At 35.0% G+C, this 71,206-nt stretch overlaps 8 protein-coding genes across 9 annotated transcripts; 5 read left to right on the top strand and 3 right to left on the bottom strand.

The window, feature by feature from the left end:
* The first annotated feature begins 30,148 nt into the window (after positions 1 to 30,148).
* LOC141678885 (DEAD-box ATP-dependent RNA helicase 21-like) lies at positions 30,149 to 31,932 on the top strand. Its single transcript, XM_074485305.1, has one exon. It carries the CDS (start codon positions 30,269 to 30,271, stop codon positions 31,892 to 31,894), a length of 1,626 nt encoding a protein of 541 aa, XP_074341406.1. The 5' UTR covers positions 30,149 to 30,268; the 3' UTR covers positions 31,895 to 31,932.
* Positions 31,933 to 37,622: 5,690 nt separating this feature from the next.
* On the top strand, positions 37,623 to 40,993 carry LOC141678235 (E3 ubiquitin-protein ligase UPL5-like). Its single transcript, XM_074484499.1, has 3 exons — positions 37,623 to 38,369; positions 39,622 to 40,094; positions 40,532 to 40,993. Exons 2-3 carry the CDS (start codon positions 39,627 to 39,629, stop codon positions 40,787 to 40,789), a joined length of 726 nt encoding a protein of 241 aa, XP_074340600.1. The 5' UTR covers positions 37,623 to 38,369; positions 39,622 to 39,626; the 3' UTR covers positions 40,790 to 40,993.
* Positions 40,994 to 51,603: 10,610 nt separating this feature from the next.
* LOC141677057 (rust resistance kinase Lr10-like) lies at positions 51,604 to 54,698 on the top strand. Its single transcript, XM_074482788.1, has 4 exons — positions 51,604 to 53,064; positions 53,169 to 53,210; positions 53,338 to 53,367; positions 53,490 to 54,698. Exons 1-4 carry the CDS (start codon positions 52,923 to 52,925, stop codon positions 54,542 to 54,544), a joined length of 1,269 nt encoding a protein of 422 aa, XP_074338889.1. The 5' UTR covers positions 51,604 to 52,922; the 3' UTR covers positions 54,545 to 54,698.
* A 1,127-nt stretch (positions 54,699 to 55,825) lies between these two features.
* LOC141679811 (rust resistance kinase Lr10-like) lies at positions 55,826 to 58,485 on the bottom strand. Its single transcript, XM_074486200.1, has 3 exons — positions 57,473 to 58,485; positions 57,322 to 57,351; positions 55,826 to 57,147 (listed from the first exon to the last, which is right to left on the bottom strand). Exons 1-3 carry the CDS (start codon positions 58,272 to 58,274, stop codon positions 56,045 to 56,047), a joined length of 1,935 nt encoding a protein of 644 aa, XP_074342301.1. The 5' UTR covers positions 58,275 to 58,485; the 3' UTR covers positions 55,826 to 56,044.
* A 37-nt stretch (positions 58,486 to 58,522) lies between these two features.
* On the top strand, positions 58,523 to 61,310 carry LOC141679810 (LEAF RUST 10 DISEASE-RESISTANCE LOCUS RECEPTOR-LIKE PROTEIN KINASE-like 2.7). The gene is made up of 4 exons (XM_074486199.1): positions 58,523 to 59,602; positions 59,721 to 59,762; positions 59,882 to 59,911; positions 60,023 to 61,310. The coding sequence occupies exons 1-4, from the start codon at positions 58,621 to 58,623 to the stop codon at positions 61,114 to 61,116; spliced, it is 2,148 nt and encodes a 715-aa protein (XP_074342300.1). The 5' UTR covers positions 58,523 to 58,620; the 3' UTR covers positions 61,117 to 61,310.
* A 246-nt stretch (positions 61,311 to 61,556) lies between these two features.
* Positions 61,557 to 64,277, bottom strand: LOC141677025 (LEAF RUST 10 DISEASE-RESISTANCE LOCUS RECEPTOR-LIKE PROTEIN KINASE-like 2.1). Of its 2 annotated transcripts, XM_074482759.1 has the most exons (4): positions 63,380 to 64,277; positions 63,237 to 63,275; positions 62,522 to 62,832; positions 61,557 to 62,393 (listed from the first exon to the last, which is right to left on the bottom strand). In XM_074482759.1, exons 1-4 carry the CDS (start codon positions 64,218 to 64,220, stop codon positions 62,271 to 62,273), a joined length of 1,314 nt encoding a protein of 437 aa, XP_074338860.1. In that variant the 5' UTR covers positions 64,221 to 64,277; the 3' UTR covers positions 61,557 to 62,270. The 2 variants fall into 2 exon arrangements, with proteins under 2 accessions (XP_074338860.1, XP_074338859.1); XM_074482758.1 differs by having other exon boundaries at positions 61,557 to 62,832.
* LOC141679377 (LEAF RUST 10 DISEASE-RESISTANCE LOCUS RECEPTOR-LIKE PROTEIN KINASE-like 2.5) lies at positions 61,730 to 62,170 on the bottom strand. The gene has a single exon (XM_074485877.1). It carries the CDS (start codon positions 62,168 to 62,170, stop codon positions 61,730 to 61,732), a length of 441 nt encoding a protein of 146 aa, XP_074341978.1.
* A 350-nt stretch (positions 64,278 to 64,627) lies between the features above and the next one.
* Positions 64,628 to 67,070, top strand: LOC141679376 (rust resistance kinase Lr10-like). The gene is made up of 2 exons (XM_074485875.1): positions 64,628 to 65,432; positions 65,775 to 67,070. The coding sequence occupies exons 1-2, from the start codon at positions 64,628 to 64,630 to the stop codon at positions 66,824 to 66,826; spliced, it is 1,857 nt and encodes a 618-aa protein (XP_074341976.1). The 3' UTR covers positions 66,827 to 67,070.
* Positions 67,071 to 71,206: the final 4,136 nt, after the last annotated feature.

Here is a 71,206-nt window from a genome sequence, read left to right as displayed (position 1 = left end):
CAAACTCACACCAGAAAATGGGATAGGAGTCACAATTAAAATGCAATAATTGGTGATCCTAATGCTGGTGTAAGGAATTGAAGTGCAACTGCTAATGAGTGCCTACATGCATGCTTTTAATCTCAAGTAGAGCCTAAGAAAACTGAAGAAGCTCTAATAGATCCTGATTGGATATCTGCCATGCAAGAAGAGCCTAATCAGTTTGAAAGAGCAAAGTTTGAGAGTTAGTTCCTGCACCAAAGAACAGAAGTGTAATTGGAACAAAATGGGTGTTCAGGAACAAAATGGATGAAAATGGTATAGTTACCAGAAACAAGGCAAGGTTAGTTACAAAAGGTGACTCACAGGAAGAAGAAATTGATTATGATGAAACTTTTGCTCCAGTTGCAAGACTTAAAGCAATAAGGATTTTTCCAGTATTTGCTGCACATTCAAAATTTAAAGTATATCAAATGAATGTCAAGAGTGCCTTCCTAAATGGTGAGTTAGAAGAATAAGTTTATGTGCAACAGCCACCTGGCTTTGAAGATCCAGAATTTCCAAATTTTGTGTACAAGCTACTCAAGGCTCTATATGGACCAAAGCAGGCACCTAGAGCTTGGTATGACACAGTGATATAATTTCTACTTAAACATGGTTTCACTAGAGGAACAATAGACAAGACACTCTTCTACAAGCTACATGGTGGTGATATGATCCTGGTTCAGATTTATGTGGATGATATCATATTTGGTTCTACTAATGAGAAGCTCTGTCAAAGATTCTCTAAGCTTATGCAAAGTGAATATGAAATGAGTATGATGGGGGAATTAAGTTACTTTCTTAGACTTCAAGTCAGTCAAAGAAGTGATGGAATCTTCATCGGCCAAACTAAGTATGTTAAAGATTTATTGAAAAGTTTGGTATGGTTGATTGTTCACCTGTATCTACACCTATGTCTACAACAACAAAGTTGGATAAAGATAAAAAGGGCAAGAGTATAGATATTTCAAGCTATAGAGGAATGATTGGATCATTACTTTACTCGACTGCAAGTAGACCAGACATCATGTTTGCAACATGTCTGTGTGCAAGATTTCAAGCCAATCCAAAAGAATCACATTTGATGGCTGTGAAAAGGATTTTCAGATACTTGAAGGGGACTCCAAATTTGGGATTATGGTATCCTAAGGGAACTGGTTTTGAAGCTGTTGGATACACAGATGCAGATTTTGCTAGATTCAGGGTTGACAGAAATAGTACTAGTGGAAGCTATCAGTGACAAAGACTTGTATCCTGGTATAGCAAGAAACAACAATCTGTGTCAACTTCCACAACTGAAGATGAATACATAGCTGCTAGAAGTTGATGTGCTCAAGTGCTTTGGATTAGAAATCGGCTAATGGATTATGGCCTAGTGTTATAAAAAGTTCTGATCATGTGTGACAATACTAGTGCTATATCTATTGTGGCTAATCTAGTTAATCATTCTAGAACAAAGCACATTGATGTAAGGTACCATTTTATCATAGAACATGCTGTAAATGGTACCATTGAGCTCATTTTTTTTCCAACAGAAAAATAATTAGCTGACATTTTTACTAAACTTTTGGATGAAGCAACTTTCACTAGACTTGTAGGTGAAATTGGAATGCTTAACTCTTCATCCTACGGCAAGAACTCAGCTAATATGTTGCAGCTGATTAATTTCTAGTAAATTAAAATTAATTTGATTTAATTAGAAATTAACTGAAATATGAATTTTAAATATTTCAGAAATTTCTGCATATTTATTTTTTAAAATTCAAAATTCAGCTTGGAATTTTTCAAATTCTAAGTAAACTGTCTGAATGTTAATTTACATTCTCAATATGTAAAATTAACACAAGGCATAATCAAAGTCATCAAAAGTATATTGAGAACTGAGTTCTCGATAAGTCAAATTGACTTATCGACAAGTCATTTTAAGACTTCTCGAGTGAGTTATCAATAAGTCAATTTACTGACTTCTCGAGTGACTTCTCGATAAGGTTTATTATGACTTATTGATAAGTCATTGTAGAGTTCTCTATAAGTGTTAACTCACAGAGTTCTCTACGACTATAATTTTAGACTTATAAATAACTCAGAACTGAAATAATTTAATCCAATAAATTACTTTAGTAAAATACTTTTGACAAAATTATTCTGATTTTATTCTAATTTATTCAAATAAAAATTGGAAACAATTCAATCCATTTTTGGACAAACTGGGTATTTATTTGACATCTCGATAAGTTAATTTTTAGTTCTCTAAAAGAGTAAATTAAAATAACTTCTCGATATGTAATTCACTTTCAAAATGACTTCTCGATAAGTATACTCCAAATGTCTATTTTTGACTTCTCGATAAGTCATCTACTTTTACTATAAATACCCAGACATCTCGATACATATATACTTACGCCTTCGAGAACTCTAAGTGACCTAGCTTTTTCAATTCCAAACCGATTTCTCTCTCATTTCAAACTCTTTTCCACTAATTTTTCTTACCCATTCTCCCTTACTCAACAACAATGGCACTCAACAATGTTAGAGCTGTAATCCCAGAGAAAGGAACCAACTACATTGCTTTCACTGATGCTAACCAAGCCCCTGATAGTTTCAAGAGGTTTGTGAAATTCTTGTCTGAATCCTATCTTCCAGGTGCTTTAACTGCTAACCCAGTCCTGTACTTGGATGTTCTGCATGAGTTTTGGACAACAGTTGTGGTGAGAACTGTAATGAATGGCAACTCTGTATCGTTGGTGATAACTTGCATAATTGGAGGCACATATATAGAGTTCAATGAGCAAGATATGAATGCAGCTTTGGCTCTTCCAACTGCAAATCTAGTGGATGTGCCAACCCAAGATGAACTAGCTGAGTTTATGGACTTCATCAACTATGATGGAAGAATCAACTTGGCAAGCTTGAACAGAACAAACCTAAGGAAGGAGTGGTCCTTTATGTTTGATTCTATAGTAAGGGTCTTCACATGCAGAAAGACAGTATATGACAACATCTCAAGTGTGGTGCAGAAGCTAGTGTTCTCAATAGCCCACAACCGACACTTGAATGTTGGTCTATTGATCCTGGAAGAACTTGCAACCAGGCTGACCATGCCCCAATCTGCTAGAAGTAAAGATTTTTTTCCCCTAGATTTATCGTGTATACTTTAAATCATAAAGTAATAGACATACATTTATCGAATGGCATATACAACAGTAAAATAGGCAATTGTAAGCAAGTATCCAAAATTATATTTGGTTTACTTACTATAAAGAATAAGGTTAATGTGAGTCTGAAAATCACTCCATTCATGATGGAGAGGTTTAAGACTTATCCTTACCCTATGCCTGATATGAGATCAAATGTTCAATCCAGTACAACTATGGTCCCTGAACCTGTAGAAGTTTTACAGGAAAACCAACAGGGGCCTTCCCAAGATGAAACCACTTCTTCAAAACAAATAACAGCTAGGAAACCAACCACTTCATCCTCTCAAAAGGAAGAAGTGAGTAAAAAGAAGAGAAAGGAGATAACCTAACAACAATGAATGAGAGTGGTGAGGAACAAATACAACCCGAGTCACCTTTGGTCAGAAAAATAAAGAAGGCTAAGAAAACTGAGTTGACCACTCAAACCACCTCTGTATACTACCAAAAGGATGCAGTTGTACAAATAGGACCAAAAAAGATTCTAGAGACATCCTCTCAACAGGGTGTTCCTATTGAAAAATGCATTCTCCCCAATGCATCGTATAAAGAGTCTGTATAGCCAACACTTGAACAAATCCAAGCGTATGGTAGGAGAAATAAGGATGGCACACACAAGGAGAGCACATCCCTTGAAGCTCCCTCATCCATTCAGGGGTAGCCAACACTCAGTCCTAAACTTCAAAATCTTATATCTAACATTTCTTCTTCCTATATTGAAGCACATGAATCAAATCCTCAAGTGTTTCCCCAATCAAGTGATTTGGTTCAAGAAACCTTTCTCACCACCCAGACACCACAATTAGTTGGTGAGAGGCTACATGCTGGGGTAGACCTTGATGACACCAACATAAATACGGGGGATTCATCAGTTTTTACTGAAGACCCCATGAAGATAACAAATGCACCTTCATATGCAAATCAGTCTTCACAGACTGCAAGGTTTGAGGGTAGTACTCCTGAGGGGGAGCTATCTAAATCCTCTTCAATTCAATTGGAGGTTCCTTCTCCAGGAACAACTCCCCTCAAAACCTTGGCTGTAATTGCTTTGACAATTGAAGCTGGGAGTATAATTGCCAATGATCCTGTCATAGAGGAGGTAAGTATAGCACATTTAAGTGACAGTGTGGTGCAAAACACACAAGGTTTTGAGGTTGTTGTAAATGATAGTAGCACAATAAAATCCCTTCCAATTCAAATGGAGGTTCCCACAACTGGTGATGAACAACACCCTGTCATAAACATAGAGAAATCTGTGAGTCAAACTGTGACTCCTGTCACAGGTGGTTCTGACCGTACACTTCAACCCTCGAACTCAACCTCTCAAAAACCTCACCTCATCTCCCAATGGTTGCATACAACTGAAGCTCAGCCAACAACTGTGGATGATCTTCTAGTGGATCAGTTGTCTGGACTTGCTCACATCTCTCAACAGCTGCTAACCTCAGATATGTCTAATTAGGATTACCAAGCCATCATGCTCTCATATCAAACAGATTCCCAAGAATAATAAGATATATTAGATATATTTGTGATGTCATGACTAATATGATTTGTGTTTAGTTTTCAGATCTTACTTAACAGGACAAATCAGTACATAACTGGAAATCGGTACTTATACTGAAGTCAGGACTTAAGATATCAGAACTTAAGTTGTCAGAGCTTAAGTTATCAGGAGATATTTATTAGGAGATAATATCAGGACTTAAGGAGACTTTCAGATAAGGAAGGCGGCTGATTGAAGGAAAGAAGATCGAGACAAACATAAGAAGAGATATGCATGGAGAAGAATTCTATGAAGAATAGAATACTTGGAAGAAAAGATAACTAGTTGATATATATTAGGAAGCAGAATTATATTCGATATCAATTAGAAGATTATCTTGTAATTGTGTAGTATAAAAACACAAACATAGGGTTTACACTATATGTGTTATCTTAATCGAGATTAGTATTCATTGTAACCCTAGCAACTCTCGTGATAATTTGTTCATCACTGAGAGAGAACAGTTCTTTGTAACAGAGTTTATTGTGTTGAATACAATCTGTGTTCTGTTACTTGAGTTCTTATATTCGATTTGATTGTAGTAAACACTGTATTCAACCCCCTTCTACAGTGTGTGTGACCTAATAAGTGGTATCAGAGCAATCTGTTAACATACATACAGTAAAGATCCAAAAACAATCATGTCGGAAGAAGCACAAACTCCAACCAAGCCCACCAAAACTGAAGAAACTCCAAAGACTCAAATCCATAATCGATATGAGACTATTAGGGTTCCCATTCTGAAACTTTCTGAGTATCCCATATGGAAGGTGAGGATGTCTATGTTTCTGGAAGCTATAGATCCAGAATACCTTGAGAATTAATAAAGGACCACATAAGCCAACTAAGCTCTCTGTTGTAGTTACAGATCAGCCAACACAGACTGTACCAAAGGAGAAAAGTGAATATACAACTGAAGATATCTCATCTATTGCAAAGGATGCAAAGGTAAGACATTTGCTGCACAGTGCCATTGATAATCTCATGTCAAATAGGGTAATTAACTACAAGAATGCAAAGGAGATATGGGATGCCTTGGAGACAAGATGCCAGGGAACTGATTCAATTAAGAAGAATAGGAGGACTATACTCACTCAGGAGTATGAGCACTTTGACAAAAAACCTGATGAGTCATTAACTGGTTTATATGATAGATTTGTCAAACTCTTGAATGATCTGTCACTGGTGGATAAGGAATATGATCTTGAAGATACTAATCTCAAATTCCTTTTAACTCTTCCTGAAAGTTGGGATTTGAAGGCCACAACTATAAGAGATAACTATGCTCTTGATGAAACTACTCTTGATGAAATTTATGGTATGCTCAAGACTCATGAACTTGAGATGGATCAAAGAAGCAAGAGGCAAGGGAGAAAGTCAAGGACAATTGCTCTTAAGGCTGAGGAGGAATCCCCTAAAGTGGCTGTCTCAAAGAAAGGCAAAGGAAAGGCTCTCATCACAAAGTCTGATACTGAGTCATCAAGTTCTGATAGTGATGAGGATTCAAAAATTGAAAGTCTATATGAGATGGACCCTGATGAAGAGATGATGAAGCTGTGTGCTCTTATGGTGAAAGGAATCACAAAGATTGCATACAGGAAATTCAGAAGGGGAAAGAAGTTTTTCAGGAAATGTGCAAGTTCTGATAAGAAAGGTTTCAGAAAATCTGAAGGCAAAGGAGGGAAGTCTGACAGAGGAGATTACACAAATGTCAAATGCTACAACTGTGGTGAGAAAGGCCACATATCTCCTGATTGCAAGAAAGTGAAGAGTGACAAAGGCAAGGCTCTTGTCACAAAGAAGAAAAGCTGGACAGACACTTCAGATTCTGAAAGTGAGGAGAACTATGCCTTGATGGCAAATGCTGATAGCAGTTCTGATGCTGCTGAGTTAAAGGTACCTCAAACTACTTATGCCTTTCATACTGATGATATTAATGAGTTGAGAAGATATCTTAAAACCATGTTCATTAGTTATAGAGATCAAACTTTAACATGTGAAAGATTAACTTCTGAAAATCTTGCTTGTAAAAAGAGGAATGATTATTTAGAAAAAGAGTTAGTCATGTTCCATCAAACTCGGAAAGATAGAGATGATGTTTTCTATGTTAGGGATGAAGTACTTAAAATGAATGAATCTCTAAAAAATGAGTTAGAAAAGGAAAGAGAGATTATCAGGACTTGGACTAACTCTGGCAGAACAACTCAGAATTTGTTAAGTAGTGGAAACTGGAAAGAGGGCTTAGGTTATGGAGATGATAAGAATGATAAGGGAACTGTAGAGATTGAGCCTATAGTTGTTAAACAAAAGCCAAAGGTAAATCCTATTAAGTTTGTTGCTGTAAAGTCTGATATTGATAAATCAGAAGTTAAAGAGAAATTAACTTCTGACAAACCAAAACAGGGTAAGCCAACTGAAGTAAACATAAGCTTAATGAAAAAGAAGCAGCTTAAGCATAAGCTGAAAGATGTTAAGAATGTAAACAAGGTAAAACCACCTAGGAAAAATAGGAATGGAAAGGAAGGTGTGAATAAAAGCAATGATTATAAGCCTATTCCTAATGCTCCTAGAAAGAAATGTTATAACTGTGGAAATTCTAACCATCTGGCTTCTTTTTGCAGGAAGAATAAGAACATAAACTCCTTACCTTCAAAATCAGGAGTTAAGAGTCAGTCTGTTAGATATAGGCCACAAAATCCTTGTTTTTATTGTGGTAGTTTATGGCATTCCATTTATACTTGTAAGAAATATCATAGTTTGTACTATGATTATTATCAAATAAAACCTTCTTTAAAAAAAGTTAGCATTATTCCTTCTAGTGTAAGTTCTGATGCAAAGTCTGATACTGTAAATTCTGATAAGAAAAATGTTAACATAAACTCTGATGTTAAATCCGCTACAAATGTTAACAAACTTAATAAGGCCAAAGGATCCAAACAAGTATGGGTCCTTAAAACTAATCATTAGTGGTCTTTGTGATTGCAGGGCAACAGGAAAAATATTCTAGTTCTGGATAGTGGATGTTCAGGACATATGACTGGAAATAAAGCCCTGCTATCAGACTTTGTGGAGAAAGCTGGCACAGGTGTTTCTTATAGAGATGGCAACATTGGAAAAACTCTGGGATATGGCAATATCAATCTTGGGAATGTCATCATTGAAATAGTAGCTCTAGTCTCAGGACTTCAACACAATCTGCTGAGTGTTAGTCACATCTGTGACAGAGGTTATCATGTGGATTTCTTTGAAGAACACTGTGAAGTTGTAAGCAAATCTACATACAAAGTTGTTCTGAAAGGATACATGTATGGTAACATTTATGAAGCTAAGCTTTCAACAAGTACTGATGGTTCTGCAATCTGTCTGTTAAGTAGAGCATCAATTGAAGAAAGTTGGGATTGGCACAAGAAACTCTCTCATTTAAATTTCAACAACATAAATGAACTAGTCAAGAAAGATCTTGTGAGAGGACTGCCAAAATCAGTATTTGCTCCTGATGGCCTTTGTGATTCATGTCAAAAGGAAAAACAAAGAAAATCTTCATTCAAGAGCAAGACTGAATCTTCAATTCTTGAGCCTTATCACCTACTACATGTTGATCTATTTGGTCCAGTGAATGTCATGTCTATTGCAAAGAAGAAATATGTTATGGTCATAGTGGATGAGTTCACCAGATATACATGGGTGTATTTCTTGCACACAAAAAGTGAAACTGCATCTATCTTGATTGATCATGTCAAACAACTGAATAAATTGGTCAAAGACTCTGTGAAAATCATAAGAAGTGATAATGGCACTGAGTTCAAGAATTTGATTATGGAAGGGTTCTGCAAAGACCTTGGAATCAAGCACGAATTTTATGCTCCTGGAACTCCACAGCAAAATAGAGTTGTTGAAAGAAATAATAGAACTCTTATTGAAGTTGCACGAACTATGCTTGATGAAGCAAAGTTACCAACCTATTTTTGGGTTGAAGCTGTGCAGACTGCTTATTTTACTCAGAATGCAACACTTATCAACAAACATGGAAAGACACCATATGAGATGGTGAAGAAAAAGAAGCCAAATCTGAAGTATTTTCATGTATTTAGATGCAAGTGTTTTGTTCTTAAGACTCATCCTGAACAACTATCCAAATTTTATCTAAAAGCTGATGAAGGAATTTTTGTTGGATATCCACTTTCCACAAAAGCCTTCAGAGTCTATAATTTAAGAACAAGGGTTGTCATGGTATCTATCAATATCTCTTTTGACGATAAGAAGATTACATGACTTGAAGATTTCAATGATCATGATCAGCTGAGATTTGAGAATCAAGTTTTAAATTCTGATTCTGTAAATCCTGACAGTCTAAATCCTGATACTGCAAATTCTGATGGATTAAACTCTGATATCATTGAAATTGTGGTAACTACGCCAAAGGAAAATGCACCTGTGCAGGGGGAGCATATTGAAGATACAACCACATCTCAAGAAGCATTAGAATCTAGAACAGGCTCATCAAGCTCTGATTCATCAAGTTCTGATGGGTCAAATTCTGATAATTCTGGAAACTCAAATTCTGATAATTCTGGAAACTCAAATTCTGAAGGATCCAACTCAGAGAGCATAATTTCAGGGGGAGCATCAGAAAATGTTGATGGAGACATCATGGATCATGGGGGAGCATCCAGTTCTAGAGATAACCTTCCATCTGCAAGGAAGTGGACAAAAGCAGATACACCTGACTTAATTATTGGAAATCCTGATGCAGGTGTCATTTCTAGAACAACTACATCAAATGAATGTCTCTATCACTCTTTTCTTTCTCAGGCTGAACCAAAGAAAGTGGAAGAAGCTCTTCAAGATACTGATTGGGTGCAAGCAATACAGGAAGAGTTAAATGAATTTGAAAGAAACAAAGTCTGGACCCTAGTGCCAAGACCAAAGAACAGATCAGTTGTTGGTACAAAGTGGGTGTTCAAAAACAAAACTGATAGTTATGGCATAATTACAAGGAATAAAGTAAGGCTGGTTGCAAAAGGATATTCTCAACATGAGGGAATTGATTATGATGAAACATTTGCACCAGTTGCTAGATTGGAAGCTATAAGGAAATTTTTGGCTTATGCTGCTCACAAAAAGTTTACATTCTTTCAAATGGATGTAAAAAGTGCTTTTCTTAATGGAAAATTGGAAGAAGAAGTATATGTTGAACAACCTCCAGGTTTTGTAGATTCAAAATTTCCTCATCATGTCTACAGACTTGATAAATCACTTTATGGCCTTAAGCAAGCTCCAAGAGCATGGTATGAGACATTAGCTCAGTTTCTTCTGGAAAGTGGATTTAACAGAGGGACTATTGACAAAACATTGTTTTATCTTAACCATGGAAAGGACTTACTTTTGGTGTAGATATATGTTGATGATATCATTTTTGGTTCTACAAATGACAGACTTGGTAAGAAGTTTGCCAAGCTGATGCAATCAAGATATCAAATGAGTATGATGGGAGAACTTAGCTATTTTCTGGGCCTTCAAGTCAAGCAGAATGAAGAAGGAACTTTTATTTGTCAATCTAAGTACACCATAAATTTGTTGAAAATTTTTGGAATGCAAGATTGTTTAAGTGCATCCACTCCTATGGCCACTGCATCAAAATTGGATAAGGATACTGGTACATCAGTAGATATTACTGATTACAGAGGTATGATTGGCTCACTACTCTATCTAACTGCAAGTAGACCTGTTATCATGTATGCTACCTGTCTTTGTACAAGATTTCAAACAGATCCAAGGGAAACCTCACTTAACAGCTATGAAAAGAATTTTCAAGTATCTTAAGGGTACATCTGATCTAGGATTGTGGTATCCTAGGGAAACAGACTTTAAGCTAATAGGTTATTCAGATGCAGATTTTGCAGGATGCAAAATTGATAGGAAAAGCACAAGTGGAAGCTTCCAATTTCTTGGAGGCAGATTGGTTTCTTGGTTTAGCAAGAAACAAAAGTCAATTTCCACATCAACTGCAGAAGCAGAATATATTGCTGCAGGAAGCTGTTGTGCACAGATTCTTTGGATGAAGAATCAGTTACTGGATTATGGGTTAACATATTCTAAAATCCCTATTTACTGTGATAATCAAAGTGCTATTGCTATGATAAGTAATCCAGTTCAACACTCAATGACAAAGCACATCAGTATAAGGTACCACTTCATAAGGGAACATGTGGATGAAGGTACAGTGGAATTGCATTTTGTTCCAACAGATCAACAACTAGCAGATATCTTCACAAAACCACTATGTGAAGCTACTTTTATAAGATTGGTAAATGAACTTGGAATGGTTTCAGGTTTTCTCTAAATCTGCTTAGTTTATGTTCTGATATATTAGACTTTATGATCAGTATTTACAAATATTAATATCTTTGTGTATTCTGTGCTTAAATTGAAATTTTCTAATTGCTGATTGTTGTCTGATGAGAATTTCTAAACTCTGATAGTGATATGAATGTTTCTGTGACTATTCAATCCAATGAGGATAACTGTGCTAGATGCTGAACTAGTAGTCTTTAATATACTAGAGATCCCATGTTTGAAGTAATTATTTATGTGGAACTCTCTTAACACAAGCAAATTCTGATACTGAGCTTAGTTATGTTTACTTTGTGTATCTTATTACTAAGTCAAAAACTAGAATAGTGCTTCTTATCTGTTAAGTTCTGATGTTGGTAAATCTTATGGATGTACTAAGTGCTGATAAACCTCACTTATCAAAAGAAAAAGAAAAAGAAAAGAAATAAATATCAGGTACTCGTTTGAGATCTAGAGAAAAATATATGTGGAAGGGAAGACCCAAGTGCATTGCTGGTATTAAGTAATATGCATTAGAAAAGCAAAATAAATTTTTCTTGGTGACTTTTCATATTCTCTGATTACTGGAGAAATACTCTGATAATAGCATAAATTCTGATAAGCAGTCATGACTCACTTACACTGAGAAGCCACTGTAAAATGGAATTTCAAAAGATGCATAAAATGAGCACAAAACAGTTGAGGTGGACTCATGCATGAACCCATTCTATAGTAGACTTCAGAATAGTGACAGATTTTGAGCAAAGTTCTTAGTTATGCCTTATTTCTAAGATGTACTGAAGTGAATCAGACTTTACTCTTTGTCTGATATTTAGCTTATTGCACACATATACACTCCATATGAATGATGAAAATTACTGTGGTGATAAATATTGTTTTAGATGAACAGTTTAAGTGTCAGTTGCATAAATTCTGAGGACAAGTTCTGACGGAAGTTCTGATGATTAAGTTCTGATGAAACCAAATCAGTATTTGTGTGAAGAATAATAGGAACAAACATTCACTTTTTGAGTTAAGGAGCCATATTCTGATGACTTTTAAATTCTGATAATAATCAAGTTCTGATGCTGACGTGGGAGTATTTATTTACTTGGTTTATTTTTAAGTCAATACTTGAACGGTTATATTTTTCAGAATATTGGATTATGTGAGATAAAGCAGTAATAATCATTTATTTAGTGGGAACAAATTTTTTTTTAAAAACTGAACGTGCAATGAAATCATTACTTATTTACCGTGCCCATTAACTTTTGCCTTAACTGCTGCATGGCTGACAGGTGTAAAGGTCTGTTCCACTTCTCATTAACTGCTGTCACGTAGGGTGTCTAAGTAAAAGAGATAAAAGATTTTCAAATCTTTAATTTTCATTTTTATTCTACTTACTCTCTCTCTTTTTTTATTCTCTCACATTTTCTGACGGTTTTCTATATAGACATTTCATCAAACACTTTTTAGGCAAACAAATTTCTCACTAATTTCTGATGGCGCCCAATGATTTAATTGTTGATGGAGCCAAGTTTGTACCAAATAACTATGCTGCAATCTTGAATAAGGCTGAAGCTCCATCAGATCTGCACTTTGTGCAATATTTATTAGCCATTAGTGAGATTGGGTATGCCTTGACCCAACCTCAAACTATTTCAAGCCAACAAGTGCTGATATTTTGGCGAACTGGGCTTTTTGATAATGGTGGTGCTACTGGTACTCCAAGTATTGTTTTCACATCAGGAGATGTTGAGCATGTTGTTACTCTTGGAGCAGTTCATAAAGCTCTCCACTTACCTGAAGGTTGTACATTCTCAACAGTGGAGGATCCTGTTTTACAGCAGCTTATGGCCAGTCTGGGCTATGAGAAAAGTTTGGGAAAGCTAGGTCAACTGAAAAGATCTAATATCAGAAAGGAATGGATCTTTTTCTTTGATTGTATCACCAAGGCATTCGCCAATAAATGCTCCAACTTTGATGCTATTCCCATCATAAGTTAGCAAATCGGGTATGCCCTTATTCATCAAACTCATTTTGATTTTGCAAGTGTTGTGCTAGGTTTCATAGGGGATAGGATGACAGAGGATTGGAATGTAGTATACTTTGCTAGATTCCGTCAGCTTATATATACTTTATATTGTGCTGATGAACCCCAACCTGCCAGTGATTTAATTCCACCCTTTAAGATTGCAAAAAGGGCTTTTAATGATTTGTTAAATGCTGGTAATAAGAAACAAGAGCTGAGACCTTTACAGATACCTCAGTCTGTAAAACAAATCTTAGTAAATGCTGATCCTCATATATATACATATGTCTATCTTGATGTCCAACCCACCAACTCATCACAACTAACCTACTCTCCATCCGCACCTACCACAGCTACACAAACACCTCAAACTTCTCAACCTCAACCATCTATCAGGATATATTACAAACCAACACAGTCATCTCATCGTCCACCTTCAGCACATCAAGTGAAGCCTTCATCTTCCAAACCCAAGAGAACAAAGACTGTACCTCAGTCTCAGCAGAAGAGAAGGAAAATTATTCTGATAGATGAGTCAGATAATGAGGAACAGGTTCCTAGATAAGAACCTGTTATTGTAGAAGCTGAGAAGATCACTTCTCAGAAAGATACTGAAACTGGGAGTTCTAGGCCCCTCAAAAGGCTTAGAAAGATAAATTCTGATGATAAATCTCCCACAGTGTCTCCTCCCTTGAAGAAAGTGAAGAAACAAAGAGCTCACAGGGACACAGTTGAGTCAGATTCAGAAGATGAGGAAGCAGCTAAGGAAGGGGGTCAGGAATCTCTGATCCCAACAGAACCAATTGTGATTAAATCTCTTCCTTCTGTACAACCAGAATTTGCTGAAGCTACTGAATCTACACCACCACTGTCTGTGTCTCCTATAGTTGATCCAGTACATACTGAAGACTCAGGTACAAGTGCTGAAATTGATATTCATAACTTAGTTGTGCCCTGAGGTTCTGTACTTGGAAGCTCCACCAACTCAACTCACTCCACCAACAACACCAATTTTGGATGCTGATTTCAATGCAGACATTCCAACAACACCAGTTCTGAATCTAGATGATGAAGATCAGATTTTAGGTAAGCATCAAAATTTGGATGTTGATCAGAACTTAGTTGCATATCAGAATTTAGAGGATGATGTTGAAGTCTCTATAGCCTCACATACTGTTATTTTATTAGAGGATGCTGATACTGCAGGCTCTGTAATTTCTGATGTTGACAATGCTGAAATTACTGGTGAAGCTGCTATAAATGTAGATGCTGATGCAGCTGGTCCTTCAGGACATGCACCTCAACAAACAGTTAACAAAGCTGATTTGATCAAGAAGTTTGTTAGAGAGGATGCACAGTTAGTTTTGTTCCTACTGAAAAAATTCTTGCTGAGCACCTTGCTAAGGCTGATGAAATGCTGATAAATGATGATTTCAAGGCACAGCTGAGAGTTACTGCAATGAGTACTAGGAACCTTCAAGGTCAACACTCAATAACTCATAACAAGGTGAATAAAATTCAAGAATCTCTGATCCAACAAGATATGAATATAAAATTGGAAAAGAACAGATTTTTCAAGCCAGCCTTTGACCAAATTGCTTATATTGAAAAGACTTAGGAGAAGCAACAAGATCAAATTTCTGAAATTCTAAAGAATCAAGCTTCTCAGCAAACTCAACTCAATGAGATCCAATCCTCAGTGGAATTGCTTGTCTCTCTTCTTTTACCTGTTGATGCCAAAAGGGGGAGAAAGTGATTAAGTCTAAATGCAAATCTAGTCAAGTACTGAAGGGTAAGGATGATGAAAATGATGACCAGGGAAACTTTGAAATGGGTAGAGGTCATGGTCAAGGCAAAGGTTTTTCATCAAGCAAAGCTGGAACTACAACTCAATAAACAAGTTCTAATATTGGGAGAAGAATAAGTTCTGATACTGGTAAAAGGATAAGCTCTAGTGAACATCTGGAACTTGATGAAGAGATTTCCAAAAGGCTATTCCTAAAAGACAATCCAGGCATGGATATTGAAAGTCTAAAGGAAGAAGAAGCAAGACTTAAAATAGAAAATATCAAATTCAAGTCTAAAGCTTTTATTGTTGAAAAGAAACTTCCAAAGCCCAAGGGTATTGTGATTAAGGAGAAGACAAATTCTGAGGAAACCAAAGCCAAATCACAAGTGGAAGTAGATCCTAGATCCAAGGGCAAAGCAAAAATTGATGAACCTGTAAAGGTATATATGCCAATCATGGATGAAGAAAAATCTAATGAAGATGCTAGTCTGATTTTGAAGAAAAAGGATATTCAAACAACCTCTGACAGAGCTCATGTTGTTCAAGATCAGGACTTAGTAAATTCTGATATTTCAGTGAAGCAAGCAACCTCTGACATAGCTCAAGTTGGCTTGATATCAGAAGATAGAGAAAAGGAAACCTCTAACATTGCTCATGTTAAACCTTCAAAGATGCTACTGTCAGGATTCACAAAACCTTTGAAGACTACATCAAGTGTTTTGAATCAAGAGTTGTTATAGGCTAGGAAGCATGAGACAAATCAGGATTGGGTAGTTCTAAAGAAAGGAGAGTACACAACACTATCAATAATCCAACTTCCTTGAGTGAACCAGGAGTAGGAGCAACTCCTGAAAGATTGAATCAACTTGAATCTGTATAAATGGTTTACCACTCTGTTTTGAAAGAAGATATCATATTATATTTTATGACAGATGCGAGGGTATTCCAGATCAGGGAGAATGCTATTCCAATTGAAGTATTTTGAAGAACTGGAACATGTTCTATTTCTACTTCAAGTGAAAAACAGATCAACAGATGGTGTTGCAGGTTATTTAAAATCAAATATTCAAAGACAGAAAAAGCTTTACTCTGTAAAGTCTGACAGCCCATATTCTCCTAAGTACAGATCTCACAGTGGAGATATTGTTGAAATGAAGCCTAATACTGCTAAAATCATCACTACATTTTATGGTATTAAGGGACTTGAATTCAATCTAGAGTCTGATAAAGCCTATATCATCAGACTAGATCAAGATATAAGGAAAGCTAAGATAAATGATCTCAGGGCTGCTATTTTTCAAACTGGTGAAGATACAGTTGAACTGAAGAATGCTAAAAGGAGGATGGTCAATGAACTTGAATATGCTGAGAGAAGCCTGTTGAAGAATTATCTCAGAACAACTCCTGATATCAAAGAGATAAAAAATTGAAGTCAAGTCAAAGATCTACAACTGCTTAAATTCTGAAGGATATACAGACTGAAGCTGAAATCAAACTTTAAGGATGGTAAAGCTATAAGGACTGTAAGTTGTAGTTATCTAGTCAAATTCTCATGCATTTGTACTTAATGTTTTTGACATCATCAAATATCTGTTGAACTTGTATATTATGCTAATTCACAAGTTGGGGGAGATTATTAGATATATTTGTGATGTCATGACTAATATGATTTGTGTTTAGTTTTCAGATCTTACTTAACATGACAAATCAGTACATAACTGGAAATCAGTACTTATACTGAAGTCATGACTTAAGATATCAGAACTTAAGTTGTCAGAGCTTAAGTTATCAGGAGATATTTATTAGGAGATAATATGAGGACTTAAGAAGACTTTCAGATAAGGAAGGTGGCTGATTGAAGGAAAGAAGATCGAGACAAACATAAGAAGAGATATGCATGGAGAAGAATTCTATGAAGAATAGAATACTTGGAAGAAAAGATAACTAGTTGATATATATTAGGAAGCAGAATTATATTCGATATCAATTAGAAGATTATCTTGTAACTGTGTAGTATAAAAACACAGACATAGGGTTTACACTATATGTGTTATCTTAATCGAGATTATTATTCATTGTAACCCTAGCAACTCTCGTGATAATTTGTTCATCACTGAGAGAGAACAGTTCTTTGTAACAGAGTTTATTGTGTTGAATAAAATCTGTGTTCTGTTACTTGAGTTCTTATATTCGATTTGATTGTAGTAAACACTGTATTCAACCCCCTTCTACAGTGTGTGTGACCTAACAAGATAAAATTGTTAATGAAGCTGAACATGATGGAAAACTGTGATGCTGGGCTGAACAAGGACTATAGTCTGGAGATGGAGGATGTTTTGGCTAAATTTAGGGAAGATTATCTAACCATTTTAGGAAGCAATGCCAAAGCTCTAACTCCTGGTGAGGTTTATTATGCAATAAATGAAGTCTCCAAAGCTCAACTCAAAGCTTTCCATCTCTTTGAAAAAGCTCTAGCAATCAAGTTGATTGGTCATGAAGATAAAATAATGGGAATGGTAAGAAGAAAGATGGATGAAATAATCCCCTCACAAGTGGAGATCAAGAATCAATTCAAAACCTTTTCAGAACAAATATCAAGTTATTATCTAAGTGGAGTGGATAAGAGTGTCACACAGCTCAAGGAATCCTTTGTAGCCTTTCACAAGGTAGTTCAAGATCATATAACAAATTCTAATGACACAAGGTGGAATTTGGATCAGATGCACAATACAAGATACACTCCTTCCCCTTTGGTCATTAATGAAATACAGAAGCATGTGCAAGCTTCATTTGGACCATCTACCTCAACCTTTACTTCAAGCTCCTCTACTCAAGATATTCAAGATCTCAAGGCACATGTTGCTTCTCTAGAGACTTCAAATACCTCCCTCAATGCTCAAGTTCAGGCTTTGACTTATCTAGTCAAGAGTCAACAATCAGATATCAAGACCCTGGTGGACTCTCACAAGCATCTTCAAATGCAGAATTCTGTTGCTTTGGGGGCCATCATGGGGAAGCTCATTGCCCTCTATACCAAAAGAAATAAGGACAGAATTACCAATCCAGGGATGCTAAATCTAAGTCTAAAGAGCCTATTCAGGGTGGTCAAAGCTCTTCAAGTGCTCAAGTTGATGTTGGAAAAGAAAGACTTCTAAAGGCTGCAGAAGGACCCAATCAAGACCAGTGATTTAGTGAACTTCTTGCAGTACTAAAAATGTCTCTTCCACAATTACATGACCTACAAGAAAGCTTTAGCCAAGAACATCAACTTCATCAGGGCAATAGTTGTAAAAATTGATAATTTCTTGGAGAAAAGAATTGTTGTGAATATCAATGATGGTGGTATGGACAGATGTCTTCAGGTGTCTCTTACAAATCTTAAAACCTTAAGAGCATCTGAACTGGATGTAATGATTGACAGAGTAAATCCAGTTATTCCAGAAGACACCCAACTTCTTCATGAGCTCAAAAATGCACAGATAACAGCTTTTCCAGAAGCCTATCTATATCCAAACAAAGGGGTAGTCTACATCTATCTAACAACCAAGAAATGCAAACATTTCCTTGTTCTTAAAAACCGTGTCAGATCAAACATGAGGCTGACCATGACTTTACATTCTGATAAAGTACAAAAGGAGCAAGAAACATGAGGATGAGGGGATGATACAGATTCTAGACAGATACCTAATGAACTCTAACACCATGTTGCCACCTACTCAGTTTAATATAAGAAATGACAAGGATGATGATGAGCAGAAGCATGATGAACAAAAACCTTCTGGCTCAAATCCAAGTCAATCATCAAGAGCAACTGGTAGCAAGGATAAGAAGCAGGATGAGAAGAGTGATGGTGACAAGAAAAGAGGAGAAGAAAGGAGGAGCAAGAAAAAGCAAGATGGCTCAGAACTACAATAAACCCTAAAAATACAAACAAATCAAGCTCAACCTTCAAATCCAACCAACTCTTACACTGAACCACCTCCTACCTCAAAGCCTAAATTCCTATACAAACAAACTGCTAACACCTTTATGAAAATACCAATCACCACAAGCCAAACATTTCTCAAGAAAATTACAAACCTACCTTCTGTAAAGCCATCGCTCAAAGTTAATTACAAGTCTGCTGGGAGGAAACCTAAGAAAGCCAAGCATACAAGTTACTGAGAGGGCCATCTGAAATTGTTACAAACAAAGTGATTTTCTACCTCTAAATTGGTGCAACTCATATGAAAATTACTTCCAAATAACTAGCTGAGGAAATAGTTAGAGTCTGGGTCATGACACTAAGAGAAGTAAGAATCTACTATGAAGATGGGTCCTTCATATTTCTTGGCAGCAACTTAATGGACACTTTCTCTCCCACATAAATTAAAAGAGTGATAAGCTTGCTAAAAGATAAGGACACTGCTACAAGAGCACGAAGATCTGTTTTAGCTGAATGGTTGATTGCAAGGGAGGAAAGAAGAGGAAGGAATAAAGCTGAATATGAGGAGAAGAAGAGGAATTATGATGAGGAGATTGAAATGTATATTAAAAGATCAGAAGAACTCAAGCCAAAAGGGATGAGCAGAATTCCAATGATGGAAGATGTTTAAATGTAAAAACTTGCTCATTCTCAAAGTTCAGGATTGAGATGTTAGATGGTTATCCAAAGCAAGACAGACTCAAACTTGTGGAAGCTCTAACAGGGAAACCAATCATAGAGGAACTTGAAATTCTTGTATATCTAAAGGACCTTATTAGAGAAGAATCAAAAGTTCCAATCTTTGTCTGATGTATGTAACTGTTTAAACTCAAGAAATCACCTGATGTATAAATGATGTATTTTTGTCAATTTTTATGTATTAGTCTAATTTTCCATTATAGCTTGGGGTTAGTCTTGTTAACATGTATGAATTTGTGTTAAGCAATCTTCTCACAAATTGGGGGAGATTGTTGTGCAAGACATGCCTGTACAATAACAAGACTAAGTCAAATTGATAACCCTAAGTAAGTTGTATTGTAATCTAAGTTTAAATTTTGTTGTACCACTTAAGTCTGTAATAATGTTCAAGGGCATACTGGAGTCTTTTTCTGTAAACAGTATCAAGCCTAAGAATTCTATCTGGAAGAAGATCAAGAAGTTCATGCCTCAGAAGAATTATGAAGAAGCTTGAAGTTGAATAAATCTGTTTTGGGAAAAATATTCTAAGTCAAGATCTCTACAAGTCACAGATTAACTGTTATAGAGAAGTCATTCGAGAACTCCAGAATGACTTATCGACAAGTCAGAAAAAGCTACTAGAGAACTCAGAGATATCGACAAGCCAATTTGAATACATGAAGAATGGAGATATCGACAAGTCATTTCTTCAATAGAGAACTCTGAGTTATTGATAAGCCAATTTGTCACTAGAGAACTCAGAGTTATCGATAAGGCAATTTGTCACTAGAGAACTCAGAGTTACCGATAAGGTAATTTGTCACTAGAGAACTCAGAGTTATCGATAAGGCAATTTGTCATTAGAGAAGTCAGGGTTATCGATAAGTCAAAGTGAAGAAATGAAGATGAGAGATCTCGACAAGCCAAATTCTCTTATAGAGAACTCAAAGACTTCGATAAGTCAAAACAACTGTAGAGTAATTAGAGATCTCGATAAGCCAATATACTTATCGAGATCTCAAGTTCTCTATATACCAAACTGGAGATCTCGAGGTAAAACTCAAAGTACAAAGTGCAGACCAGTTCAATATCCAAGATTATCAATCAACAAATAATCTAATTAGTTGGATTGACAAGTCTAGAAAAGCATCTTGATGAGTGCAAGATCAAAGGCCAAGATTAACGGGCAAAGTAAAGTCACAGGCGTGCAAGATTAGCAACGATACACTAAGCCAGAAATAGAAAGATTTGATTATCTAAAAATAGGGTTTAATACATGTTGTTGCATGTTGTGTAATAACCGGTATTTACTATTTTATAAAGTAAGCGCTGGATGCTTTGTTAGAAGCAACAATTTAAATCAGAAAAATCTTGTATTCTCTCAAGGAAGAAGCTAAGCTCTTTATCAACAAAGAGCCTAGAAATTTTGTAGCAAAACATTCTTAATTTTGATATAAAATTAAGTGAGTTTTGAAAAATATGTGTTCACTGTTTTATTTGTCTAAATTCAGCACTAACACATTTAACTACAAGATTTTAATTTACTTTGTTCATCACCATAAACACTTCAATAAAAGCAGAAAAACACAAAAACAAATTCACCCCCCCCTCTGTGTGTGATTCATTATCTAACAGGAACTTTGGCATCAATGCCTTGGGAACCCTTCAGAGAAAGTAGTAAAGTCACTACCTTTTTTACAAAATTCTAGTGATAAATTGAATTAGGCATGTGATGTGTGCCCTCATGCTAAACATACTCGTGATTCTTCTCCTCTTAGTGATCATAAAGCTTCTCAAATTTTTAAATTAATTTATTGTGATTTATGGGGTCCTTATAATACACTTTCTTCGTGTGGAGCTCGCTATTTTTTAACTATTGTGGATGATTTTTTCAAAGATGTATGGGTTTATCTCTTGATTGATAAATTGGAGGTTTTTGAAAGCTTTGTGTCACTTTTTGCTATGGTTGATCAATAAATTGGCAAAAATGTTAAAATCGTTATAAGTGAAAATGGGACGGAGTTTAATTATTTTAAAAATTATTTTCTTTCAAAAGGAATTATATTTCAAACATCTTGTGTAGGAACTCCACAAAAAATGGTAAAGTTGAACGTAAGCACTGTCATATTCTAACAGTTGCAAGAGCCTTGCCTTTTCAAAGTCATCTTCCCATTTATTTTTAGGGTGAATGTATATTGGCAGCCTGCCATTTAATAAATTGAACACCATCTAGTGTCCTTCAAAATAAAATACCCTGTGAAATTTATTTAATAGGGTGCCTATTTTTGATGAATTGAGGGTGTTTGAATCATTATGTTATGCTCATAATCAGCAAGCTAAGAGTGATAAATTTGCCAGTCGAAGTCGAAAAGGTATTTTGTTTCAATTGGAATTTGGTTATTCACCATGTACGAGGATCCCCGCTAAGCATCCATGGCTGAATAGTTAAAGCGCCCAACTCATAATTGGCGAAGAAGGGGTGAAGACTATATGATCTTGAAAATAATTTTTTTTCTAGGGATGTTAAGTTCTTTGAAAATCAATTCTCTTTTGTTGAAAATGATACCATTAGTATTGAAAAGAATTCTGAAAGCATGTATATTGTTGATGATGACCTTGAGTTCAATTTCCCCGGGGGTCCAGAATTATCCAGTAATGGACTAGAGTCCACACATGAATCAGTTGAGAGCCTAATGACCACCACATGCCATGAATCACAGTCCAGCCCAAATACTGAGCATACTTTAACTACAGATGAGAAAACAATAATTGCTTTTGATTCTTCTAATGAAACACAAATGGGATGAGGATTCCATGAAAAGATACCATCTGTCCGACTTTGTGATTATGTAACAAACACTGTCATAGCCGAAGCTCCATCTACTCTCTCTTCCAGTTCACCTGCTTCCTCTCCTACCTCAGATACCCCTTTTCCTATAACACATTATATTAATTCTACAAAATTTTCTGCTAGGCACCAGAAATTTCTTACAGCTGTTACTACGGGTTGTGAACCGAGATCATTCAAAGAAGCTATGAAAGATGATGGATGGCGTCAAGCTATGCAAATAAAAATCCGTATTGCCACCTGGTAAACGTGCTCTTGGTAGTCAATGGGTCTATAAATCAAGTACAACTCTGATGGTAGTGTCGAATGGATTAAAGCTCATTTAGTTGCTCTTGGTAATCAGCAAAGATCTGGGATTGATTACAATGAAACCTTTGCACCAGTTGCAAAGATGGTCACAGTTCGTGCTTACTTAGCCATTGCAGCATTTAAAAATTGGGAGCTGCATCAAATGGACGTACATAATGCTTTTTTTGCACGGGGATCTCAACGAGGAAGTATATATGAAGCTTCCACCAGTTTTTACATCTTCTCAACCTAATATGGTGTGTCATCTTAGAAAGTCAATTTATGGCTTGAGACAATCATCACGATGCTGGTTTACTAAGCTAGCCACCGCCCTAAAGAAGTATGGTTTTCAACAATCATATATTGACTATTCGCTCTTTACTTATACAAAGCAGGTGTCCAGATAAATATTTTGGTGTATGTTGATGATTTAATTATCTCTGGTAATGATTCTGTTGCTTTAAAAAAATTTAAGAGCTACTTGAGTAAATGTTTTTACATGAAGGATCTTGGTGTTCTTAAATATTCTCTTGGGATCGAAGTGGCACGCAATCATAATGGTATATTTCTTTGCCAAAGAAAATATTCTCTTGATATTATATTAGAAGTTGGCCTTCAGTTCTAAGTCTGCTCCTTTTCCTATTGAGCAAAACCACCAGCTTGCTCGTGCTTCGGGAGAACTTTTGTCCAATCCGGAATTCTATCATTGTTTGGTTGGACGATTAATTTATTTAACATTGAAACATCCAGATTTGGCATACTCTGTACATGTTCTGTCACAATTTTTGCAAGCACCAAGACGAGAACATTGGGAAGCTGCCTTGCGTGTTGTTCGTTACTTGAAAGGTTCCCATGATCAAGGAATTTTACAACAAGATTATAGTTGCCTCTCTTTAACAGGTTGGTGTGATTCTGACTGGGCAATATATCCACTTACTCGTCGATCCCTTATATGCTGGCTTGTATTTTTGGGTCATTCCCCGATTTCATGGAAAATAAAGAAATAACCTATTATCGCACGTTCTTCGACAGAGGATGAATATCGCGCAATGGCTTCCCTAACTTGTGAATTGATATGGTTAAAAGGTCTTCTTCTTAGTTTAGGAATCCAACATCCTGCTGTTAGTAGTATGTATTACGATAGCCATTCCACTTTACACGTTGCAAAAAATCTTGTCTTTCACGAAAGGACAAAGCACATTGAAGCAGACTGTCACTTTGTCCGTGATGCTATTCAGGATGGCACTATTCTTCCGTCATATGTTACAAAAATAGTCTAGTTGGAGGACATATTCACTAAGCCTTTAGGGACACGTCGATTTCAATTCTTGCTTTCCAAGTTGGGCATTATAATCCACATGCTCCAACTTCAAGGGGGTGTTGAGATTTTAGTGATATGCAGAGATATTCCTCAGATACGCTGAGATGATATGATATGATATACTAATTTGTTGGGATACTCTTTTGATATATGGGATGTGTAGGATGTTCAGATTCTATATTTATGTAAATTGATTTGACTGAGCTAAAGTCTAGGAATTAGATTAACATTACAACTATAGTTTCTTGTTTTGCAGCCTGGTTCTATGGTATTATTTGTATATATACATGACTAAAAAAATTGTTAGGTCCGTAATCAACTGTAGAGGGGTGAATACAGTTTATGCAAATAATTTGATAAAGCTTTAAAAGAATCAACAGTTTTTATATTAATCTGATAAAAACTGTTATACAAGTACTCTCTCAAAGGATGAATAATTATTCTTGAGAGTTGCTAGGTTATATGAAAGATATAACAATTCGTTAACACTTATAGTAGGGGTGTACAGATGAACCGCTCAACCGCATTCAACCGCTCGCAACCAAACCGCATTTTGCGGATAATCGCGAAACGCGGGTTGGTTGTGAATTTAAATTTTAAAAACCGCTCATTCGCGGTTTGGATGCGATTTTAAATTCTTGAGAATCACAACCGCAACTCGCAACATATTTTTTATAATAAAATATATTTTCAAAAATGTAGTTGATATCATATAAATAAAATCTTAGGTTAATGTTAAGACTTCGATCATAAGATTCACAATCATTATAAGATACATAACCAAAGAAATGGAAAATGTAATCAACATGTAATATTTTTTATCCTTTTCTTTTTTCTTTTCTCTCGCCTCTATATTTTTGTATGTTTTTAATATCCTTGCTCCACACAGAACATTAGTTTGTATTTTATTTTTGAATGTAAATTTATCACGTAACTTAAACTTGAATTTATTAATATTCTGAATTTATTTTTTTGCAAATTATTAATTATTTTAAAATAAGTGGTTGAACCGCAAACCGATCCGTAATAACCGCAAATTCGCAACCGCAATTGACGCGGTTAATCGCAACCACAAATGCGGTTGCAGATGACAATTTTCTAAATCCGCTCTTCACGGTTTGGTTCGACTTTTACCCCAAAACCGATCTGATCCGAACCGCGTACACCCCTAACTTATAGTGTAAACCTAATATGTGCTTATATAGTGCACAGTTACACAATCAATAAGGAATCCTATTCTATTACAATAAGGAAACCTAATAAATATCCATGTATGATTGCTTCTGAAATAAAATTCTTCACCGTCTTGAATTCTGCAATCCTTATCCTTCTCGAATATCTACTGAAGTGACTAAATCCTGATGATATCAAATGCTGATCATCAAGTACTGATAGACAAGTACTGATGACGTCACCTTCAGTAAGTACTAATATTAAGTCCTGATAGTTTATATCATGATATCATCATTTATATCTAACAATCTCCCCAACTTGTGCATTATGTAATTATGTACAAGTTCTAATTGATGATGTCAAAAATTATCTAACGGCTGAAATCAAATAAACATGTACAATCTTACAGAAAGTGATTATCAGACTCTATTCTTTTTTCTTGAACTCTAATACAGTCTGTAGCTTCTTCAAGGAACTTCCTTATTATATTTTCTTCCATAACATCCAAGTACCATTACATCCTTTGCTTGTGTTCTTTTACTTGTGTTCTTTTAGCTCATCTTTTGATTCATCATTCAGATAGATAGTTGCCCTGAGATTATGTCGCTTTAAATTTGGGATATAGACATAATGGGCCCCTTTCCCCGGGCAAAAAGAGACCTCTGCTACTTCATAGTGGAAATTGATTATATGACTAAATGAGCGGAAGCTAAAGTTATGAGAACAATTAATCAGCAGAATTATATAAATTTCATGGATTCAATCCATGAATAAAAAGATTTTGGAAAATAAAATGCTCAGTCCAGCTTGTGTAATGAATTGGAGTTCTTAACAAATGGCTGAATGGAGAAAATTTTGAAAGAGAAAAACTAAGAATGTTATTTTACCAGTTCAAGAGCAAAAAAAGGAAGATATGAAGTGTGGGGCACCACATATGGGAACACTAAAAGTAAACATCGACGCATCAGTCTTCACAGGGGAAGGGTTTTATTCTAATGGAATGGTCGTAAGGGACCATGTAAGGCTTTTGTACAGGGTAAGGCAATGAAATTCAGAGGAGCAGTATCAGCTTTTTAGGACGAATCAGTTGGATTTCTCGAAGCTTTGAGGTGGATAAGGGAGCTCCCTGATCAACCTACCATTATTGAAAGTGATTCTCTTGTGAGAGCTTTGGCTAAGAGGCTAGATAATCTGCTGGAGCTAGGCCATGTCTTTGCGTAATGTCATCGACTTCTAGATGAAAGGAATGGTCCATCAGTTATTTTTGTTAGAAAGCAAGGTAACAAGTTAGCTCAAAAAATGGCTAGGCTTCCTTGTTTAAAATAATCATACTTTAACCGGAATTTCGGGGTTTTTAATCAGACTGGACCAAAGACCGGGCCGGGCGAGGCTTGATCGGGCCAGATTTTCGGGCCCATACTTTTTGTGAATCTAGTGAAAAGTGATTGAAACTTGGTGCACATGAAATCGATAATGTATCATTCCAATTTCAACATTCTCGTGTTAAAGTGCTTATACAAAGTTATTAAATTCATGACGACTACGTGCAGTTAGAAAATATAGGCATGTATATTGTCTATGCATAACGTACGTATTTTAGAACAAGTCTTCGTGTGTACCTTGATGATGTAAGTTAGAAACATGTTGTTTTATAATATATGGACTAATATAACGTTATATTAATTATTTTCAAATTTTATTATTGAATGATATCAACCTTTTTTTAAATACTTATTTAATAATAATTTATATTATTTTTAAAACAAAGATTTTCTAAATTTGATGAATATGTCATAAACGTCAAAATTACAGTGTGCGCGGGGTTTGTTGGAAAAAAGTGTATGGTCCATAATAATTTAGTTAAAATGTACGAAAAATTTTACCTGACTCGGATTATGCTCAATGGTTGTTTAGGTTGTTCGGTGATGGTATATCGTGCCATGGTTTACAATTTTTTTCAACAAGCTTTTTTTATTCTGATAATGATAAATAGTTTGGTTGTATGTGATCTTTAATTTAAAGATATATTGATATTTATTATAATTTGTGTAGTTTCAGTATTATGTGTGTAAGGTGGTTGAAACTTGGTGAACATGAAATCGATAATATATTAGTCCAATTTCAGCATTCTCATGTTAGAGTGTTAATACAGAATTATCCAATTTATTGTGACGGCGTGACCGCGTGTAGTTAGGAAATATTGTATGTTCATGTTTATGCATGACATATGTATTTTAGAATTTGTAATTATGTGTGCATTTTCGATTTAAGTTAGGCACGTGTTATTTTATAATACTAGTTTAGAAATCGTGTGATACACGAATATTTTTCTAAATATTATATAATTTTTAAAAATAAATTGAATTGGAATTTTAAGATTCCAAATTTTTTTATTCAAATTTTTTAAATGATATGATCTGATAATAATTATATATGCATATTTATTAGATATTTTTATTTATATGTATTCTTTTAAAAAATAGGAACATCACTCCTATTGAAAACTCGATACGAAAAAAAATATGTCACCCTAGCTAGAGTGTGGGCAATTATATTAACAGACTACTTAATAAAAATACTGAAACCGTGTTTAGTTCTCAGAGCATCCTACGACACTCCTCATAAATGCTTCATGTTATGTCTGCTTTTGGCATGGGTCCTAAAAAGGCCCAACAAACTCTCACGCTAGGCCTACATTCTTTAAGGGGCCAATTATGAATAATGAATTACCAAGACATGAGGTCTTATGAATAAGGATCAACTTTCGTCACTTTTCACACGAGTCCGGCAGGGTCGAACCTCACAAACAAGTGAGCCCATCCCCATCTAGGGGTAGCATTACGAAACAACGGATATATGACCTATCGCAATTAAGGGTCACGTTTCATCAATATTTCTATAAAAAGTTAATCTTAATTGTAAAAGAAGAAGTGATGACATGCTACCTTATCACATTGAGTCACCTCACTATCAACTTACACTATTTCTTCTCTATGATGAACAAATATGGGCTTTTTATAGACGGCCCCACGGTCGACGAATCAGAACCTTGATGGACCGGACCCAAGTTTATCTGGGTAACTTGTCCTCCAAGAAATATGTGTGCCTTGAACCCCTATAAAAGGGTACATAATTCTTTTGTTTACGGATGATCAACAGTTTGAAAAAATGGAGAATAAAGATTTTTAGTCTGGCATTGTACGAATCATCAAACATGATCAGATATAACATCCATAAATTTTCGTCCCGTTTTCTTCGCGTTCTTCGTGAAAATAACTTCAAATCAACATAATTTGCTCTGTGATTTCATCAACCTCCGAATTCGTGTTGTTAAAAGTCAGGTAAGATAAGATAGTATTTAAATTCTTTTTAATATTATACATTTGTCTTTAATTATCAAATAGAACTGATAATTTTTAAATAACAAAATATTATTATAAAATATAACGAGGTGAGCATCAAATCAGAATTAGAATTGAATTTGGCAATACGGTAAGTGTCTGGGCAGCCAATTTAGAATTAGAATTGAATTAGGCAATAAGGTAAGTGTTTGGGCCTATTTAAACAGATACTTTGGTTCATCTGAGTGATTGTTGTTTGTGATAACGATCGTAGAGGATGAAGGGAATTTCAAACCCTAAATCTGCAAGTTAGCGACGTAACCAAACAATCTGACAAGTAGTTGGAAGTCATGACACGATACTTAGCTTCTGAAGACGATTCAGGTTAAATATTTTTATTCGGTAAAGTAAAATTTGATTGATCCGGGTTAAAATAAAAAATAAAAATCTAAATATAGTTAGTTGATTTGTTGTATCGGGTTAAAACACAATAATAAATATAACTAATGTGGTTTAAAATAATATATTGTACTCACCCGGGCTAAAACTAAATACAACTAATTCGTACTCATCCAGACTAAAACTAAATACAACTAATTCGTTAGTTGATATAATTACATCGAGTTAAAACAAATAATTTATACTATCCATTTATGCTAAAACTAAATAATATTAAACCCGAACTAAAATATAATTAAAAATAAATTAAATATAATTACTTGAATTTTGTTGATATAAAGGTCTTATATAATGAAAGGTCTTCTTCTATCTCTACAATATCCATATTATTTTATAAAAACAAAATTAGAGGCAATATTATTTTATTAAAACGAAACTGGACTTTATTTGTTAATTTGTATGATAGGGTCGGATAGACACAAAATACTATATACAGTCATCCGATGTGAAATAAATTGATATAGTTAATCAAGATAAAAACATAAAATGAAAGAATAATTACACCAACAATATATATATATACTTTTATTAGGGCTAAAAAATATATATTGTATATCCAAATTTAAATAAATTATATTAAAATTTGAATATAATTACTTAGATTTTGTCGATATAATGTATTTAAGCTAAAACAAAATAATGTGTACAGCTGAAGGCTAAAAATTGAATTAAAGATGATTCGCACTATTGAATATATTAAAATATTAAAATAAAATAGTTAATAAAATAAAACAAATTTAAATAATAGAATAATAAAATTTGAAAATATAAATTCCAGTCATATTTATGCTCGCATTAGTTACGGGCTATTTAGAATCAGAATTGAATTTGGCAATACGGTAAGGTAAGTGTTTGGGTAGCACATTTAGAATTAGAATTGAATTAGGTAATAGGTCAAGTGTTTGGGCCTATTTAAACAGATAGTTTGTTCCTTGTGAGTGATTGCTGTTTGTGATGACGATCGTAGAGGATCAAGGGAATTTCAAACCCGTGTTTCGCACGAAACTTGAACGTCAATTGTTAAATTCAACTTCTCGCAGTTATGATCTTAATCGTGTCCATGACAATGAGAGAGACCGAAGTCGAAAGAGACTGCCTGACAGCCATGTTCCAAATAATGAAGATTGTGCTCGAAAGAGACCGCGTGACAGCCATGTTCGAAATAATGAACATTGTGCTCGAAAGAAGCCACACTTGGAGAAACAGGACAACAGTGAACAAGAATTGAGTGCTATAAAAGAAGAATATGGGTTTGGTTCGAATAAGCCGAAGAAGAGAGTCATGAACCCGAGAGAGTTTGATTGGGATGCTTGTGATGATACTTCAGGGAATGTCAATGCTCTGCATGTGGCAATACCTTTATTTGGTCGTGGTCGTCTTGCGGGGATTGATCTTCATGAACAGATAAAAGTCGCAAAGAAGGAGATGAGGGAAGCCATTAGGAAGTACGCGAAGGCTGATGCTGGACATCAGCTTAAGAGGAAAAATGATTCTGATTATTTGTACGATAAATTTGACATGAAAGTGGACGTACATTGGTCTGATAAGATGCATGGAGAGATGAATGCTAGGGATTGGCGGATTTTTAAGGAAGATTTTAATATATCTTATAAGGGAGGATCTCGAGTTCCTCACCCGATCAGGAGTTGGGATGAGAGTAAGTTGAGTTCTGAGCTGTTGGCGGCTGTGAGAAGAGTTGGGTACAAGGCTCCTACTCCTATTCAGATGGCAGCTATTCCCCTCGGATTGCAGCAACGTGATGTTATTGGTGTTGCCGAGACAGGATCTGGGAAGACTGCTGCCTTTGTGATACCCATGTTGGCTTATATAGCTAGACTACCTCCTCTTACAGAAGATAATGAGGCGGAGGGTCCATATGCAGTTGTGATGGCGCCCACTCGTGAACTTGCCCAGCAGATTGAACAAGAGACTGTTAAATTTGCTCACTTTTTGGGTATCAGAGTTGTTTCTATAGTTGGTGGTCAGTCCATTGAAGAGCAAGCGTTCAAGATTAGGCAAGGGTGTGAGGTTGTGATTGCTACACCAGGACGTCTTATTGATTGCTTGGAGAGGAGATACATTGTTTTGAACCAGTGTAACTATGTTGTACTTGATGAGGCTGATCGAATGATTGATATGGGTTTTGAACCCCAAGTTGTAGGAGTTCTGGATGCAATGCCTTCAACAAATTATAAACCAATGAATGAGGATGAGGAGCTAGATGAGAACAAGACATACCGCACGACTTATATGTTTAGTGCTACCATGCCCCCTGTTGTTGAGCGTCTTGCAAAGAAGTACTTGAGAAATCCTGTTGTTGTTACTGTTGGATCTGCTGGAAAGGCTACTGACCTCATTACTCAGCACGTGATAATGGTTAAGGAATCTGAAAAAATGTTTAGGTTGCATAAGATACTTGATGAACTTGGTAACAAGATTGCCATGGTCTTTGTAAATGATAAGAATTCTGCTGGTACACTTTTCAGGGCTTTGGATAGGGCACATTATCGTGTAACAACCATTAATGGGGGCATGTCGCAGAGAAATAGAGATAACAGCTTGGAATCTTTTAGGACAAAAAAATACAATGTCATGATTGCCACTGATGTATTAGGAAGAGGTATTGACATACCTGATGTGGCCTATGTGATTAATTATGATATGCCTCCTACCATTGAATTGTACACGCATCGGATTGGAAGAACTGGGCGTGCAGGAAAGACAGGTATTGCGACAACATTCTTGACTCTACATGACACTAATGTATTCTATGACCTCAAGCATATGCTTATTCAGAGTAACAGTCCAGTGCCACCTGAATTGTCAAGACACGAAGCTTCAAAATTTAAGCCTGGTTCCATTCCTCACAAACCACTAAGACGCAGTGACAGAGTCTTTGCACACTAAGACAGTACGTACTGTATCCAGAACTCCTATAAGCAATAAAGAAGCAAACCTAATTTGTTACATTGTTTCAATGATTTTCTTCACTAGATAATGTGGATTTGGCCCTAACTTGCTGTGGATTGTGTGATAACCTAGTAATCATTTTCTGGATTTCCAATTTCCTTTTACAAGTAAAGAACAAATTTGATTATTGTAATAAATAATAGCAAAATGTCGTTTTACTGAATGACTAAAACGAATTGCAGTGGCTAAGCAAGCACATTTAAATGGGTCTAACATAGATCTAGAAATTTAGAAACATGCATCTAGTTCTTAGCATAATTTTTATTATAAAATTTTATGGTGGTGCATTTTCGTTTGAATTCAGATCTATGCGAACTATACTCTCTTTAAGATTAAATTTGAAAGATGACTGTGTAATTACTAAGATCAACTATGCTTGCATAGCATGAAGACACAAATTTTCACAGGAACTGATTTACCTGCTTCCTTCACAGGCACCGATTTAGCTGCTGTTTTCATCAATATATAGATTGAAATCTTGCTGTATGGAAATATTCTTTTACAATTTTAACATTAAATTGTCAAAGTGTGGCTAGTTTTGTGGGTTATGTACAGACAATTTCGCAGCCTTTTCATCTGTATATATGTTTATGCAGTTCACACCAGGTCACCAGCAGCTGCAGGATCCGTATATATGACTTATGTAGACAATCAAGTATTCTTTGCCCCTTCTATAAGACTGCGAGGTATATTTCCAGTACATGAACATATTAAATGGTTAGTGAGCTAATATCGACTTTTGGATGTTAAATTTCTATGAAGCCAGAACTGTGAATTGGTATCAGACCTACTGATTCTTAGCGCATTTGACATTTGGTTTTAAGTATTTTCTTTCCCAGTTTTTCTTTTTTAATAATTGTCATTTGTCCTCGGTTTATGGTTTGTTACCTCGACAGTGATGGCTTTTAGTACCATTATTTCAGGTGGCCAATTTGTCCCTGGTATAGTGATTGGGACGGACCACATGTCTTGTAGGCACGTCGCAGTCAGATTTTACATAAAGTTGAACATCGAGGAAGCAAATTATAGTTTGAGATAAAAAAATTTGAAAATAAAATAGTTAGATAGTCAGTCAGTTACAATATGTATTATTACTTTTAGAATTTCTTATAATGCACCATAATGTTCATGGGAAAAAACTAGAAAGCCATATTTCTCTTGGTTTCTTGGGATAATGCATTTAAATTAGCATTAAAAAAAACTTACCAGGGTGACTGTTGCTCGCTTTTACGCTTCACAGTTGGCCTGATATAGGTTTCTACCTCCTGTGTGTTGTAAAGGTCGCAGACGTTGCTTCTATCTTGAGGAGCAATTTTAAGTAAGGTATTTTTTTTGATAATGTAGTTTGAACCTCTGTTGATGTTTCTTCTGGTTGTATCGCAGACAAACACTTGTCGATGTACTTTCCGGTTGTTTATATCCTATTGCCTATTTTTCTGCAAGTACTTGACATGGTGTTTGACAATCAAATTCCAATGGCATTAAAATATAACCAAGTAATTTGGCTGTGTTGCAGTCATTTAGTGGTAGTTCTAAAGTCTAAAGCAGATTTCCAGTGTATTCCTTTGAGTCCACCTTTAGGCATTGAGTAACCTAAGTTCGAATTTTTTTTGGACTTGCAGACATAGAATTGAGAAGCAATATCAGTAGCTAGGTGTAGAACTAAAGCAGAATGGTGCAATGCTTAAACTGCTTGTTAATTTACACGGCTTTCTTCTTAAAGACGCGGGCCTTGAAGATTTCTCTGACTCCTATATATATTTGCACGAATGCACTGTTTACCCATGGCAGCCACTGCACTATTGCATGAAAACACAAACAGCCAAAGAATATGGAGATTTACTGTGAGTACATCAGGGAAAGAAAACAACACTGGTGAAATCATTAATCAGCAACTCTTGTAAATTTACATGGCTTTCTTTGTTGCTTAAAGACATGGGCCTTGAAGATCCTGACTCCCTCCTATATATTTGCACGACTGTAATAACAAAGATGCATTGCCCATAGCAGCCACTGCAGTATTGCATGAAAGCACCCGCCAAAGCATACGGAGATTCATTGTCAGTACATTAGGGACAAAATCAACTCTAAGTGGCTTCGTTCCATTTCTAAAACCACATCTGTGTCAGCTGGTCAGTTTGTCTCTGGTGTAATGGTTTGGACAAACCACATATGTTGTAGGCAAGTTATAGTCAGTGTTTATAGGAAGTTGAACATCAAAGAAGGAACACCATCATTTCGGTGCAGATTCAGGATGTAAGGGTAAAAGTAAATATCAATTTGGGCAAGTGAATTGGTAAAAGCCCGCGCCTTGTCTGTATAAATGTACAACATTTGAATTTGCTGTAGAATCTAACATGAAAGTTCTCTTCATTACACTCCATGTCCTAGCCCACCAACTAGTTTAAAGTCAATACTACTCTAAATTGATTCAAAAACACTCCTATTCAGCTATAATTCTCCCTGCAAACATCAGGTTTTTGTAATTCTATTGATCGAGAATGAGATTTCTGCTCATCTTTTGAGCTTGATTACACTTCTTCTTTGATTCCCTGATCAGGCATTGTAATTTGAAGAAATTGATTGATTGTGTACACTTTGTTACTTAGTTGAACTCAAATGAGCTATTTTTCTGTTGCATACTTGAGAATTCTGGTGGCGTTTTTGGTAAATCATTTGAATAAGTTTACGAGTGACGTTGAGATTGTTGCGACATGAAATTTGTTTCAACTTGATGTCTTTGATGCCTTTCTATATGTGTACAGTAAGCTGATTTTATCAGATTTAGTTTGGCATTTGCAAATCAGTGAAGTAAATTTATAAAATATTTGTTGCGATTAACTAACTATGCATTGGATTATAAGTTTTCATTTAATTATACGCATTTTAGCACTAGTATTCAACTTGCTGGGAGTACACAAGCCAACAGGTCACTTCCTTGTGTTAACATTTTCTTTGATAAGTTTCCTTGTATATGTTTACATTGATTTGAGGATAGGGATCAGGATTGCACTAGTATCTCTTCAATTAGTAGTTGTAGTAGTTGAAGTATTAGTAATAGTTAAATAAGGGGGTAGATAGGTCTTTTTACCAGCAGAGCGGTGGAGTAAAGTCTATAAATAGCATTGATTTAAATGAGAAGGATTCATTTTTCCCGCTGTTTCTCACTCTAGGTTTCAGACTACACTTTCTCTCTCTATAACAAACTTTCTGTCGAAGTCTTCTCTCTAATTTCCTAAAGTTCTTTGAATCTCCCGGTGTACTGCTATTCTCTGTTAGATATCATTGATTTTAGTTGTTTTTCAGAAATTCTACCTTATAAACTAAAAAAAATACAAAAACATTCAAAAATCAGAAAATCAAAAGGTCAATTCCTGAGAAATTGTTTAAGTTTTTGATCAATCACTGCTTGAATTGTGTTATGGATCCAATTCGGAGTCGAACGAGCCTAAACTTGCAGAAATCACAGCTGTAATCGCAGAGTTCTATTCAATTGACTTAAGGTGCTCTGTTCTTATGTCTCACTCTTTAGATCTGTAAATTTTCTGTTAATATCAGTTACATCTCGAGTTGTTTTAGTTGAATTGAAGGCGTTTACATCTAATAGGTGCATTTCAATTGTCGTTTTTGGAAAAAAGTACAGAATTAGTAGGTTTATTACAATTTTGTGTTGTACAATACGTACTTTATCTGTTTGAGTACTTGTTGTACTGGTTGCTGTACTTTTTATTGCGGAGGTTTGCGAGAATTGAGTAGTTGTGAAGGTAATTGTGTCATAACAGAATTTGTGATTTGTTATTGTGTTGAAGGTGTGAAGTAGTGATGGTTATAATGAGATATTCAAGTTGTGTTTTGAAACAGTGTTTGAATTTGTTTGCGAGAGTGAGGTCTCAGGGAAGTGGTAATCTTCAGTATAATACAACAGTAAAGGAGGAAGGTGAGAAGCAATATATTGAGTTGGTACAACAGGTGCAACAACAGTTTCTATTAAACAGAGAATAATGCCAGATTGTCTTTAATAGCAGAAATGGTTGATTTGGCAGTACAAAAGTTAAGCTCCGATATTAGTTCTCAATTAGCTGTTCCAGTTGAAGTATAACCAGTTACTTAAGTAAGGGCAGGTAGGTGTTTCACAAGCAGTTTTATGAAGTCTATATATAGGACATGGCCATGTAATTCTCTGTTACGTTGATTTAATTGAAAAGGATTCATTTCAATGCTTTTTTAATCACCGTTCCGATAATTTTGTTTGGTATTTGGCAGATCAGCCATGTCAGACCTAACAACACCACAAGAGATTCTTAATCTAGTTAAGAGGATTTCTACTGATCCTCGATCCAGTGGGCGCCGTCTCCGTATACTCCGTGGGATGGTAAAACGGTGTTTTTCTCGTCATCCACACCTGCTTGATTCCTTTGTAGACATCAATGGTGTTGAAGCCTTGGTGCTTCTGCTTCACTCCTCGAGACTAGTGCTAGATATTGTGGAGAATGTATACTGAAGCAGTTGTACAACATCTGTATGGATTTAGAACAGCCTAACTACGGTGTGCGGTTAATGATCAAGTTGGGTAAGACTTTGAGCAAAAACGGTCAGGTCTACTCATGCTGTCTTGTATTTCTTGCTCGCTTTGCCGGAAAATGGATCAAACAGGAGATTCCATTCTTTGTGTTGCTGGTTGTTAATTTGTTCAAAAGTGTGGATTCGATGTTGGAAAATCACGTGAAATATCTTGAATTGGAACCTACAGATGAAAGGCTATACGTACTCATTGTCTTTTCTAAATACTTTGAGTCCGTAGGGGAACAAATAACGGAGAATGTTGAGATCAAAGATATATGTTCCTCATTGATGGAAAAAATGTACATTCTACTTCCTGGTTTTCTCAAGAGATATCCTGATATAATCATCATATACTTTGATATCCTAAAATTAGTGTACCGTACTGCGGAATATGCACAAGCTACTGATGCACTACAAGAATTCTGTATAGTTCTTACAGACAATGCTGATAGTTTCCGGAGAACGATCCTGCTGTTCTTAGACAAGTTGGGAACGAGCTGGTTTGAAGATCATGGTTGGCTTCTACAATTTATGGAAGATGTTGGCTTGGAAGGGGACATAATTCTATCATGTGCAAGGTCACTTCTGCCGTCTATCAATTCATCGATTATGTTTCACCTTCAAATTGATAGAGACAATCTTCTTGGCTGTTCGAGGGACCTCCTCGATGCCGCTACAACAACGAAACAACTCCAAAGCACTTTAAACGTGACATTCCTCAATGAAATTGGCCGAGGAGATGGTTTAGTACGGGAGTGGTTTGTGTTGGTTGCCGAGGAGTTAGTGAAGCATAAAATTCTTGTTTCATATGGTCCTGACAAGAGAAGAGTATTACCCTCTCGGGGTAAGGATTTAATTCTTGTTCTATATTTTCATTTTTTTTTTGCCATATTTTATATTTTCATTTAATTGTTGTAATCCATCTGCGATATAAATATATAACTTGTTAAGTATGAAAATAGATGTGAGGTTGTCAATTATACTAACTTTTGCCTAAGTTTTTATTTATGAATCACTTTATTAATATTCTAATTTTAAATATTTATAATACTACTCGAATTAATTTTTTGAAGTCTATTTTGACCAGGTGTATATAAAAATACTCTCTCTATCCAATTAAATTTTATACATCACTTTTTGACACGTTTTTTAATATTCATTTAAAATATATTTTCACAATATTTTTTTTTAAGTTTTAAAGCTTTTATTCACAAAATTTTTTTTTACAAAAAATATTATAAAACTATAATTAATAGAAGTTTTGAAAGCGTGCAAAATCATTAGCAAAAAGAATCAAATGAGCGAGTTCTTCCCTTCTGAATCAAATTAGTAGTTTGGCTTAGTATTCACATGAACAGGACATGTGGCTAGTTTCGTGTGTTGATAAGAGAGTAAACATGTATTCACATGAACAGGACATGTGGCTAGTTACGTGTGTTGATTAGAGAGTAAACATGTGGCGGGAGGGGTTATTATTACATAAGAATAAAAATTTGGTCAGTTGGGTGAGGACAATTAGAGTCAGGTTCTGTAATTGAGGAGAATTTGAAGAGAGAAGTAAACATCGGAGAAACAGAAGAATGGCAGGGACAATTGCAAGAGAGAGAGACTGGAGAAACAGAGGAATAGCAGGGACAATTGCGAGAGAGAGAAGTAAACACCGGAGAAACAGAGGAATAGCAGGGATTTGCAAGAGAAAGAGAGAGAGACCGGAGAAACAGAGGAATAGAGGGACAATTGCGAGAGAGAGAAGTAAACACCGGAGAAACAGAGGAATAGCAGGGACAATTGAGAGAGAGAGAGAGAGTTATTTGTATTTATTCAAAGTTTCAATTGAAGAAAGGGAAAGGTAAGTTGTAGTCAATAACCTAGAGTTTTATCTTTCTTCCATGCATATAAATTAAGATTTTGATTTATATATGTAAATATACTCTATTATTTAACAATGTCTTCGCCTTGACCATATGGGGACTTTGAGCTTGAGGTATCTATCATATTTATTTGTGGATTTGTATTTTTTTAATAAATGTATGTATTGGTTAAATTTTTGTTGGTGCAGGACCTGAGTTAGTATGGTCATAATATAAGCATATTTATACGAATCTACTACTTAGGTAGCTTGTCACTTATAAACGCTTTATAAATCGGTTCTAATACTTGTATTGTTATGAGAATTGGATTAGCCGCAACACTTTGAGAGAAGCTCATACATGTAATAAATCTGGAAGCTTGAAGAGGGTGAATTGGTAAATGAGCAGCTTCAAGGTGTATGTTTATGCAGATAACAATTTACTACAGTTTTCGATAGAGATTATAATAAAGGCGGGGGGCAACATTGAATTCAATGGGGGAAATAATTATAAGCCGATCACCTATAGTGAAAAAATGGAGTAAATTTCGATTTTTTTGCTTAGTGAAAAAGGAGTGATTTTTTTTTTTTGCAATTCTTACTTGTTCCGGGAGATCTTTCTAGTTCACAAAATTCTGAAAAATAATTATTCCCTGTCTTGTGTTGTTTAGAACTGCTTGTTCCAAGAGATCTTTTTAGTTAACAAAATTCTGAAAAGTTTATTCATTATATTGTGTCTCTTAGCAAATGTAAGTTGACCTCTTCATTTTACATATTTTAGATCCACCACGATGCTTGTTTCAAATGATTTTCTTTTAAAATCTTTGTTTTACTGTTAGTATGCTTACTGAGCATTTCCCTGACTCATATATTGTAAATTTTATTATGATCTAGTTAAGAATGAGGAGGGTGAGTCCACAAGAGTGATCAAAGGAAAAGTGAAGTGCGGAGAATGAAAGTTGTGCTAGCTGGGAGTGTGAGATGATAATTTTATCTAGTGTGAGGAGAGTTTCTATATTTTGTATGTGTATTATGGGTGCAGTTTGAAAAAAAGAGAGTCAAGTATTTAGTACTCTGGTGTGAGTAGAGACTAGTAGATTCTTTATTGTAGTAGTATGTAATAATTTATATAAACCTATTTAATAGTTTCTTTGTGCATATTGCTGCTACATGTTAATAAAATTCTACAAGGTAAGTTATTGTACTAAAAAAAGGCAGTTACGATTGTACTATCTGTTTATGTTCATTGCAGAAGCTATGAAGAAAGGTGACAGATTCCTATATGTCTTTGTTGGTAAGATCATTGCATTGGCAATGATGCACAATGTGCAATTAGGCATTACTTTTGACCGGTTACTGTACTTGGGTTTGGCTGGAAAAGATATCGGAATTGAAGATTTTAAAGAGACCGACCCAAAACTTTACTTGAGTTGGAAAAATTGTCTGGACAAGGAGGATGACGAGACTGTTCTATGCGTAGAAGAATCGATTGATGAGTTTTTGGACTCCATATATGAGAAGATTGAGGGAATAAAGTCTGGCTTCAAATCTGCTTCACTCTTTGTCTTCCCTGAGAGCGCCAACTTCTTTCGAGATATTGGGGCCCGTGGTGTTGATAATTTTCTGCTTGGCGATACAGCTGACATATCAGTTCAAGACTGGATGAATCACACAGACTATGTTGGTTATACTAAAGATGACCCCCAGATAAGCTGGTTCTGGAAGGTAGGTTATCTCTGCTACTCTTTCATTATAATTGTGCATATTAAATGTTGTCCAGTGGTAATATAATGAACATAATTGATATTTACTGGATAGGTATTTACTTGTATGCCCGTATTGGTATATTTAACTTGTAGCCGAGAATCAGTTTATAATCATTCTAAAATGCAAAGCTCATACAAGTTGAACTTGACTTACTAATCATGGTTGTCTGCTAATATACTTTAGACCCCTTCAAATATGGAATGAAGCATATTGATTAAAACTGTGCTAGATATGTCTTTATATGTATAAAGAAGCCTAGTACTTATCCTCATCAATCTATACATTAATTTTCATTTCACAATATATCTTTCTCCAGTTTGTAGGTTTTGTTTAGACTATAAATTGATTCATTATTCTTGTTGGCAAAAATACTTATTTCGTGACATCGAAACCAGGTGGTAAAAAATCTGTCACAGGAGGAGATGAGAGATCTACTTTTTTTTTGGACAGCGGTCAAATTTCTCCCTCCAGGAGGCTTCAAGGGTCTTCCAATGAGGCTATGTATTTCCAGGACCGGAGGAGAAGAATGGAGGTGGCCTTTGGCATTCACATGTTTCTTTCGATTGAATATTCCGTCCTATGCTTCTTCACAAGTCTTGCAGGAGCGCATGCAGTGCATAATTGGTGGGAACTTTTGCTTTGACCTTGAATAGCAGATGAGTTTTTAAATAGTAGCTTTGTGTGCTGAAATTCTAGACAGTCGATATATCATCAATGTTGTACCAATGTTACTGCTTCACCTGGTACTAGAACTTGAATGTGGTTGTGATTTGTATGATCTCAATTTGCAACTTTCATTCCTCTGTAAAGAACTGAACATTGTTTTACTATATAGCGTGTTAGATGCAAATCTGTTGTCGGTTTAATCTTCAATTCTACAGTACTGGCTGGTAACCCTGTATATGTATCAAGTTATTATTTCCATAAAATTCAACATCTTAATTCTGCAAAATATAGATCGAATTAGTTAAAAATAAACTGACGGTGGGATGTATACTAACAAATAAAAATTAAAAATTGAAGTAAAAATTGAAGTTAAAACAAAGTTTACTAGAGCAGAAGTTAATTTGTAAGTTAATTTGTTACTGATACTGATTTAATTACATACAATTATAAAAAATAGTTACATAAAATTTTAAAAATAGTTGTATAATTTTCTAGTAATTACCAAAATTTGGTAATTCTGTAAAACAGGTTTCCCTGTTAGTACATACTAGCCTAAAATCCGTGCTATACACGGTTGTTTAAAATAATTCTAGCATAAAATCCGTGAAATCCGTGCGATGCACGGTTGTTTAAAATAATTGTAAATTTATTTTTTTATTTTAATGTTATATTAATTATATTTATTAAAAGAGTAAGCATGTGTGAAGTATAGTCAGATATATTGTTTGTTATATTATAATAGCTATATTTAATGATATTTAGATTTTAAAATAATTAAATTCATAAACCGACCCGGTAAATAGGTTCCGAAAAATATAAAACCGTCTCAATAAATATGTCATGTGTTTTAATTAAAATATTTTAATTTAGAACTATTTAGATTATTCATCAGATTCAAATCTTTAACTAATTTATATAGTGATTATCACCATTTATATCTAATCGGAAATTTGGTTTATAAATTTCAAAGATTAGAATTTAAAGGATCTTAAAGTGGTTTTTTTATTAGTGGATGTAACCCAAGAGATAAGATGTTATTGTCCATGCTAATATGATATATCTTCTTATAATTTTAGATTTGGTATCAGCTCCAGAACGGATATTATAACATTTGTGATGCAGTTAGCCACGTTTTAGCTGTAAAGGTTAGTTATTTTATACTAATTAAGATTAAAATATGAGTTATTAGTTATTGTAATGGCTTTATTTGGAAGTTTAAAAATAGCTTCTTAAAATAAATTAGATATTTAACTAATGAAAAAACTGTTGGGAATCACGGACTTAGGGTGTTACTACGTTTTACGATAAAGATTACGAAAAGAGGATTACCTTGTTAATGGTTGATTCCACGCTCTTTTATTGTATTCTCAAATTCCCTTGAGCGAAGTGTGGCCTCCGTCTTCTCAAGTTATCCTCTCTTCTTGCTCCTTGGTGGCTACAATATGTTTTCACACAATCCCAAGCAAGAAGAGAATAAAAATATATATAGGCTACAATAGGGACCATGGATAATTAGGTTGGGTCTTCTAATTACATCTTGAGCCTAGCCCAATATAATTAAATATTAATTCAATCCACTAAAGAATTAATATTTGCACTACCTTTCCTAATACCGTAATTTAATTAATTTGGTTCCAATATTATTTGCTTATTAAATTTCCCATGTTTAAAATATCATATGTCCATTAATTAAATAAATTACTGATAATTTATTTAATTAATATCTTTTATCCTTGATCATCCACTCAACATTTATTTAATTATGCCAGAATAAATTCCACCTGCAGGGTTTCACATAATTAAATCTTTTTGAGCTTTCAAGGGGACATCATTAACCCGAATATTATCATGACATGGATTCCTTCAATAAATAATATCCACCATGTATATAATTCCATCACCCAAAATATAATGATATAATTCAAAAGAATTATTTCATATATAAATCAAAGCATGTAAATAATATACACGTGTCAATTACTATTTCCGGATTAAGAACCTAAGCATTAATAATAACATAAAATCTTAGTTCTCCTTCTTAATCAGTATTAAGGGAACAATTCTAAATTTGATCATGTTCAATATACACAAAGTATACTAGTATTATTTATTAGTCAATATAAACTAATCTAAATAATACTACAGTCATACCAGTGGATTGTCCAACACCACCTGTGCTGTGAACCTTATTATATTATATTATATAACCGCCAAAGCATATGGTGATTCATTGTCAGTACATTAGGGACAAAATGATTAGAAGAATTTTGATTGATTATAGTAGACTTTTGTTTCTAGGTTGGATTCAAATGAGCTATTCTGCTGTTGTATACTTGAGAATTCTGGTGGCGTTATTGGTAAATCATTTAAATAAGTTAAAGAGTGAAGGTACATTTTGAGTTGGTTTAGTTGACTTGAAGGCATTTACATCTAATCAGTACATTTCAGTTGTTTTTAGAAAAATACAGAAGTAGTAGGTTTTTTACTATTTTGGTATTGTACGGTCCATACTTTATCTGTTTGAGTACTTGTTCTAGAGGTTGCTGTACTTTTGATCGTGGAGGATTGTGAGAATTGAGGAGTTATGAAGATAATTGTGTCATAACAGAACTTGTGAATCGGTATTCTGTTGAAGGTTTTGTTAGGAGTTGTCCCACATCGTTTGTGGGAGGGGCAGTTTGCTAGAATATAAGAAGTCAGACAACTCCAATTAGTATGAGACCTTTTAGCAGTGACTCAAAACAAATCCGTGCGGGCTCGGCCCAAAGCGGACAATATCATACTAATGTGGAGTTAAGGCGTGCTCAGTAAGCCCAACAAGTGATATCAGAGCTTCAGGTTATAACGGTCCATAACAATCTCACGTGGGCTCCAGAAGTGACCTAGGAAGAGGCAGATGGGTTTGCCCCAGAATGGGCTCAAGGAAAAAGTAAGGCAGACGGGCATTTCAGTATGGGCCTAGGGGAGCAGATAGTCAGATGGACTTTCAGTATGGGTGAGGGGGAGCCTGGTCACACTGAATGAGGCAGAATCGACAGGTGTCGGGCCCGATGTGTGAAGGGGGAGATTGTTAGGAGTTGTCCCACATCGCTTGTGGGAGGGGCAGTTTGCTAGAATATAAGCAGCCAGATAACTCCAATTAGTATGAGGCCTTTTGGGAGGTGCCCAAAAACAAACCCGTGCGGGCTCGGCCCAAAGCGGACAATATCATACTAATGTGGAGTTAGGCCTGCTCAGCAAGCCCAACAAGTGGTATCAGAGCTTCAGGTTATAAACGGTCCATAACAATCTCAAATGGGTTCCAGAAGTGACCTAGGAAGAGGCAGATGGGCTTGCCCCAGAATGGGTTCAAGAAAAAGGCAGACGGGTCTTCCAGTATGGGCTTAGGGGGAGCAGATAGTCAGATGGATTTCCAGTATGGGTCAAAGGGGAGCAGATTACATAATCAGGTGGGATATAAGAAGCCAGACAACTCCAATTAGTATGAGGCTTTTTAGCAGTGACTCAAAACAAATCTGTGCGGACTCGGCCCAAAGCGGACAATATCATACTAATGTGGAGTTAAGGCGTGCTCAGCAAGCCCAACAAGTTTGAACTTTGAAGTTGTGATGGTCATTATTAGAGGTTCAAGCTGTGCTTTGAAACAATGTGTGAATTTGTTTGCAAGAGTGAGGTCTCGGAGAAGTGGTAATCTTCAGTATAATGCAATAAAGGAGGAAGGCGAGAAGCAATATATGAGTTGCTACAACAGGTGTAACAGCAGTTTCTAAGGGTACAGAAATACAAGTAATGTAAGTGAACAACTTTGTGTTCTTCCTACATAGTCATTGACAGATGATGCACACCATATTTCGTCTGTTTGTTATCTGGTATGTTTCCTTTTTGCAGGACTTGCTATTTTTTTCAGTAGACCTAATATTTTCAGAAAAAAGAGATGGAGAATGTGGCTGCCTTTATTCCAAAAAAAAGGAAGAAGAAAAAAATCAGAGAGAATGCTCGTGTAAGTAGTTCCCTGTTCCCTTCTGTTTAAGTAGTTCTAGCACAGAAGCACTAAAATCTTATGTATCAAACTCAACATTCCTCCTTGAAGTGTTGATTTACTGATTCAGTAATCTACCAGATGTGCTATCCAGTATCTACAGTCAACATGTGATTTCAGTAATTTACTGATTTCTTAGAGGTTTTAGTCAACATGTGATGACTAAAATATAAATAAAGGGATACAAAATTTTAAAAATGTTAAATTAATCAATTAATAATGTAAAAAATATTATAAATATGTGAACCGCACTGTATAAATTTAGTTTTTTTTAATATGCTAAACTGGTATTCCCATTTGCAATAATGTGAATCGTGGTGAAAAAATGTCCAAAATACACCATTTTTGGGTTTTAACTGTTTAAAATACTAATTGACGGTACTATATGCCCCAAATACCCACGGAGTACGCAGTATAGAAATGGATATTAAATTTTTAAAAATTTAATATCCATGGCAAGCATGCGAATTCCTTTAATTTTTTTGCAAGATATGCGCATGACTAATATGCATATATCTAAAAAGTGAAAGAAAATACGCATACTAATCATACATAATTTTTGTTAATTTTTTAAAAGTCGAATATGTATTTTTCCCAAATGCGTGTTTCATGGTTATTTTGAATAACTTTGAATCATCCAACTCAACTAGGGTTGTAATTCGAGTCGAGCTTTTTTGAGTTCGACTCGAACTCGACTCGATTAACTCGACTCGACTCGACTCGAACTCGTTATCGAGCTCGAACAAGATTTTAGGCTCGATTAAAAACTCGAGCCGAGCCGAGTTTTTTTGAACTCGACTCGAGCTCGACTCGATAAACTCGAACTCGACTCGACTCGAACTCGAACTCGGTTAATTTTTTTATATTTTATTAATATTTTTATTTTTTATATATGTTATTACTTATGTTATTAATATTACTTATGTTTTTCTATATTTTTATTTTTTTCATTAATATAACTTGATGCTATTTTTATTTGTTATTTACATGATTAATGCTATTTTATTTTACTTATATTATTAATATGACTTATGTCTTTCTATATTTGTTATTTACATGATTGATAATTTTTTTTGGTTATGTATATATATTTTGATATTGGTATTCCTTTGTCATTTTTTGTATATTTGAGGGGACCCCTTCTATACTTTTATTTGTTTGAAAAAGTTTGCATTTATTTTTTTCAATCGGTTGCTTCAAAGTTCAGATGTCTTCCTATATATTGTCCCTTTTTCTACCCAAGGGTGTTTTTTTGGTCAACCTTAATATACTAATCATGTCTTCCATAACCTCATTACGATTCTACCATATTTGATTAATAAACTTAACACTTAACATTGTAATAGTGAGACATAAATCCGGAAATTTCATATAACATTTATTTTGTTTCAAAACTAATTTTGTTTTGAATTGAATTAGATTTGTATTGCATCAATAATTAATATTTTATAGAAAAATAAGAATTTATTAATTTGAAAAAGTAAAACAAAAAACTAAAAAGAATCAAGTTGGAGTTGAAGCAAGTAAAATTGTTATCGAGTTTCGTTTGATTTTATTTTAAAATAAAAATGATAGTTACGAATTTTACATCAAATAATCTATTCAATATAGGGTTTCTATTTTTTTGTTTAAATCACGAATCTATAGAATATTCCTTTATTTTAGACTCATAAGTTATCATTTATTTCAAAATTTAACGGTCATTTATAGTAATAATGTATTACTACTATATTGATATTTAATTATAAATTTGATTCATACTTTTGATAATTGTCTAAATTCTAATTGAGATGTCAACTAATTAGATCTAAATTTACAATTTAGTGATAAGTTAATATGTATATTATACAACTATTATATAAATTACACCAAAAAAGTTTTATTATGATGTATTGCTATTAATTAAAATTATTATTTTTATAATTGTTATTTATTAATGATTTAATGTCTATTACGTACTTTTGTTTTAAAAAAGATAAAAATTACTTTTCTCTCCCGAGTCCCGACAATAATAAAATTATCATTTTACTTTATTTATTATATATATAAGATATACAATATACAATATAGAAAAATAAGTACATTTTTAAGAAATATGAAGATAAAGTTAAACAATATTAATAGAATAGATTATTTGAAAAATTATACTAACAAAGGTGTTGTTATTTGTTTTATAGTTTATACATATTTGAATATGTTGTTAGATTTACCTCAGAACACATGTATGTAATTTTGAACATTTATTTATTGTTATTAATAGTGAAACTAATGTTTTTAAATTATAAGTCAAAATTTCAAAAAAAAAATAAATTTACGAAGGTAAAAATAAAACTCGAATAACTCGATAAGAACCCGATAACTCAAAAACATGTTAAAAACTCGATAAACTCGTAGGCTCGATAAACTCGTAGACTCGATAAACTCGATAAGGACTCGATAACTCGAAAATATGTGAAAAAACTCGATAAACTCGAAAACTCGTTAAACTCGAAAACTCGTGAAAAAACTCGTTAAGTTCGAAAACTCGCGAACTGCTCGAACTCGGCTCGTGTATTATCCGAGCCGAGCTCGAACACACAATTCAGGCTCGATTATTTTCAGGATCAACTCGACTCGATAAAAAAAAGCTCGAACTCGACTGTAAAAAACTCGAACTCGGTTCGACTCGGCTCGAATTACAGCCCTAAACTCAACCTACAGCCGAGGGAATACGCTAAAACTCGTCTAATATATGGTCGTAAAAAAAAGCTAATATATCATTATGAAATTGTGGCTAAGATTTGGAAGATGTGGAAGAGATTTTTCGCTGGTTCCTAAAATTTTGTAATATGAATTCTTTTGAGGAAATGTTAAATTCTTCAAAAACATTCTAATTTTTTTTCTAACAACATATGTATTTAAACATTCTTTCTATTTTCTCTTCCGACGCTATAAACCACACATAATTTTCTTTTACATAAATTATTAGTTAAAGAATACTCTTTTTTTGAAACGCATCAATGAATTAATAGATCAAGGACCAGTAATCTAGCCATTATATTACTATAATTTAATAACCTTAATAAAATTGTAAACAAGAGTTCACAATACTTTTGTGAAATATTTATTATTGACAACAACTAATTTACAATAAAAGAGTAATAGAATAATTTACACTATCTTTCAATTTCATAAAAAAATAATATTTTATTTTAAGATTTCAAAGAAAATAAATTATTTAGAAACATACAATTTTGAAAGCGTAATAAGGAAATACAATGAATACGCTTGTTTCATAAAATTAAAAAAAATGAAACTAAAATGAATATATTATAAATTTATCTTATTTGTAGTACTTGAATTTTGGTAACCTTACATTAATTATTTCTAGTTTTTAAGTTTTGCTATAGTTTGCCGATACAAGTGTATTTTTATAATTTTCGACTAATGTTTTAACTTTGAGAATGTGTATTTCCAAGTTGAAGAAAATGAAATACTCCTATAATTGTGATTTAAATTACAATAATGTACATTACCAATAGCAATTAAGCAGTATTTAATCCACATAAAATATAACATAAATTTGTTACTGAAATTAGAATAACGGCCTTAAATAAAATTAGTACACCCTACATGTACATGGAAAGGGGAAACTGCACAATTACACTATGCTGGGCAATTGGCATGGATGGCTCCTCCAGTCACGCTTAAAAAAAAGAAATTGATGTTGAATGGTCATCCGTTGACCAGCATTTTCCAGGGTTTTTTTTTACTTTAAACAGTGGTTTTTTCTTCTTTACCGAAATTAAAGAAAGTCTAAAGTTTCTAAAATCCTACTCGAATGCCGTGTTGTCAGAGCAACTCGAATGCCCGTCTTCTATGAGAAAAATGAATAGAGGTATCTAGTGGGGAGGACTGTGGAGGGTTCGAATGATAACTCGTTTGCGTGGATAACTGAGAGTAATCAAACTATGCACGTCCAATGAATTTGATTTTAATGGCCAAGATTATCTGTATAATACAAAACGTGGAATGTAACATGTTTAAAAATTAGGGTTTGTTTAGTATGTGTTCATAAACCCATCTTAAAAAGGTGTGACTTATTAGTTGTAAAAATTTTATTAGTGGAGATTTTTATACATGCAAGAGTTCATAATTTTTCATCAATATTTTGTGAACAACTTATCAATAACTAATTTTTAGCAAGTGACCCTGAGTACACATTAGAAATAACCTGAAAACTAAATTAACTGTTGTTTTAAAAATTAACTTTCACCTAATGTTCTTTTTATATTCATTCACATTCTTTTTCTTATATTGTATTTTTCGTTACTTTAATTTTTCACGGAGTAAAATTACAAGGGCGTGGTTGAAATATGCACTGAGTTTCAAATTTTTGGCCGAATTTTCACTTTCACAGAGTGTGGGTTGGGTCGAAGTTAATTTTCGTATTTTAAAATCTTGGCGGCCGTCTCTGCTAACTTAACACCTCTAAATAAAAAAAACCCGTAAAATGAAGGGATACATATCAAACGACACTTGAACATATTCTACTTTTTCAAAGTCTCTCTATTCACTTAAACCCTAATTATCGATTCCCAAACGACGTTTGCAAGATATTGAACGAGATGGAGTGGTTTATGCGACACAGGAGTGAGTTGCACAAATACGGAGCTATTGAGTGTCATTCTTTCGATGTCCTAATTAACTTGTATTTTACAATCTAATTATTTACTTACTTTATGTTAGAGTAGATTATTGGTTATGTGGTCCCAAATCTTATTTCAATTAACTAATCAATTAACTTTTTCTAAAATACACATTTCAATTTCAATTTCACTATTATATTAAAGACAAAACAAAAGTTTGGTTGTTGGTCCAGCCGTCAGATTAAATTAATGAGAATTGTTAGATATATTTTAAAAATTATTATTTAAGTGATATAAGATCGAATTTTACAAGCTAACATATTATTAAAATTTATAATATATAATGATAAAAATGACCGTATCTATACTCTTTATTAATAAGCGAAACTATGTATAATTTGGTGTTAAAAGTACCAAAGTACCAAATTTTGGTACTTACCTGACATAAATTGACTTCTATTCTCTATAAACTTTTTTTAATACAAATCGACTTTTATTCTTTGTAAATTTTATTTTCTTTTTCATTAGTATTCATCCGATCATCTATTTACTTCATAAAATAAATATATTTTTAAATGATTTGTAAATTATATTAAAATTTATTAAGTTGCGTTAAATTAAGTAAAATAACTTATATTTATTTTTAATTTTAGAAAAACTACAAACTACTAGGAAAACTCCTAACATGAATTGAATTATATTCACCGTAACACTTTATTTATTTATAAATTATATTAAAATTTTTTAAGTTACATTAAATTAAGTATCATAACATATATATACTTTTTATTAATAAGTAAAACTATGTATATTTTGTTGCTAAAAGTATTAAAGGTACAAAAGTACCTGACATAAGTTGATTTCTATTCTTTATAAACTTTGTTTTTAATTCTTTGTATATTTTTTTTCTTTTTAGTTAATATTCATCCAATCGTCTATTTATTTCATAAAATAAAAATATTTTTTAAAAAATTTGTAAATTATATTAAAAATTTATTAAGTTGCGTTAAATTAAGTAAAATAACTTATATTTATTTTTAATTTTAGAAAATTACAAACTACTAGGTAAACTCCTAACACGAATTGAATTATATCCTCTATAAACTTTATTTATTTATAAATTATATTAAAAATATATTAAGTTACATTAAATTAAGCATAATAACATATATATACTTTTATATTTGAAAAACTACTAACTATAAATTAACTATTAACACGAATTGATTCTATTTCCTGTAAACTTTATTTTCTATAGCATTATTTTAAAATATTGAACTAATTGGTAAATGACTTTACTAACATTAATTAACTTTTAAACTGAAAATTATTGATTTAACGATTGTATTTGTTGCTGTACATCACAACGTTTATTTACTTTAAATTTAAAAACATATATTAACAGTTACAGATTTATATGTTGTATTTAAATTATATTGAGTAATATTAAATTAAGTTTAATAACATCTATTTACTTTTAATTTGTAAATTAAATTTATCGATAATTAAGTAATATTAAATAAACTATATTGAAAAGGCTAATTATAAGATACTTATCAAATTATATTAATTAATATTAAATTATCTATAGAACAGATATTTGGTTCATAAGATAGAGATACAATTCGTTTTACAAAAATAAAAAAATATGTTAGATTTCTATATCAAGTAAAATAATGCAAAACTAGAATTATAGTGGAAAATTTCATAATTGATTCGATTCTTTTTAACCACATAACTATTTTTTGCAAGTAAAAATTTAATATTTGATATTAATATATTAATTTTGGTAATAAGAAAACAATGTTTAGATCTTAAATCTTAGTACTCACTAGAAAATTATACAATTATTTGTAAAATTTTATGTAATAAAATCTCAACTGACAAAAAATAAATTCTACTCTATGTAAAACGTTAAAATAATCATATTAGTAAGTTAATATGTTATATATATATAATGTAATCGTATTGTTGCATGACTATAAGATGGAATTTTAGAGTTATACTTAACTTCTTTTTTTAACTACATATTTTAACAGTATATTATATATTATACTTACATCTGTATTTTATACGGATTATAAATTTTAGTTTTTTACAAATAATGTGATACTATTATTTTTAATTTTGACACTTGTTACCGACTAGTAATATATAATGCATAACTTCGGTTTTCTTTTTAGTCGGTTGCATAACTTGGTTTTATCTATAATAAAAGCCACAGGACAGAGTATGACAACATGCTCCGAATTCCTGGCAGGGGATTTTAATAATCGAGGTTAGGTTATGGTAGAATATTAACATGAATTTTGAATATGGTCTACTATTATATCTTGAAATTTTAGACTTCCATGGTATTATAGCTCATTCTTACAATTTTATAAAAATATAACCTAAAAATAACCTTCTCCTAATATCTTTAAGTTAGAGGATTGGTTTCTTTAGAACAAGTCTAACAGAACTAGAAAAATACATTTTTATTGAAAGAAATATAAATGGGATATGCACAGAGATAAGTACCCAAAAATGAGGCATGTTATGATATAGTATTTGAAGGCACCAAAAGATGTCTCAAATTATAACTTTAGATAGTATTTTAAAACAGTTTTGAATTTGCTTTTACCTTTGGGTATTAGAGTGGCCTGTTTCTTAACAGATTCACTCGTGATTTGTATCTTTTTCTTTGTTTTTGCTCAGCTGCAAGCCTACAACAAATAACAACTCCGCCCACCGTAATCGCACCAAATAATGTCATCATTACTAATCTCTACTGCAGCTTTGTTGATATTACTAAGTTGCAGCTACATCAGATCAGATGATTCTTATGTTTCTTCTTGCGGAAATATCAATAACATAAGCTGTCCCTTCCATCTCAAAGGCCATCACCATAATTGTCACAATTTCAGCTATGAGCTCTCCTGTCAAGATAATCGTACTTTAATAAATTTTCCAAAGGATCCCTCGTTCTCATTCAGAGCAGATTTTGCGCCAGAGCAGAACCATTTGTTTTATGTGGAGGCTATTAATTACGAAAACTCCTCTGTTCGCATGGTTGATTCAGGGCTGGTGGAAGATAACTATTTATGTTCTTCCAATATTTCTCTTCATCCTTTCTCGCAGTGATGGTATTATTTGATTAGAAATATCTACGAGGATATCTTTTCACCCATTCGAGAATTTAATAAGCCAATAACATTTCTCGACTGCCCAACTTCTGTGAATTCTTCAGCTCGATATATTCCTGTCCCTTCTTGCTCTTCGTCCCCATTAGTTTTCTCGTACATTGTTATCGGCCATTTGGATTCATCACAAGTAGAGAACAGCTGTAAGATTCGGAGGACAACTTGGGTGTCATCTTCCTGGCCTAATATTAATCAAACAACTTTCTTGGATACTCGAGACATTAACAAGATTGTCTATGGAATCGAGCTCCCATTCCAGTATTTTTATTGCATGAATTGTTCCGTTCCTTATGTTCCTACCTCATATTGTTTGGGAGTCCAATACGAGAATGAGTACTTGCACTGTCCGCGGCCATACAAAAATTACTGCCACAATCTTGGCGATAGCAGGCGAAAACCTTCAATTTACTGTGGTAAGGCATAAGAAGAGTTCATTTTGCAATTTTACTATAATCTTACTTCTTTATCATAATCTATTCGGCGGCCTGATACAGCTTTGGCTTACTAATCTTTCCAGGTCTAGTGGACAACTTGCGGTTTATTCCATGGTGGTTTAGTGGTTCGTAAATTAAATTATATTTCCTCCGTAAACATTTCCACATGAACTATCTAGTTTGCAGATTAAACCATCTAATTCATCTTCCTCTGTTTTCACTTTTTTATTGTTACTACTTACTATCACGCAGAACATCGATTATCTATCTATGAGATCACGGGTAAGATTTTATCTCCTGCAATAAGTTTTGATAGTACTATAAGTATTTAGGGTGAAGGACATCATTTTTGTACTTGTGATGACATGTTACCTTCTCGATGATGCAAATTTTTGTTTTTGTAGGGATTGTTTTTGGTGCAAGATTTTTGTGCGGAATAGCATTTCTATCTGTATTTCTGGTAAATAAATTGAAGAGAAGACATTTGTCGGTGTATGACACCATTGAAGACTTTCTGCAAGGTCAAAATGATCTCATGCCTATTAGGTACAGTTATTCACATATTAAGAAAATCACTAGTGGATTCAATGATAAACTGGGTGAAGGTGGCTTTGGCAAAGTATATAAAGGAAAACTTAGAAGCGGGCTTGTAGTAGCTGTCAAGGTTTTAGGATGCTTCAATACTAGCAGCGCCCAGGATTTCATTAATGAAATTGGTACCATTGGTAGGATACATCATGTTAACATTGTCAAGCTTGTCGGATTCTGCTTTGAGGGTAAAAAACGTGCTCTAATTTATGAGTTCATGCCTAATGGATCTCTGGATAAATACATATTCCCTGAGGAAGGAGAAGCACCCACTTTAAGTTGTGAAAAGATTTATGAGATTTCATGTAAAGTGGCCCGTGGTATTGAGTATTTACATCGAGGTTGTGACATTCAAATCCTAGATTTCGATATCAAGCCTCATAATGTTCTTCTCGATGAAAATTTCACTCCAAAAATTTCAGATTTTGGCCTTGCAAAGTTGCGTGCTACTGATGCTAGTATTGTGATCATGACTGCTGCAAGGGGAACATTGGGCTACATGGCGCCAGAATTATTTTACAAAAATATAGGAGGTGTTTCGTATAAGGCAGATGTTTATAGTTTTGGAATGTTGTTGATGGAAATGGCGGGGCAAAGGAAAAACCTAGAAGAGTCGGTGGACCAAACTATCCAAACTTGCTTCCCTTCATGGATTTATGATCAAATTATCAATGGGAAGAAGATTGAAATGGAAGATGCTACCGAAAATGAAAGGATGTTGGTTGAGAAGATGATTATTGTTGCAATGTGGTGTATACAAATGCAACCTACTGAACGTCCTTCGATGAACAAAGTTATTGAAATGCTTGAAGGAGACCTTGAGCAATTAGTGATGCCTCCTAAATCTTTTCTGTCCACAAGAAGCGCTTGATCAAGAATCCAACAAATGCCTTGAAACTAACAATGTGATGCTATAGATATTTGAAGGATGAAGAATTCAGTCAAAAGTGTCGTTGAACTGATTATGTGATTATGTTATGTAGCCCTATTAATTTCCTTTTATTTCTAGAGGGGATCTACTCTGAGTATGAAAAGTTAAAATTTCCTTTCTTACCTTTCTAAATTATAGTAAAAGTAACAAAATACATATGAATAGGCTGTATTGCATCAGAAGTATTATCCAGGAATTTCGCGCAAGTGTCATCTAGATCGGAATATCTCATGTTTATAGCTTTGCATTGTTGCTATCTGAAATGGTTGTGGCAAAGAATCATACCTCAGTAGGAACAGTGGGTGCTAGTGAAGTATATTTTCCAGAATGGATTTTCCATCATCTTGAACAAAAGAGGGGAACAGAAAGCCAGATTAAGGAAGATTTTTATAATTTTTGCAAAGCCATTGCATAGATATCAAAGCACTCCAGTTGTAGTAGGACTGTAGGAGGCAGGCACTACAAAGATGATGCATCAAGACTACATAAAACAACAAAACTAGGCCAAACCAGAAGCAGCTGAGCGGAGATCGGAGAAACAAACGACCAATAACCTAACCAATCTTAAAACAACAGACTTAAACTAACTATAGTAGGACTTTGGTGCATAAACTGGCATCCAGCAGAGACCTTCCATAAAACTGTCTCCGGACTCTAGTGAATGTTGTGCATAAAGAACCTCTTAGATTTGATACGTTTATGGTATTTCTCTACGTTTCTGGTGAAACTTTGTTACCAAAATTTCTGCCCCCAATCTTTCTGAGCTGGTTCCACCACGACTCACAACACACAGGGTAGTAACTATGTTATTGATGAAATTTTGTGCCTCGGATTCAGAAAGGGCCCAGAGGACTGTGCCTTCCTAATTTCTTTCTGTTGTTTTTCATCATCAAGTCTATTACAGAAATATAATAACAACATCAAAAAATATATTACAAACTTGTTGCAAGTTTTATGTTGTATTCTCGGTGCTCCCCACTTTTCTTTTTAACAAGCATTTTCACCTGTACATCTCAAAGTTATATTCAGGTTTCAATTTAGGGAGCCTAATCATCAAGGGAGAACGCAAGACAGTTAATCTAGATATTAGCTTAGCTTATTCAATATTTGATTTCTTAGTATGAGTTGTTTGAATCTTCGTTAAGATGAGAATTGAATAAAGGTGCAGAACTGAGGAAGCAATGAAAATAAAGAGGACACTGAAAGTCATATAAAGAGGTATGAACTTTATTAGTACTTTATTTTCGACACATGTTTAATGTGATAAACTGGCTTACTAAAAGTTGGACAGGATCTTTAGGGAAAAAAGATGATATATCAAACTCAACGATATCTCCTCCTTAAAGCAGTGATCTACCAGATGTGGTATCCACAGTCAACATGTGATTTCTTAGAGGTTTTCCTTGCAGAGCATTTTGTAGAAGCTAGGAATAAAGTCGCTCACTCTGTTTCAGAAATAACTTCAAGCATGTTGCTAAATGTGGATGCATTTCCCCGACTTGCTGAGTTAAACGGATTAGGAGGCATAGCTGGACAGTCTTCTTCTTGGATCATTTGAATCACCTGTTTCATTGAAGGCCGGTCTGCTAGATGCCAATTTATACACCAAAGTCCCACTATAGTTAGCTTTCTTGCTATGTTGCTATTTATCTCCTCTATCTGGCTTGTTGTTTCCCTCCCTTGTTCAAGATTTTGGAAAACCCATTCCGGGAAATATGCTTCGCTGCTGTTCTCTGTGCTGACTGATATATGATCCCTTGCTCCAACCATTTCAAGCAGCAACATACCAAAACTATAAACGTCCGATTTGGATGACACTTTCCCAAAATTCCTGGAAAATACTTCTGGTGCAATATATCCTATTGTCCCCCTAGCCATAGTCATGGATACTATACTTTGTCCTTTGGCACACAACTTTGCTAAACCAAAATCTGAGACTTTCGGATTGAAATTCTGGTCCAACAAAATGTTTTGAGGTTTAATGTCGAAGTGCAGAATTGGCTGTGCACAACCTTGATGAAGATACTCGACGCCTTTGGCTATACCTAGGGCAATGTTTTGCATCTTTTCCCATCCAAGGAATTTTTTATTCTTATTTTTTCTCGAGTAGACATACTTTTCGAGCGACTCATTCGGAAGAAACTCATAAACAAGAGCTCTTCTACATCCATCAGCGCAGTATCCAACTAGGCGAACCACATTAACATGGTGAATTAAGCCAATTGTACTAACTTCATTTATAAAATCTTCTCCACTTCCTTCGGCATCAACCTTGTCATTCAGGACCTTAACTGCAACAACGACATCATTTGAAAGTTGTCCCTTAAAAACTGAACCATAGCCTCCTTTCCCTAATTCTACTTTGAAATGATTGCTGATCTTCTTAAGATCAGCATATGAGTACCTCGAGGGCTTAAGAGCTCTGTAGTCTTCCAAGAACGTTTCAACCTTCAAGTGGTATCTTCTATTTTGTTTATATGAGTGAGCAGCATAGAACAGTGCTACAAGAGCAAACAATATGAAAATAATACCGCCAACTTTACCTACACGTAAGAGAGGTTAATGAATAGAGAGGTTAATTAAGGTTAAATAACGGTGTGTACTGTTGCCTACATGTGAAATCTGTGACAAGCTGACAAGTCTTAGATTTGTAAAACTATTGTGCGGCACTAGCGTCATAGTAAACGATGGTGTTTAGAGTTCAGAAGAATTAGCACCTGTTAGGAGAAGTTTGTGTGATGAAGGACCTGCAAGAGTGAGAAAGAAATGAATAATGATTAGTTCTAGAATATGTTTTAGTAAAGAGATGATTTTATAAGTGACTATAATTAACAGTCAGACAAGTATAGATCACTCCAGTGAATATACCTTTGGGGTAGCACTGGGTGAGAATAGTGCTGTTTGGCTTAAATTTGCAGTACTGTCCTTTAGCTTCGCAATCACTACAATCGGGTCCAGACCAAGTCAGTCCTCCCGCATTATAGGGGACATTAGAAAAGTTGTACATCTTGGTGCACGATGTTAGAGGGGCTTCCACAATTTCATAGTGAGAATAGACGGCATAGACTTGATAATCATGTCCTTTTAAAGAGCTGACAGAGCTTATAATGTGATTATCTAGTCGGTATCTAGTCATTTCACTTGGTGATGAACAATTGTAAAAGGTATAGTCATTGAAGTAGAGGGTAAAATCTTCATAGTCGCCATTAATTCGAATATGGTTCGATGGGGTGTTGCTCAATGTGAATGGTTTGAAAGGAGACAAGTGGTAACTTTGGTTGTTATGAGAGAAGTAGTGTTGCCTGATATCTCCGGGTGGAGATATGAATCGCAGCTGGCGTGATTTGTAGTCAATAATATCAACAGTAGCCTTAACAGAGAAGGAAAGGTAGAGCCCGGAAAGAGAGGTGTTGACATGGTATTCAAACTCCAAAATTGGAAAAATGCCATTGCAAGAAAGTTGAAATCCAGGTGGGAAAACACAGTGATCCTTCTCCTTGCGCTGCTGATCATCTGTGCCTTTTAGATGAAAAGGGAAGCGGATTTCAGTTGCTCCACACCTCGTTACATTACACTCATCATATTGTCCTGCACCTTCCAGCCTTGTGACGATATTGCTGCACACAATTATAAACACGGCCAACTTCAAGGCATGATTAACCTTTACCATGTTGCAGCTCAGTCTACTTGTGTATGTTTTGATATTGGTTACTAATATCAATTGGTCTACAGACTACGATCACAATTCAAATGGTAAGGAATTAGTCTTCAACGTTGAAAAGTCCAATCATATCAGTCCAACTGAGTAGTTGCAAATTTAGCATCTAGTAACTGTTCTCAACTGTGAATTGAATCATTCAACTCTTAGTCATGGTTCTGCAGTTCTGAATTGACTCTGAACCTGTAGAGCTATAAATAGCAATATACTATGAAAAATAAAAAAATATAAATTAGAACTAATTCAACTAAATCCAACTAAATATAAGAAGAAAAAAGAAGTCTTGAAGTGATTGTTCATGGATATTTTGAATTTGAACCAAATCAAAGTATCTACAGACTCTGCCTTCCTTGGGGTTATCAATTCCGAATTCTTTAAAAAATTTCTCTTCCTCTCGATTTTCACTGATACAATAACATCTAAGTACAGTTCCATACCAATCATGTCGTCATCAGTGATCGCTATTGTAGCACTGTTAATATCAGTGAGTTGCAGCAGCAGCAAAACCTTAGCATCAGATATTTCTTATGTTTCTTCTTGCGGTAATATCCATAACATTAGCTGCCCCTTTTATCTCAAAGGCCATCACCATAATTGTCCCAATTTCAGCTATGAGTTATCCTGCCACAATAATCGTACTCTTTTACAATTTCCTCACACAAACATGAGCAGTTATGAACCAGAGGAAAATCATGTGTTTTATGTGCAATCTATTGATTACAGAAACTCTTCAGTTCGGATGGTTGATTCAGGCTTGGTAGAAGATAAATATTTATGTTCTCCCAGTATTCATCTGCATCCTTTCTCACAGAGAACGTATTACTTAATTTTAAATATCTATGACTATATCTTTTCCCCCATCAGGGAGTTCAACAAGCCAATAACATATATAGACTGCCTAAATCCTGTGAATACTTCAGCTCGATATATACCTGTCCCTCCTTGCTCATCATCATCATCATCATCATCAGTCTCCTCGTACGTTGTAATTGGACATATGGATTCATCAGAAGTGGAGAACAACTGTAAGATCCGGAGAACAACTTGGGTGTCATCTGCATGGCCTAGTATTAATCAAACATCTTTCGTGGATACTCGGGACAATCACAGTATTTTGTACGGAATTGAGCTTCCATTCCACTATTTTTATTGCCTAACTTGTCCTGCTTTTCGCACCTCATCATATTGTCTGGGAGTCGAACACGAGAATTATTATGGGATGTGTGAGGCCCCGCCATTCGACGAGTGTGATAGTATCTATCACATTACATTTAAGTCTGGTAAGAAAAAGAAATGTACATGTTCTTGTTCTAATATATGCTTACCTCTATTAATAGTTAACCATCTACCGGGTCACCCTAACACACCTTTCCATCATTCCATGACCAATTTTTCTAGGCCTACGGTGCAACTTAAAAGGCATCTCAAGGTGGTTTGACGGTAAGTATTCTGAATTATTTCCCTCGGGTCTAGTGGTCTGCACAATACCTTCCTATTCATGTATATGAAGTTGCAGTTTTTTACTATTTTTATGTGCTTTAACTTCTTACTGGTGGCAGAATACGATTCATCTGTATATGAGATCACGGGTAAGATGTTATAATCGGCAATTTCTTTATAATATTATTGTTAGAAATTACTGAAAAACGTCACCCTTGTATTCATGTTACTTTCTTCGTCTTGGGAATATTATATTGCAGGGATTGTTGTTGGTGCAAGGTTTTTGTGTGGAATACTGTTTTTAGCTGTATTTTTGGTGCATAAATTAAGGAGAAGACATTTGTCTGTGTATGACACAATTGAAGACTTCCTCCAAGCTGAAAACAGTATCATGCCTATCAGGTACACTTATTCACATATAAAGAAAATCACAAGTAAATTCAATGAAAAATTGGGTGAAGGTGGCTTTGGTACCGTGTATAAAGGAAAACTCAGAAGCGGCTTAGTTGTAGCTGTTAAAGTATTAGGCAACTCCAACTCCAAAGACAGTGGCACTGATTTCATCAATGAAGTTGGCACCATTGGTAGGATCCATCATGTTAACATTGTAAAACTTGTCGGTTATTGCTTTGAGGGAAACAAACGAGCTCTAATTTATGAGTTCCTGCCTAATGGATCTCTTGACAAATATTTATTCCTAGAAGGAGGAACAAAGCCTTTGAGTTGTGAAAAGATCTATGAGATTTCCTGTAAAGTGGCTTGTGGTATTGAGTATTTACATAAAGGCTGTGACATCCAAATCTTGCATTTTGATATCAAGCCTCATAATATCCTCCTGGATGAAAATTTCAATCCAAAAATTTCTGATTTCGGCCTAGCAAAATTACGTGCTACTGATGCTAGTGTTGTGACTATGACTGCTCCAAGGGGGACATTGGGCTACATGGCTCCAGAGTTATTTTACAAAAATATTGGAAGTGTTTCATTCAAGGCAGATGTTTATAGTTTTGGAATGCTGTTGATGGAATTGGCGGGGCAAAGGAAAAACTTGAATCCACTTGTGGACCAAATTAGCCAAATTTACTATCCTTCATGGATTTATGATCAGATAAGCAAAGGGAAGGAGATTGAAATGGAAGATTGTACAGAGAATCAGAGGGATCTGATCAAGAAGATGATAATTGTAGCAATGTGGTGTATACAAATGAAGCCAGTTGAGCGTCCCTCGATGAACAAAGTTATTGAAATGCTTGAAGGAGACACTCAAACTTTAGTAATGCCACCTAAACCTTTAATTTGTCCACAAGAGGCCCCAATGAGGGATCCAGAATCCTGTCAACTATCTTCAAACTGATCATGCGACTTTGTTTTTCTGAAACACTAATAAATTGTATTGCAAGTTAGCTGTAAGTCCAGTGTCTTTGTCGGTAGTTCAATATATTAAATGTACGAGTATCTCCGGAATTATATGAAGAATTATAGATGAATATAAGAGCCCTGTTATATTTGCGCCACAAAAAATAATTTTATTTTACCTCATATTTTGTTTCTTTTTAAATTGTAGGCCTATCCGCCTATGGTTTTGCTTTTCTACTTTGACAGAAGCTGATTTAATCCTTGCTGAGGCCGGGTAGAAAAAGCGTTTTCTTTGGGAACGTTGGATCTTATTATTTCTTTGATAATTTTTTTTATTGATAACAAGGTGTTTTTACGCGCACCTCGACTAATCCTAGAGAGGGCTAGTACAGCATCCCACCGCCACGACCCCTTAATTAAAAAAATCCGAGCAGCTAATAGTAAATTCAACCCAAGAATAAATATAGTCGCTGAGAGGAACAAATACTACAGACCTGTTTTCTAGAAAACAAAGTAGTTACAATATGTTGTATCGAATTAGTAGAACTATGTTACAAAATCAAATCATTTCCTAGATGTTTTGTTTGACCAAATTAACTAGAGGCAACTCATCAATCCGATTCAGATATATCTTCAAGCCTGCTGCAAAATGATGATGCATATTTTGAACTTGCCGAGTTAAACGGATTAGGAGGTATTGCTGGGCAATCAGTCTCGTGGAGCATTTGAATCACGCGTTTCATGGAAGGACGGTCTGCTGGATGCCAATTTATGCACCAAAGTCCCACGATAGTTAGCTTTTTAGCTATGATACTATCTACTTCTTTCTCAATATTCTGACTTCTCGATTCCCTCTCCTGTTCGAGCTGATTGAAAACCCATTCTGGAAAATATGCGCTGGTGTTTTCTTTTCCTGCTGAAGTATGATCCTTTGCTCCAACCATTTCTAGCAACAACATGCCGTAGCTATAAACATCTGATTTTGATGACACTTTTCCAAAATTTCTGGAAAATACCTCTGGGGCAATATAGCCTATCGTCCCTCTTGCCATAGTCATGGAGACCATACTTTGCCCTTTGGTGCACAACTTTGCCAGACCAAAATCGGAGATTTATGGATTAAAGTTTTGGTCCAACAAGATATTGTGAGGTTTAATATCGAAGTGGAGGATTCGCTGAGCACAACCTTGGTGAAGGTACTCGATACCCTTGGCTATGCCTAGAGCAATATCTTGCATCTTTTCCCATCCAAGGAATCCGTTGTTCTGATTCTCTCTGTAGACAAACTTTTCAAGTGAGTTGTTCGGTTGAAACTCATAAACAAGAGCTTTTCTACATCCATCAGCACAGTACCCAATCAGACGAACCACATTAATATGGTGAACTAGGCCGATTGTACTAACCTCATTTATAAAATCCTCTCCACTTCCTTTGGCATCAAGCCTATCGTTTAGGATTTTAACCGCAACAACAACATCATTTGAAAGTCGTCCCTTGAACACAGATCCAAAGCCTCCTTCCCCTAATTTGACTTTGAATTGATTGGTCATCTTTTTGATATCAGAATAGGAGTATCTTGAGGGCTTAAGTGCTTTGTAGTCCTCCAAAAACCTTTCAACCTTCAACTGGTATCTTTTCTTTTGTTTATATGACTTTATAGCATAACACAATGCTACAAAAGTAAGCAAGACTAAAATTATACCTCCAAGTTCACCTGCAAGTAAGAGTATAGCATTTATACAGCATGAAATTGAAGAAAAAATACAACACATCCAGGGACGGAACCAGATAATTTTTGGACCAGAATAAACTTCCAATATCGTAAAATTTTGGACCAGAATAAACTTCCAATATCGTTGCAATAAAGAAATTGTGATTAAGAAGTTGAGTAGGTCTATCTTTCAAGGACGCGGGAGAACTTAAAACATTTACAATAGGAGGTCCTCGCGTGTGACTTGTATGATCACGACCCTTGATGTGCACATATTTTGAAACCTTAAAACCTTTTTTTCTACCTCGCTAGTTGTCAATTAGGTGTGTTATGTATCTCTTAGAGTCCAAACTAATATAAATATTGTGCATAGTAAGTGTAAAAATCCAGAAGAGACGATGGTTTACCTGCTAGAATATATGCATGTGAGTGTTTATGTGACGGACCTGCAAATTAGGAAAGGAATGACTAGTTACTATTTAAGGAAGATTGCAAAGCTAAGGGAGTTCCAAATATATGTGAACAAGAAGTCCACCATAATTTTGCATACCTTTACTGTAGCACTGAGTGAAAATTGTGCTGTTTGGTTTGAATTTGCAATACTTTCCTTGGACTTCGCAATCACCGCAGTCAGGTGCGGACCAAGTAAGCCGTCCAATGTTGTAGGGGACATGAGAAATGTTGTACATCTTGGTGCAAGATCTTAGAGGCGCTTCCACAGTTTCCAAGTGAGAACAGATGGAAAAGATTTTATAACCTTGGCTTCTCAGAGAAGGGACGACACTTATGAGCTTATTTCCGGGGTAGAATGGACTACTCAGACGTTTATATGTACTTATATAACTTGTTGATGAACAATTGTAAAAGGTATAGTCATTGCAGTGACGGCGATAGGAACCATGACCAGTAATATTAGTTAATATTTTGTTAGTTAATGTAGATGGTTTGAAAGTAGGATTAGAATGGCGATTATTGTGAGGGTAGTAGTAGTGTTGTCTGATATCTTGGGATGAAGATTCAAAATAGAGCTGTCGCCATCTGTAGTCAATACTAATTACATAAGCCGGAACAGAGAAGGAAAGGTAGAGTCCAGGAAGAGAGGTGTTCACCTCGTATTCAAACTCCATAATCGGAGCAAGGTCATCGTGAAGTCTAGTGCAAGAGAGTTGAAAGCCAGCTGGGAAAACACAGTGATTGTCATTCCCGTCTTTAAGATGAAAAGGAAACCGGATTTCGGTTGCTCCACACCGTGTTACCCTGCACTTATCATTTTCTGCAGAACCTTCCAGCCTCGCAACGACACTACTACAGGCAATTAAAACCACAGCCACCTTTAACATTTGATGAACCATTATAGATGAGTTAACTTGAAGAATGCAATTAGACATCATGCGTATTATAGATCTTTGAATACTTTTTTCTTGCTCTGTGCAGACCCACCCACGTTCTCTTTTTGCAATTTTTAAGTCTGCACACCTTGCATATGTTTTCTTTTCATTGTTTAGTTTGCTAAAAAGTGTTGAGATCTACTATTTTCTATCCTTTGCTGATTATTTATTTGCTATCCATCATCTTTTCTCTAATTTGAACACTACTGCAATGAGAAAGAAACGTTTTGATAATTAAATTAAGAAGATGGCTACAAGATCTGAACACTACGTTTTTTCATTCCCTGTATTATATGTTATCTTCTTCTAACGTGTAAAAACAATGAAAAACTTGCTGCTTGGGTCAAAAACGCTCCACTACTACAACTTTACTATCATTATTGCACTGATCCACAGTTCCGCTCCAAACAATGTCATCGTCGTCTTCTTTACTGGTCATTGTTGTAGCATGTTTGATATCAGTAAGTTGCAGCAGCAGTAACACATTTGCATCTGATAGTTCTTCTCCAACGTCGTTTTCTTGTGGTAAAATCTATAACATAAGCTGTCCCTTTTATCTCAGAGGGCAGCAGCATAATTGCCAAAATTTCAGCTATGAGCTCTCTTGCCACAACAATCGTACATTATTACAATTGAAAGACTATGAGTTCTATGTTGAGGCTCTTAATTACGAAATGTCTTCTATTCGAATGGTTGATTCAGGGCTAGCCGATGGAAACAACATTTGTTCCTCCAACAGTTCTCTTCATCCTTTCTCGAACTTAATGTTTACTTCGCTTGGATCTTCTCCCAAGCCTATCATTTCCCCCATTCAGGAATTTAATACGCCAATAACATATATAGACTGCCCAGCTCCTGTGAAATCCTCTGCAAGATATATACCTGCCCCTCCTTGCTCATCATCATCATCAGTCTCCTCCTACGTTGTCATCGGACATATGGAATCATCAGAAGTAGAGAACAACTGTAAGGTTCAGACAGCAACTTGGGTGTCATGCGCGTGGCCTAACATTAATCAAACGTCTTTTTTGGACACTCAAGAAAGCCACGACAGTTTTTACGGAATTGAGCTTCCATTCCATTATTTTTATTGCCTCAATTGTTCTATTCCTGGCTATTTTTCTGAATATTGTTCGGCAGTCCAAGATGAAAATGAAATCTTCAGTTGTGATTTCAGTCCCTGTGATTATATTCTACGCATTTCATTTTACTGTGGTAAGAAATTTAAAGTTAATATATCTAGTTTTAGTTTTTGGTTAATACACCTTTATGTAAGCCTAGATTTTTAACACAGCATTAAATGACTGATTTTCTTAGGTCTGAGGTCCAACCTGATATTCATCTGACGGTGGTTGAGGGGTGAGTATTTGATTTATTACTGTCCTACACATAAGCATTCGTTAACAATTTTCCTCTGTTCTGATCATTTTGTTTTCACTTCTGGCCAGAACATCACATATATATATTTAAGATGACGGGTAAGATACTAAACTTAAGACTTCACTCTTGTGCTCGTGTTACCTTCTTCTCGGTGATGATGTCTTAGATCTTTTGTAGGGATTGGTCTTGGTGCAAGATTTTTGTGTGGTATAGCATTGTTATCTGCATTTCTAAGATATAAATTACGGAGAAGACATTTATCTGTGTATGACACCATTGAAGACTTCTTGCAAGGTCCAAACAATCTGATGCCTATTAGGTACACTTATTCACAAATTAAGAACATCACCGCTGGATTCAGTGATAAACTGGGTGCAGGTGCCTTTGGTACAGTTTATAAAGGCAAACTTCGAAGCGGCACTGTTGTAGCTGTTAAAGTATTAGGAAACTCCAATGCTAGTGACCACGATTTTATCAACGAAGTCGGTAGCATCGGCAGGATCCATCATGTTAACATTGTCAAACTTGTTGGTTTTTGCTTTGACGGTAAAAAACGTGCTCTAATTTATGAGTTCATGGCTAATGGATCTCTTGATAAATACATTTTACCAGGAGGAGGAACAGACACTTTGAGTTGTGAGAAGATTTATGAGATTTCATATCAAGTGGCCTGTGGTATTGAGTATTTACATCAAGGTTGTGACATCCAAATTTTGCATTTTGATATAAAGCCTCACAACATCCTCCTTGACGAAAATTTCAACCCCAAAATTTCTGATTTTGGACTTGCAAAGTTACGTGCTACTGATGACAGTATTGTTACTATGACTGCTGCAAGGGGAACATTGGGCTACATGGCTCCAGAATTATTTTATAAAAATATTGGAGGTGTTTTTGGGATGTTGTTGATGGAAATGGCAGGGCAAAGGAGAAATTTAAATCAGTCTGCGGACCAAATTAGCCAACATTACTTCCCTTCCAGGATTTATGATCAAATGAGCAAAGGAAAGGAGATTGAAATGGAAGATTCTACCGAGGATGAAAGGAAGTTGGCAAAGAAGATGATAATTGTAGCAATGTGGTGTATACAAATGAAACCAAGTGAGCGTCCTTCAATGAACAAAGTTATTGAAATGCTTGAAGGAGACTCTGAGCTTCTGGTGATGCCTCTGAAATCATTCATGAGTCCACAAGAGGAGCCAGATCAAGAACTCCCTTGCATGTCTTGAAAATCATGATCTAAGTGCCAGTTAATGTCATCTAACTGGTCGTGTGATTTCATTTTTACAAGGCTCATAATTTGTAATGCAAGTCAGTTGTAATTTCAGATATCCGTGTGCTTCCTTCACTCTACCTAAAAAATTAATAGTCAAGAGGCAATGCAGAACTTTGTTACTGAGTATCATACAGACTGCCTGTGTATGTAGATCATAGATTGCCTATGTCCACTGATGTATTTTATTTCTATTTGAACTCGGGGAATGGCGATTGATATATATTTTAACATTCATCTTAGGTTAATTCGTCAGATTTAAAAAAAAAAAATTATGTATTGAATTTTTAATAGATCTTTGGTGAGAGTACATCATTTTTCCTTACTAATTTAGCAACAGCAAATTTGAGGTATGTAATTGATAGAATAATATAAGATACTGGAAATGTCATTCTCTAACACCTTGAGATTCTAGAGTAATTGGTTTCTCAACATGGTATCAGACACCTTAAAATTTTAGATGAGTTGGTTACTCAACAAAAATATGCAGTATCCTGTCATAGAGGGGGAGATGCCTGGTTTGGCAGAGGATCTCCCAGTTCAGGAGTTAGTTTCTGGTGAGAATCCAAAGGCAGTTGCAGTGATTTAGCATGGAGAAGATTGGAGAAGATTGTGTTCTTTGAGAATATTTGTAGTGTATTTTCTTTGACTAACAAATATTCCTTCATTAGTATTACTGATTTCCAGGCCAAGAAATTAGCATGGAGAAGATTGGAGAAGATTGTGTTCTTTGAGAATATCTGTAGTGTATTTCCTTTGACTAACAAATATACCTTCATTGGTATTACTGATTACCAGGCCAAGAAATTATCTCAGCTCACCCAAGTCCTACATATGAAATATATTAGATAATATTTGCTTCAACTCATTTATGACTTTCATACAATTTCCAGCAAGAAGCAAATCATCGACATACACCAAAATTAGTGTAATAGACTCACCAAAATTAGTGTAATAGACTCTGATGAGTGTTTGCTAAACAAACTATAGTCCGTTTTGGATTGCTTGAACTCCATTTGAAGAAGCGTACTAGACAGCTTAGAAAACCAAGTTCTGGGTGCTTGACGCAGCCCGTATAAAGACTTTTTCAAACGACACACGAGATTATTTGAGGGAATATCAACATTCATGTTGAGTGTTATACTACTTCCCAAATGATTGTATCCTTTAGGCAGTTTGATGTACACAAGTTCAGACAAATCACCGTGAATGAATGCATTAGAGACGTCCATCTGGTATGTGAACCACTGTTGCATTACAGCCACAGCCAACAAAGTTCGCACTGTGGTGAACTTAGCCACAAGTGCGAAAGTTTCGAAATAATCTTCTCCTGGTCTTTGATGACATCCCAGTACAACCAACCTGGCCTTGTGTTTGTCCACTGAACCATCAGGTAAAAACTTTATTTTGAAGATCCACTTGGACCCAATAACATGCTTTCCAGGTGGAAGGGGCACTATCTCCCAAGTCTCATTTAGCTCAAGAGCAATCAACTCTTGATTCATAGCTTTAACCCAATGCTCATGAACCATAGCCTCTTTGAAATGATAGGGACCCCGGTGCTTTGTTACCGTTAATAGGAAACAATAGAATGGTTTATCAACTGTGGTTAGAGCCAGATTCGAAGCAGCGTGTGTTTGTTTTGAAGTAACAAAATCTTGCATCCACACTGGTTTAACATGTGTTCTATTGGAGCGTCGAAGAGGGACATTTACAGGAGAAACAGAAGACATTGACGTGTCATTATCATTCGACTCATTAATGTCAGAAGAAGAGGAAACAGACCTTTGTGATTGTGACCGAGGTGTTGGGGAGTTTGAGTTGTCAGTGTCAAGAGACAGATCATAGATGTCATTAGGATTAACTGTTGTGGGTATAGGCATAGATGGGGGAACAGGTGTCATGAAGTTTGACGTTGAGTTTGGATGATAAGGAAAGATAGACTCATGAAATAGCACATCACGAGATGAGAATTCCTGTTTAGTCTACAAATTCAGAAGTCGATAACCTTTTTGGTTGGGTGGATAGCCCACAAAGGCACAGGGGACCCCTCTGTGTTGAAACTTATCACTAGAGTGCACTGGATTACACGCGAAGGCCAGACATCCAAATACCCTGAGGTTGTCATATTCAGGCTCTTTTTTGTGTAGCATCGCATATGGTGATTTATTTCCAAGAACTGCAGTAGGTAGCTTGTTGATCAGATGTACAGAGGTCATAACATAAGCACCCCACATTTCCAAAGGCATTCCAGAATGAAATCTTAAAGCGCGTGCAAGCTCCAAAATGTGTTGATGCTTTCACCCTACACGAGCGTTTTGTTGAGGCATGTATGGGCAAGAGGTTTGCTGCACAATCCCATTCTCAGAAAAGAACCGTTGACAAGCTAGAGGAGTGAACTCGAGAGCATTTTCAGATCGAATAGTACGAATAGTTTTGTTGAATTTGTTGGAGACATAATTCAAGAAAGCTTTAAGTTGTAAGAGGGCCTCAGATCTCGACTCTAGCAAATAAACCCAAGTATGACGCGAGTAATCATCAACTAAAGTAAAAAAATATCAATATTTTGATTTGTAAGGGGTTTTATATGGACCCCAAATATCCTTGTGAAGAAGCTCAAAGATTGATGCAGCATGTGACTCACTCAGAGGAAATGGTTGTTTGGTGTGTTTTGCCATGGGACAAGAAACACATATCTGGTTAGTACTGTGACAGCCTCTCAATTTTGGGATGTATTTCAGGCTAGAAAGAGAGGCATGACCTAGTCTATGGTGCCACAATGCTATGTCTTTATCAGTGTAGGTTAGCTTTATAGTTTCAACAGATAGGCACATGGGATTTAAAGGCAAAGAGGTATCAACATAGTATAAACCATTTCGAGCATGACCAACAGTGTGTATCTTCTTACTAAACTTATCTGTAATTATGCAATGTGTATCAAAGAATTGAATGTCACAGCTATTTTCTTTAAGGAGTTTTTGCACAGAAATCAAATTGTGTTTGAAAGAAGGCACACATAAAACATTATGCAACACCAAGTTTGAAATCAAGAAGACCCGACCTTTATGAGAAATTTTAATCCCTGCTCCATTAGGAAAATTGATGCTTTGATTTCCAGGTAATTGAGAAGCATTTTTTAGAGCCCAAACATTTCCAGTCATAAGATCCGTTGCGCCAGAATCGATTATCCATTCATTAACATCCCCTTTCTCTGTATTGCAGGTCAGCATTCCAGAGAAATGGTAATCAATTTCATCATCAGTTTCTGAAGTTGTTGGAGGACTCACAGTTAGTTGAGGTAGAAGTTTGGCTAGCCGGGCTAGTTGGTGTTGAGTAAAACCATGAGTAGAGCTCGTGTCTTCAGTTTGAACAGTAGCTGCAAATTTAGGACCAGGGGCAGATTTTGTAACATTGTTGTTCCACTTAGTGCCACGTTTATGAGGTTGCGCAGCGTATTGAGGATGCTTGGGATGCCATCTAGGATACCCAATATTTTTCCAACATCTTTCAGTGACATGGCCTTTTCCACCACAGGTAGTGCACAAAAGGGTTTTTTCTGGAATAGAACGACTGTACATGGCCATCATTTCATTGCTTCCTTTGTTTAGACCCAACAAACACCTTTGAGCCTCCTCTTGTTCAAGAGCAGAACAAGCCAGTTCCACATTGGGCAATGGAGATTGCAGTAACAACTGACTACGCTGAGAGTTATATTGATCATCAAGACCATTCAAGAACTGAAAGAGACGAAGCTCCTCTTTTTGTAACTCAATAGCCTCGAGTGACTTAGTAACTTCTGCAGTTGGAGCTGTAACATCAAATGAGCCTTGCAACTTGTCAACCTGGATAGAACTGGCATTGTCTGAACGATGAAGAAATAAAGGTGTCATCATATCTTGATAAGAGACTCTACCAGTCATGATGAGACTGTAAAAGAAAAAGCTCTGAAATTGAGTAAAGATTTGATTGGGTGTGAACAAAAACAAACGAAAACTCTTAGCGCTGAAGTTCTGATACCATGAAAACAAGCATCACAAAAGCTTTAAAATAGCAGTGCAGAGAAATATTTTATGGTGAAAAGCTGAGAACCCAATTTCCAGATCTAGTCTTGGATAAGATTGAAATGTTCTGAGGTTACAGGAGAGCCTATAAAGGGTATATATGGTCTGGCTACCAGACAAGACAACAACAACGTTAATAATATTCCAAATGACCCTACAATCCTAACAACTAGGAGTGATATTGATAAACAAACAAAATGTAGATAAAGACAAGAAAAGAAATACTAGTGTATTTCCTTATTACTTCTTAATATGTGAATAAGTGTACCTTATAG

Source organism: Apium graveolens, chromosome 8 (genome assembly GCF_009905375.1).
Source record: "Apium graveolens cultivar Ventura chromosome 8, ASM990537v1, whole genome shotgun sequence".
Lineage (NCBI taxonomy): Eukaryota > Viridiplantae > Streptophyta > Magnoliopsida > Apiales > Apiaceae > Apium > Apium graveolens.
Note: the sequence above shows the minus strand (reverse complement) of the source record. Positions and strands in the feature narration are given on the sequence as shown.

Excerpts from the sequence above, each read along its gene's own strand:
- LOC141678885 (XM_074485305.1), top strand. The coding sequence starts at position 30,269 with ATGAACCCGAGAGAGTTTGATTGGGATGCTTGTGATGATACTTCAGGG.
- LOC141678235 (XM_074484499.1), top strand. The coding sequence starts at position 39,627 with ATGAAGAAAGGTGACAGATTCCTATATGTCTTTGTTGGTAAGATCATT. Across the intron at positions 40,095-40,531 it reads AGATAAGCTGGTTCTGGAAG|GTGGTAAAAAATCTGTCACA; the intron begins GTAGGTTATCTC and ends CATCGAAACCAG.
- LOC141677057 (XM_074482788.1), top strand. The coding sequence starts at position 52,923 with ATGAATTGTTCCGTTCCTTATGTTCCTACCTCATATTGTTTGGGAGTC. Across the intron at positions 53,065-53,168 it reads AAAACCTTCAATTTACTGTG|GTCTAGTGGACAACTTGCGG; the intron begins GTAAGGCATAAG and ends TAATCTTTCCAG. Across the intron at positions 53,211-53,337 it reads TATTCCATGGTGGTTTAGTG|AACATCGATTATCTATCTAT; the intron begins GTTCGTAAATTA and ends ACTATCACGCAG.
- LOC141679811 (XM_074486200.1), bottom strand. The coding sequence starts at position 58,274 with ATGGTAAAGGTTAATCATGCCTTGAAGTTGGCCGTGTTTATAATTGTG. Across the intron at positions 57,352-57,472 it reads CACCCAGTGCTACCCCAAAG|GTCCTTCATCACACAAACTT; the intron begins GTATATTCACTG and ends TCACTCTTGCAG. Across the intron at positions 57,148-57,321 it reads ACACAAACTTCTCCTAACAG|GTAAAGTTGGCGGTATTATT; the intron begins GTGCTAATTCTT and ends TCTTACGTGTAG.
- LOC141679810 (XM_074486199.1), top strand. The coding sequence starts at position 58,621 with ATGGATATTTTGAATTTGAACCAAATCAAAGTATCTACAGACTCTGCC. Across the intron at positions 59,603-59,720 it reads TCACATTACATTTAAGTCTG|GCCTACGGTGCAACTTAAAA; the intron begins GTAAGAAAAAGA and ends CAATTTTTCTAG. Across the intron at positions 59,763-59,881 it reads CATCTCAAGGTGGTTTGACG|AATACGATTCATCTGTATAT; the intron begins GTAAGTATTCTG and ends TACTGGTGGCAG.
- LOC141679377 (XM_074485877.1), bottom strand. The coding sequence starts at position 62,170 with ATGGCAAGAGGGACGATAGGCTATATTGCCCCAGAGGTATTTTCCAGA.
- LOC141677025 (XM_074482758.1), bottom strand. The coding sequence starts at position 64,220 with ATGATGTCTAATTGCATTCTTCAAGTTAACTCATCTATAATGGTTCAT. Across the intron at positions 63,276-63,379 it reads CACTCAGTGCTACAGTAAAG|GTCCGTCACATAAACACTCA; the intron begins GTATGCAAAATT and ends CCTAATTTGCAG. Across the intron at positions 62,833-63,236 it reads ACATGCATATATTCTAGCAG|GTGAACTTGGAGGTATAATT; the intron begins GTAAACCATCGT and ends TCTTACTTGCAG.
- LOC141679376 (XM_074485875.1), top strand. The coding sequence starts at position 64,628 with ATGTCATCGTCGTCTTCTTTACTGGTCATTGTTGTAGCATGTTTGATA. Across the intron at positions 65,433-65,774 it reads ACGCATTTCATTTTACTGTG|GGATTGGTCTTGGTGCAAGA; the intron begins GTAAGAAATTTA and ends GATCTTTTGTAG.